This window comes from Dioscorea cayenensis, chromosome 18, assembly GCF_009730915.1.
Source record: "Dioscorea cayenensis subsp. rotundata cultivar TDr96_F1 chromosome 18, TDr96_F1_v2_PseudoChromosome.rev07_lg8_w22 25.fasta, whole genome shotgun sequence".
Taxonomy (NCBI): Eukaryota; Viridiplantae; Streptophyta; class Magnoliopsida; order Dioscoreales; family Dioscoreaceae; genus Dioscorea; species Dioscorea cayenensis.
Genome location: NC_052488.1, coordinates 9,989,577 through 10,061,665, shown reverse-complemented (window position 1 = coordinate 10,061,665; position 72,089 = coordinate 9,989,577). Strand labels below are relative to the sequence as shown.

Sequence of the window (72,089 nt, the reverse complement as noted above, 5' to 3'; positions counted from 1 at the left end):
CAGGGAATAGTGATTAGAAACACAAAGATTGTTATTTAACTAAAGTGAAGATGAATCGATAGTAGTGTTAACAAAATCAATATGCAAAGAAATAAAAAAAGTAAGAACGAGAGGCGCAATAAAATGAGAGGAAAGGCAATCGATAGAAAGTGGGGCACCCGGACATTGCTCCCCCTAGGACTATTGCTTCAAGTGCAAGACCAACTATTAAGCTCCTGACTGATACTTAATGAGTCGTGGAAATCCTAAAATACATGGTCCCAAACCTAAAGTCAACTGTGACTAACTTTACACTATACCCCGGCGGAGAAATCATTCAGTCTCAACACCTCACATCGTGTACAGTTGCAAGAAGCTCTAGGGATTCCAAGTGATAAACCCTATTCCCTAATATAGGTCTAACCCTTTGGTCCAGGCGAAAGACCCCTAGTCATAATTAAACCCCAACACTAAGGATCACTTCAACGCTTCACTCTGTTGCTCTCGTAACTAAGCCCCAGCGGAATTTCTCTCTTAGCACTTTACTCTATTGTTACCGCAAAGAACCCTTGGAACAAGGAGGTAGGATAAATCACACCGAAGGGGAAAAGAGACGTTCCGCTACCTCTCAACTCACCCTCTCGACCCTCTCCAATCTTGCTTTGACTAACCCTTATGGTGTGTCACTCACTCACAAGGATTACCAATATAGACTCTCAACCCTAGTGTCACTCTAAGGGAGAAATCATTCAACAAGCATTCAAGATTGGAACTCAATTAAAGACATCAATTAAGGAAACATAATAAAAGGTCAATGAAACAATAACATCCTAGGGTTTACAAGTCCAAGTACCCTCTAGGAATTTAGCTCTCCATAGAGCAAGATACAATCAATAATGAAATCAAAAGTAAAAACATGCAATGTATAAGTAAAACCCCCCCGGTATTCGTGTCGATGGTCTTGTGGAGTAGTCTCGTCCTCTTCAAAGGTTCCCTTGTCAAGCCTAGGACACACCTCGCCAGATTGGTACCGACGAAAGCTCCCCCAATAACTCTCTTCCAAAGGAACGTGCTGTCGAAGGCCATAGAACCACTCCAAAAACCTTGCCAAAGCCCCTCTAAACCCTAGCCACAGGCCTCTCCAAAGTTGGGAAAAAGATGGAGAAAAGATGGAAAAAGGGCTCTTCAAATAGGGCTGAATCGCGGCTTTATATAGGGATCGAATCGAGAATCCACACGAGCATGTGGAATTTCCACACGCCCGTGTGAATCTGCAGAACTTGGTTTTTTCAGCGGCCTATGAACAACAATTGCTACGGTGATTTGCTACATTAATCTGCTACAGTACTCTGCCAAAAACACTCTCGAATCCACACTTTTCATCGAGGCAACATAAACGAGCACACGTCTATGCCATAGATCATGTCGTTTCTTCAATAAGGGATAATATTGACGAAGATCTTGCTATCATTGCACAAGTCTGAATACGCAAATGTGACTACCTTTGTGCCCCTTCAAACCATGTAATTGATTGAGCGCATGGAGGTTGGCACACATTCATGTATCTTCGATCACAACTTGTGTCTTCACGTTTGTTCACTCCAAGATTCCATCACCAAAGTGCAATCACAATCTACTTTGGCTTTCTTCCTCTATATTTGGCTCCACAACCCTACATGCACACAAGTAACACAAATACACATATATTAGCGCTAAAATCTGATAAAAGTAATGCTCATCGTAAGAAAAGAATACTTTGTATTACTAATACACAAGCACTTATCAAGGGCATATCGATAAATCAATAAGCATCCACCCACAACCTCATAACCAAGTAGGCCAACTTGCCAAAAAGAACATCCGAGAGACCCCAAAGAAGTTTACCGAGGAAACTAAAACCAACACTAGGGAACATGTAAAGACAATCACTTTGAGGAGTGAAAGAGAGATAGTAATGGAAAAGGAAAGAGTTGACAAGTAGAAGAGGGATCAATTGAAGATAGAGAGAAGGAAAAAAAGGAGGCTGAGCAAATAATGATTTAAGAGTACCAGCCTTTAATTCCATATCTCACTAGATTGAAGAAAGATCAAGTAAATAAGTGCCTCTAGAAATTCAATGAGCTTTTCAAACAATTACATATCAAATTACCTTAAAATCGCCTTAATATTACTAAATAAAGGAGTTAGGATTTTGTTTTTCTTCCACTTATTTTACACATTTTTTAACAACAACTTTGTCTCTTTTCCATCTTTTTATTTTATTTTAAATATAGGTGTTATCTCCCCCGACCCCCCACCCCCACCCACTCCCCGGGTAGCCCTCTCTCTTACTAGGGCATACAAAATATCAAACTTTCTAAGAGAAGCTTCACCCGTCAGAGGGGGTAGCTATTTCCACCAAACACACATCTTTTGAGGTAGTACTCTCTCTTAGCAAGGCATACAAAGGTATCCAACTTTTTAAGAGTGACTTCACACTTAAGAAAAAAAAACTATATGCAAAAACTCTATTGTACAACAAACATACTCTTTTTCTTTCTTTTTTTTTTAATAATAAACAAGTCCCTAAAATATACTAAATTTTGAAGAATCAAAATGAGCTCAATAAAAGAGACTCAAAGTGCTCAAAGATATCTAAGGGACCACACAAGTAAGTTTCAAATGAAATTAGTCCAAGAATTAATAGAAAAAACACTTGCAGTGCAAGTATAAACCATGCTAAACTAAGGGACCACACAAGTAAGTCATGATGATCTACACTAGAGATAAAAGTTCCAAATATTTAAAGCTCAAAATTCCTTTCCCCGCACTTAAAGATGTACATTGTCCTCAATGTACTCAATAAAGCTCAAAAGGATCAAAAATATAATTGATTAAATATATATGCGAGCAAAGTGAAATGCAAAAATGAAACTAATACTCCATTGAAGATGAAATGTAAAAAATACAACTCTCTTAGCTTCACTATGACATGTACGCAAGCTCCTACCATGCTCTTTATGTTTTTTATTCAACTCTTAAACAGTGCATAGAAGAATTAGAATATCATCTCAATTTTTCAAAAGTGAAGATATAAAAGCTCAAAAACAACTCAAATATGTATAAAAGAGTTCAAGTACAACTAATTCAAAGCACAAAATACAAAATATGATGATGAAAAGATAAAATCAAGCAACTAGTGGTTGCGGATTCTAATATGATGTCACAGTAGCAGATGGATCTTGGTGGGAAGGTGATAATGAAGAGGATGGAGAGGAGTAATGTGATGATGATCTAGAGGACAAAGAAGTGGATGAAGACAATTCTGGAGGCTGAGAAGGCTGGTGTTGGAGGGGTAATGAAATGTTGTAGTAGAGTCTTGAGCTGGCTAAACTGAGCTGATACCTAGTATCTAAAATCTCTCAGCTTATCTCTTGAGTCTCTTGTTATCATGCTCTAAGTTCATCAATCCCTCTCTTGAGTGAAATAAATAAATCTCTCGAGCTCAGCGCTCAAGAAGGTTAGGGATTGATCACTGGTGGCTTAAGATGCTACGATCCTAACTGCCATGGAGTGGTCATGTCCTAAACCTAAATCAGGTTCCTCCTCAGCTCCTGACTCTAGCTCTAGCTCTAGCTCTAGAGCTCTAGCCAATCTAAAACCATCCCTCGAGCTATATGTCTTCTCTCAACCACCCTCATAGCTCAAAGGGCCTCCATAGAAAGTGGAAGTGATTATCCAACTCTCTGCATATCATCGGTGCTATCAAAAAATCATAAGTCTCTCAATAATCTTTTAACATATAGTCTGACAAAAATAACTATTACGCATGGATCATGCAACAGATGTTGAATGAAACTAGAAACAACATAACTAAGGTAGATCAGAATCTGCTTAATCATGCTAAAAAGAAGATATCTCGAGTAGAAACCACTCTTGTGCTATCACCTCTCCGCGTTAAGGATTTGCTCAAGAGTGCATAAATAACTGTAACTATTGGGTCTCACATTAGCAAGTTTTTGACCATGCAGAGTCATAAGATGTATCCTTACTAGTTTATCTCCAGTAATCTACTTAAGTAATGTGGAGTGGCTAGTACATGAACAAGTCACTATACTCCAAAATCAATTTATATTGCACATCATACGGACCCAGACTGATGGAAAACTCTAAAATACGGAACCAATAAGTATGTCTATATGCTTGAAATTGTATAGCTGATGGACAGCTTAAGCTTAGTTGAGTGCGGTTCAAATCAAATGCCAAAAGAACCTCTAACACTATCTCTTGGTACATTATCTTCTGTATACCAAAGAATCTCTCCCATGTTCCCATCAATATCAAACGTCAGACTCTCTCAACTAGTCTAATGCTCTCTAAAACTACCTAGTCAATCATCCTCATATCTCTGAAGCTACATGTACTCAATCGCCATAATGCCCTCTCTAAGATGTGTTTGAAAAATCCAAAACTATGGGAGCTTGAGAGCTCTCTTACTCCTCTCTTGGCCTCTTAGCCATCCTACATGCGACCGTTCTCACCCTAGGCATCATATCTGCACAAAAGGAATTTAAATCAATGAAGTTTAACTTATAAGGAAACAAATAATTCACATCAATCATTAGTCCAAACTAAAAGAATCTTACAAGAATGAACAAAGCCATCATAGGTAACAATAGCATGTAACAAATGGTCCTAATACATGAAATACACCCATCCCCACACTTAGTGTTGTACATTGCCCTCAATGTACACTAATCATGAAAAACATGGCAAATTGGTAATGAAAAATAAAAGAGGAGGGTGAAAATGAACTTCCCCGGTTACTCTTGTGCTTGTGGGGAGGTGTGACCCAACAAAAGGTATGGATAGCTATACATGTTGGGTCCGGCTTCAACCAAATGGAAGGAGGGAACACCAAGCTCCCTTAATGCTCTACAAAGCATAAAGGGGACATCATCATTCCACAAAAACTTACAAAGGAGAGATGGGGAGTAATCATGCAAAAACTAAAACAAAATCCAAAGGGAACATAAAAACTAGAAAATAAAATCTAAACAATAAAATAAATTGTCCATGCTCATCCTTGTCCTTAGAATTAGGTCTCTCATCACAACATGACATCTTGTTCCATGTGGTCACCCATGTGGTGTAAATATCACTCCATGGTTGCTTGTCAATTTCTTCATCCCCAAAATTCCTACAAACCATGAAAAACCCAATCAAGCATAGAGGAATCCAATATGATTCAAAATGTAGTGTAAGAGATGAAGAAACAATGAAAAATATGATGTATAGTGTCCATACGGTCGTATGGGGGCCGTATGGGTACTGTTCATTTTGACAGAACCTCCCCAAAAACATGAAAATCGAAAATTTTTTTTTACATAAATTCAAGGGAGACTTCATCCATAACAATCACACCATCCAAACCAAGCAAAATGCTAAAGAAATTCCACATAAAAGCTCCAAGAATGCCCAAGAAATGAAAAAGATAAAACTAGGGCATTGAAAAAGCATACCGACAAAATCTTGAGAAAACTAGCGTTAAACTCGAGGAAAACTACTAGATCGACGTCTCAAATGGATGAGGAGAAGATTTAGGAGAAAAAATGAGGAGATTTGGTCAAAAAAATGAGTGAGAAAGAAGAGAAAAAGTCGGTGGAAAAAGAGAGAAAAGAAGAGAATGGAAGAAAGAGAGAGAAGATGGTTTTGAAAAAAAACTAGCCCGCCCCATACTACCCCTATACTACCCCGTATGGGGGCCAGTATGGGCCGAGAGAGACTCTCTCGGCCGAGCCTCCGAAGCCATCTCAGACGGCCCCGTATGGGGGCCGTCTGGGGACCCGTCTGAGATTTCACAGAGCCTCTGAATTGCTCTGTGTTCATCTCAGAGGACCCCCAAACGCCCCAGTATGGCCGTAGGACCTTAAAGCTCATCCGAAACTTTGAAAACTTGCTTTAAATAAAGTAAAAATGGTATGGCAAGTTCGAAGACTTCTCCAAAAACTGAATGAAATGAATAAAATGACGATCTAGCACATGAAATGCCACCTAAACATGAGTTTCTCAAGAAGATGCACGATTAAACCACAATAAAATCGATGAGAGCAATGTGCAAAGTGTGTGAGCATGAACTTATTTAAAAAGCAAACAAGCCTATGAAATATGAAAGTAGAAATGAACTAAGATCTAAAAATACAAAAAATGTAAGAAAACACCCCCGAATGCTTGGGTTGCCTCCCAAGAAGCGCTTGTTTAACGTCACGAGCCTGATGTACCTCATTCCTTACCTAAGGAGGCTTGAAAATGGTGTGTTCATCCCGGCTACATGTAGCATAGCTACTTCCATGAAAGAAAATAATTACCTTCCGGGATGATGAGCTTGTGAAGACCTTGAACATGGTACCTTTAGGCCTCCAAGGGAAAAGTTTAGGCCGGGAGTTATGCAATCGTGGCTTAGGCGGGTCATTTGACGGCTTGAGCATCCTCTCCACTTCTATTCCACACCCGGTAAGATCTCCTTCAAGCAGTCTAGAAAATTGTTTGGGCATCCAAGGAAATAGCTTCGGTTGGGAGTTGCTCAAGCAAGGCATGGGTGGATTTTTGCATGGCGTTAATGACCTACCTAAATTTTGTTCCTCAACCAATGTTGGATGCTCTCGAATTGCCCATAGACATTGTTTGGGCTTCCATGGAAAAATTTTTGGTTGAGAATCATCCAACCCGGGCATAGGTGGGTTTCTAAATGGCTTTGACTTCCTATCCACATCTTCAACTATCCCGGATATTTCTCTTTTGTGCTTGGTGTGTTCATTCACTTCTATGCCAAGGACGTGCTCAAGGGGTATTGATGCCCCTTTTTCTACCCATCCAACCTCCAAAACACCAAAGATTTCTTCCACCTCATTTACATCTTTACTCTCTTCATTTTCATTCTTAGTTGCACTTGGACTTTGTATTTCTGGCTCATGAATTTGTTGTTTCTTGGTCATTACTTCAGCAAGTTCTTCAACCCGTCTCTCTAGCCTACGGAAGGATTCTTGGACATCTCTTAAGATAGTGCTCAATTCATTAAATTGTCCTTCAGGCTGGGTGTTTATATTAACCAAGCAAGTGTTTGTGACCTTAGGATGAGTCCCGAGCTTGATGTCCTTAAGTGAAAACTGGGACTCAGGGCTTTGCATGAATGCGGTAAAAACATCCTCAGGTTTAAATTTCTTAACTTGTAGTTGCTCACACCAAGAACTTGACCGATTATAAACCCCATGCATTTGGCAAGAAAATTATACCTTGCACAAAAGAGGATATATATAAAGAACAAAGTTAAATTAAATAAGAAAAATATGAACAAAGATTAATATGTACAAGTAAAATAAAAATAGCTAGAGTAATAATCTAAAAGTTTCCTAGAATTCCTTAAAGTCACCGGCAACGGCGCCAAAAACTTAATTGCTTCCCCGCAAGTGTACGGAATTGCCAAGTAATACCTCATGCGAAGACACGAGGATCGTATTCCACGGGACTAAGGATCTCCTATTACTCCTTCTTGAGCTATTATCTAGCCTAAGTTCTCAAGCGATGGATTTTACTCTACTAAATGTAATTAAAGCTAAAACGATATTTGCCAACAAATTAAAGAGAACACGCAATAAGCAAGCAAGACAATCAATGAAATGCAAAGGCCTATGGATGTGGATCCCCTTGAGGGGTTATCATGCAACATGGATGATGATCTAAAGATGCAAGGGTAAAATGGACCATGAGATTCCAAGATTTGAACAACCCCAATTGCTCGGTCATTGAACCCTAATCCCATACGAACATAGATAGGAATTTCTCCCAAATCTATATCCCTACGATTGCATTAAGTACGAGGAAATCTCACTTAGTAGTAAACCTACTCTTCTTCGGATTAAACCTACATGGAGGGCTACCAAACACCCGATTTCTCAGCGTGATGATACAAGTATCCCCTTCTAATCCATTCATGATCTAATACATGCGAGCAAGTAACATCTACATGCATCACTCATAAAAGAGCTACGGATTTGTCCTTAGTGTAGCACATAGCATTAAAACAATGGATTAAATCTCAAAATTACCCAAACATGGAATTAACAAGTTATCATCCAACATACATGATAAAACCCCCAAGGTTCACCAACACCCGGTGGCCTTGGGGGTCTAGTGTGTCATCATCCTACAACAAACAATACAAACAAGCAAAACATGAAACAAAAGCATAAATGACACTCCCTAGATGAAATGGTGGAGGAGGAGGTGAAGAATATGCCGAATGACGCTTTCCCCGCCAAAGGAGTGCCCAATGATGCTTCCTCTAGCCGCCGGTCTCCTTCCTTCAAATCGTGGTAGATCTTCCCTTGAATGAAGTTGCCTTCTTGCCTTGAGAGTCTAGGACCTTGGGCTTGGATGATCTTCTAGCTTCCTTGCCCTTCTTCTCCTCCCCAAGGTCGCCACAAACCTCTCCAATGTCTCCCCAAAATATGCCCAGAAAAAGGTCTAACAAAAGGTCCCTTTTTCTGCCCTAAAAGTTAGTATATATACCCCCCGAGTCATATGGGTTGTATGGGGGTCATATGGGGGTCGTATAACACTTAAAAACCCTAGATTCGTGTTCCATACGGGGTGCATACAGCCTCCATACGGCCCCGTATACTGGGTAGTATGGAAATCTAGGCAGACACTCTGAATCATTCCGCTGCTACAATGCATATATACGGCCTCCATACTGGGTAGTATGGGGGGCAGTATGAAATTCCTGTTTTCTTCTCTTTTCGCCCAAATGATATCTTCTTGTTCTCCATGGCTTCCTTATGCCCTACAAAGCAAATAGTATACGATTAAGTGCAAAACGGGCATCAAACCTCACAAAATACATGCAAAGTGAATACGATATATATATATGAAAACACCTGCATTTAGACACTTATCAAGTGACAGTACAAAAAAAGAACACGACGATGTTTCATGGATGTGTTCAACACAAATGAACTAAACACTGCTTCATGCAGTAGGGAAACCAGGGAGTGTTTCATCGAATGTGTTGAGCACTTTAATTAAACATGGACCCAAAAATAAGGAACACGGTAGTGTTTACTTTCAATAGGGTCATGCTTAGACTCAAAAACGCTAAATGCCTTATCAAGCATGAGTTTAATGTTTAGCTAGTGTTTGAAATTGATTCTACGACATGCATTTGTGTTCAAGAAAGGCTTCAAAAAAGTTTGCATCAAGTATTTTCAAGAAAAATTTATTCTAACAAGATTCAAGGCCCTAGATTAAAATTTGAAATGGTGAAAAAATTAGAAACATGCTCAAGCTCAAAAGTTTCAAATTATACCTCAATCAATGGAGAAATGAGTGAGAAATCAAATGGAATGAGTGCGCAAGTGAGTAAAGAGTCAAGGAATGCAAAAGATTGGAATGAAAAGCGAAAAGTCACGATACTCAATTTTGTAAATTGGGGAACACATACATGAAAATTAGATGATTAATTAATGTAGCTAAGCCAAAAATGTAGGTAACATGTTTGAGATGGAAATGCCTAAATAAGATGATATCAACTAAAAGTCCAAAATCTAAGAAAATGCATAAATTTAATTTTTGTGATATATATTTAAAGAAAATACATAAATTTATAGCATAAGAAAAAGTGTGTATATATATAATTAATTAATTAATTAAAAATGAATCATAAAGCTATTATTTCACCGAGACCTAAAAAGCAGCCTTCCTCTGACAATGAAAGAATAATAGAATAAATAAATAAATAAGTAAACCCTTATTTAACTTCATAAAATGTTTCTGTATTTTATCAAAAAATAAATAAATAAATTGAGTTCTCTACAAGTGCCTAAATTGTCATAAATTTATAAACTAATAGAGAATCTAAACGCGTAGGTAAGTTTTTCTAATTTAACCATATATTTAATAAAATTTCTTTTATAATATTTTTTTTTACATTTATAAAAAAATTTACATCAAAATCAAAAGGCATATCGAGGAAATCCCAATCCACTCACCAATGGCCGTTACTCCCACCTTTTGGAATTTTCTATAATGTGGCTTGTTTATTATTAAAAAATTCTTTAAAAATATGAGAAAAATAATTTAAAAATAACTAGAAAAATATTCAAATCTCAAACAAGGGATCCAAATCTAATCCTAATTCAATGAAAACCCCTAACACCCGTTTAATTTCCCTAGTTCGAACCTAGACCACGATTGACACTTAACGCCTATCATAATTAATAATCAAGATGATTATAGTACATACTCCCAACCCTGTCTAAGTATGCTTAACGTTGTCTCCAATTGTATTGTTTAATAGTGTTTTATAAGAAGAACTAAAGAAAGAGCGTAAACGATTAGGCTATTAATTAAGTTAAAAAAAATAATAGGAACCTCTCGTAGTTCTTGGGGAAATACGGGCCCTAGTATTCATCCATTAGGTATTACTTGATGACCCATACACTTGCGGTATAACAAACCAATTGTAGTATTAAGTGCATACTTGTATGCTTATATATTTGCATAATTTAGACACTCATAACGCGTCCGTCATCCCCCAATTCCGGTTCCAGCTCCTGCTTTTGTTACTACTCCTCCTCCTGCAATGATCGCCACACCAACTTTATCAGCTCCATCAGCTCTTGAAGACCGCTCGACTTGTCTCGAGGAGGGTTAAGTGAGGATTGAGGGCCTACTTCGACAGATCCTGGCACATCTGCTGCATCAAAACCCCTCGGTCACTCCGGCGCCTACATCACCCACTCTTACAGCTTTAGTGGTGTCGGAGTCTCCTCTAGCTTCACCAACATCACCATTACTTCATAGATCATATACCGCACTAGACTTCCCCTGCGGGCTTTCACCTTTTTGATTTGATGTACCATTTTTGTGCTTTTATATTTCAGTACATTGCACATTTTATTATAGCAAGGGACACTTGCCTGTTGCTTTTGTACTTTCTGATATTAGTGGATTTAATTTTATAATAGTATATAGTTTTGTTTACTGTATATTTAACTACCACATTTGTAACTCATTAGGATTTGAGGTGATAGGGTGCTATTATGGCTCACACAATTTGTTGATTGGACAAGAGTAACTTCATCACTTTGTCATCTAAACTAAGAAATCAGGGGAGTACTAGTGACCATACACTATTTTAATTTCTTTTCTTATTATATGTCACTACACTTGTGTATGCATGCATACATTGGAGACGATATACATCTTTAAGTGTGGGGAGGGAGTGTAAGTTTGCTTTTTCTTTGCACGCTATTAAGAATTTCATACTATACTATAATATCTATCTTGTAAAATTTTTTTAGGGGTGCTTGTATCTTATTCACATGCTAGTGCTAATCTTTGAAGGCATTGCACTTACTTGTTGGAGTTTCTTTGGTCTAGGGACATGATATGCTAGACTAGTAATTCTTTCATTCCTTCTCAAGAGTTTGACTGCTCTGCGAGTCTTTACCCTATCTTGTGTCCCTCTTGACTTCGCCTTGTACCTTATGTGCTGTCTAGTGAGTGATGTTTTATAATGGGGGTATGGTCAGTACTTTCTTTATTGCTCCAAGATAAGATATATGCACAACAGAAAGAACTACCTCCTTTATAGTGTGTAGTCGCTCCCAACAAGTCAGATACAAAGTGAATGCCCTAGTCAGAGAGAGGATTACCTCCTGGGAAGCGTGAAAGCTACTGATTGTGAAAAAAAGAAGAGAGAGAATAGGAAAAAAAAGAGAGAAAAAGGGTAATCATGTATAAAAATTTGAAAAGTGTTAGACTGAGACTAAAGAAAACCGCAAAAAGTTTCTTTACACAATTTAGACTTTAAGATAGTGGACCAGGAGACCGATACTTGGGAAAGTACTTTTCGTCGTAGAGTAGACTACTTTTTGTAGAGGAATAATCATGCTACTTGGCGTTTAATTGTTCCCTCGTACTACTGAACTCTATACTTAGTGGCCTAAGATCAAGCATTCATCATGTATTCTATTTTTATCAGTTTTATTTGCTTGAGGACAAGCAAACACTTAAATGTGGGGATAGTTGATAAGTGCTAAATTGATCATATTTTCCATATCATTTACACTGCATTTAGCATGAAATTATACTTGTTTAGCATCTCATTAGTATGAAATTTCATTTTTTTTATTCATAACAACCTTTATTTCTATTTTAGGAAGAAAGAATCGAATTCAAGGATGTTTTAAAGCAAAATGACACAAGTTGCTGAATCAAGGCTACACCACGACTCACAACAGGCGTTATGGCAACACAGAAGGCCCGTTGTCTATATTCACCACTACCGTGATCAAGCCATGGCAGCATGAGCTCATTGGTAGCAACATAGAAGCCATAACGGCCTCATAATGGCCGTTGTGAAGTCCATAACGATCTCATAACGGGCGTTGTGAAGTCTATAACGGTCATTGTCAAGACACATAACGCCCAAAGACCGTGCTAGGACGCGACTTGGAGCCCAAGCAACAATTTACTCATAACGGGCATCACAACGCTCGTGGTGAGGCCATGGCGGAGCCGATTACTATAAATACCCAAGTATTCTCTAAATTCGGGGAGACTCTTTTGCCGGAGAAGCTAGGGTGGCCGGATTTTTGGAAATATGAGCCACGGGAGATGGTGTTTATTCCATATTCCAACAGATTATGGTGGATTTCTCAAGAGTACATCAACAAGCATTATTGGAGAAGATCGCGCATGACAGGCATCTTCAAAGATCATCATCAGAGGGGTGTGAGTGACACACATCATCGGACAATCTTGGGATCCTCTAATCCCCATCTTTGGAGAACTATTGGAGGAAGTTAGTCTAGGAATACATTAAAACCTTATTTATTCATTATTAGGTCATGTGGTTCTCTTGTGCTTTGATGCTTTGCTTGTTATGATCCATAAAAACCTAATTTGAACGGAATTGTATGTCTAGGTCGCTCGATTATTATTTATGAATCTTGATTAATTAATATAAATTGTTCTAGTTTTCATAATCATTACATGTTCTTAATTGATTATTATTGTTGATGTGGATAAGGAGGATATGCCCCTATGTTGATGACGCTCATACCATGATAGATCTCTGCTTCTAAGAGGTTAGGCATACCTAAGTTTCTGGATTAGGGATTGATTGCCCCTTAGGCTTAGGGTTTGATTGATCTTTACTCATGGGATTCCTGCACTTAAGGCAAACATAGGAGGCTATGGTAGAAGAGATTCTATCTTAAGTTCCCAGTGATTTAGACCTAGTTTCTATAGCTTATTGGGACTAGTAGGCCTGTGAATTGCCCTGGTTTGATCCTAGAATATGATTGACACTTAATGCCTATCATAATTAATAATCAAGATAACTATAGTACATATTCCCAACTCCTTCTAAGTGTGTTTAACGTCATCTCCAATTGTATTGTTTAATAGTGTTGTACAAATAAACTAAAGAAAGAGTATAAATGATTAGGCTATTAATTAAGTGAAAAGAAAGTAATAGGTGCCTCTCGCCGTTCCTGAGAAAATATAAACCTCATGCTCACCCACGAGGTATTACTTTATGACCCTTACACTTCCACTATTACAGACCAATTGTAGTATTAAGTGCATACTTGCATGCTTATATATTCGCATAATTTACACACCCATAAGCCGTATGTCAGTAGACCTCTAAAGAAGAGGAAAAGAGAACATTGGAAGGGAAAAACATAAGCACTACAAAACTTTGCATGAAGCGCATGGTCTTCAAGTATGGAATTTGCCATGCTAAAGGTCACAATAAGCGATATGATAAGTGCTTGATTTGTCATTATTTTTATAGCATTTCACCTAGAAGTTTGCTTGATCTTAGAGTATTTTATTTAAGTTTGATGCTAATTATTGTTAAAATTCATATGTAAGGTCATTTTACAGGTTTTGGAATAAAAGATCATGATTTGAGCAAGTTTTAAGCAATAAAGATAGGCAAAACATAGAATCAGGGTAAACGCACCTGTATATTATCCTGCAAGGCCATGTTCCAAGGGAACATGACCGTGTTTCTATTCTGTGAGCACATGTTTGAGTTGTGTATTTGATCAACAATTGTTGTTTCAAGAATCTTAACGGTCTATCACACCCACTAAATAGATGTTCAATAATTTCTTGGAGGATTTGTTCCAGAACTTTGAAGGTACTTTCTTGGAGCTTGAAGGAGGTTTTCAAAGCAACTTTCAAGGGCAAACCAGAGGAAGAAATCAAAGATCAATCATGCATTGGAAGAAGAGTGTTAAGCTTGAAGAGTAGGAGTCATCTTGTATCTCAAACCATTAAATATGAGGGAGACATTCATGAAACTCTTTAGTTCCTATATTTTGATCATGTTTTACATGATATTTTCATCCATAAGTAGCTAAACATTCTCTTTAGTGCTTCGATTTGATGGAACTTGGTTGAAATATGTTTTCTTGACTTTCTTTTCTATTGATATATCTTGTTTTGATATTGAGATTCAATTGTGGCAATGCTCCATTTACTTAGTTAGACAGAGCCCTAGCTTGTGAGCATAGATTTAGTTAGTGAGAGACCAAATCTATGAATGATCGCATGCTTAGTTAGTGAGAGCCCGAGTGTGCGAATGATCTCCCATAACTAAAAAAGTTTGAACTCATTTCTTATAGATAGGATGATAAGACCTTTCCAGACTAGGGTGACCTAGTAGAGAGGATCACAGAACCAAAATGCATTTGTGGGGGATTGTGCAAAATACTTGCCCCATCATGTTTAGGAACAAGCCACTTAGAGATAATGACTAGTTTATATAAGGAACCTCTACAGTCTATTGATCATGACAAGTTAGGTACAAAAATCCTTAAATTAAAAATGGAAGTCTTTACATTTTACAACCAAGGGAAATCTTATTTGAGTACAATTGTTATTATCTTGATCTTTACTTGATTAAATTTGAGTTTTTAGAAGCAAAATCTTGATTTTAGTTAGTTTTCTTGTTATCACTTGAATAACACTTTGATTGGTTAGATGAAAGAGGAGGGCTAGGATTAGTATTCAATTCCTTGCACGATTGAATTTTTCATGTTTGCACACTTTTAATACTTGATATGACACATGCACTTGCATCACATTAGGCTCACTTCCGCGTCTCATCACGATGCTATCCAAAAAACATTAATGTTGTAAGTTCTAACTAAATTAAGTATGATTAATAGTTCTTCATTCCCATGTTAACTTGGTGATCACGATAAGAGCTATTCTACCTATGAAGAGCACATCTGCTAAAATTAGTTCTAGTAGCCAAGGAACATAAGAGGGGGAAAAAAAGATAGATGTTGCATCAAAAGGAAGAAGGACGAGAGCTACTGCTAGTTATGGTTGATATACTATTTCCAAAGTAAGTAATCTCATGATTTTGTACTATTCAGGCTTGTAACAAAATTAAGAAAAAAACTCATGATTTTATCCTATTGTTTAAAGATGAAAAATTCATTAGTTGTGAGACAATGTTGTTGTTAGAGGACTATTATTTTTTATAATATGTTTGGTTGCCACTATTTTCACTTAAGGCTACCAACAAAAAACAAAAACAAAAAAAGTAAAAAAACAAAAACAAAAACAAAAAAATGAAAAACAAAAAAAAATCCATATACTTCTGTCATGTTCATTGAGTTGAACAATTCATAGACATGATGAATTTGAGAGAGATAGACAGTGTAATGCTTACATGATTATTATTTCTTTTTAGTGAACTTAGTTGCAATTTGTTTCAATTAAATCTTGTAACAAAAAACATTTCTCATGATTCTATCATGATGTTTAAGAATGAACAATTCATAGTTGTGAGATAGTGTAATGGCTATAAGATTATTATTGTTTTTATCGAATTTGGTTGCAATTAGTTTCAATTGAAGCTTGTGACAAAAATAAATAAATAAATTATGTCCTATTGTTTATGGATGAACAATTCATTGTAGTGAACAAGGATGTTGTTAGAGAACTATTACTGTTTTTAGTAAACTTGGTTGCCACTAGTTTCACTTAAGGCTTGTATATAAAATAAAAAAAAAAAAAAATCTCATACTTCTGTCTAGTTGATTGAGTTGAACAATTCATAGATGTGATGAGTTTGAGAGGGATAGACAGTGTAATGCGTACATGATTATTATTGTTTTTTAGTGAACTTGGTTGCAATTTGTTTCATTTAAATCATGCAATGAAAAAAATTCCCATGATGTTGCTTGGGTTGGATGAATTGAAATGTTTAGACGGTTTGCACTATTTTCCATAAACCTGATTAGAATTTGTTATTTGTCATGATTCTATCATAATAGTGAATCAATTAAATGTGTGGTTTACAAAGAAATAAAATATGTTCTTTGAATGTTATAGGCTGCTCTTATTGGAGAAATAATTGTTAAAAGAAAAGCGCCACATAGTTCAATGTTCATTATTGTTGAAGAATTGGCTATAATATCTATAGTCATTTTAAATACAACTTAGCATGCATTTATTTTTTTGTGTTGTAATACATGGTAATATATGTTCTTTGACGCTAATGATGTTAGGCTAGAAGGAATAAAAGGTTTGCTACAAATAATAACCAAAATAGAGCAAGATGCCAGAGCGTTGCAACAAAAGAAGTTGTAGATTTTCTAACACAGCAGAGTAGGGCAAGTGATGTATATAGAAAATTGTTGTGTACCCACAAGCGTACAGTTTTGGCAAGTAATATGTAAGTTATTGTTCCCATGGAGACTATGGTATTGATTACCATTCAATTGCTACTAAAGGCTATCTAGGCAACTAAACAATGTGGATGTAAAGAAACTAAAGCAATGAAATTAAAGAAGTTAGAGTTAACAAGAGCTAAGTGTGGTAAAAAACAAGGTTGTGGGGTTGAAATTTAGATATAGATGATCCTAGGATTGAGTTTTACCAAAAGGAGTAGAGGATATGCTCTAAGTCTCTTTTAGTTTAGAAAAATTACTTTGAAGGTAAATTGTCTTTGTCTTTAGGTGCTTGTTACTCCTTTTCAAGATGTGGCAAGGTGTTTAGATTGGGTTGGCTCCTATTTTCATGGTAGTTAAGCCAAAAGTAAACCCTTTAAGTTTTATGACAATTTAATGAACCCTCAAGAAATCCAAGCAAGGATCTTAAGTTTAGTCCTTAAGGGGTCCAAGATCAAGGTTAAATCTTTTAGTTCACTTTAGATCTCTATGATTATACAAGCAAATGCTCTCACATTCACAACCTAAACAGAAGATTAGAACTAAATCAAAGTGCATTTCAATTAAAAGAAAGAGTATCTCAAAATATAATCATTCACCTTGGGCTAATCCTAATTCTAGACTAACAATTCTATACTTTCATGTCTGAATTACAAATTAACAACATTGATCCAAGTATTATCCAAGCTAATTAAAAGTTAAACAAGGGGAAACTCCTTAATCTTCGCAAAAAAAAACAACTTGATGTTCCTCCCCAGGTCTAAGCAATGCCAGTTCTTTTCCTTCCTCTTTTTCTCACTCCCAGACCCTTCTCTAAAGCTTTATATATGCTGTCCATTGAGTCTGGATCCAAGATGCCTTTTATAGTCCACAAATGTCCTACAACATTGGGGGGATGTGTATCTTAAAAGAGTTGGCCCACTTTCTAACTCATCCCATTTCTCTCTAACATCCTTATTTATCATGGAATTGGGCCCATCTCCATCTTCCTCCATACAAAAATTACTAAAAGAAGTGATTTGCACAAAAGAGAGCAAAAATAATACTACAAGAGCTTAGGAAAATGCATGATTAGTAACAATAACAAATAAATGCATACTAACATTTGTACAAATTTTAACTATAACACAAAATCCTCAACCTTGAAGAAAGGAAGCATTCCTTAGGCATGTTTTTCTTTTTGTGAGAATAATTTAATATTATGTAAAAATTCATAAATGCTATGTGAAACTTGATGATTTCCAATGTTGCAATGTTTTTGTTAATTTAATGTTAGATTAGATCATAGGATTCACTGACACTGAAAGTTTAATATGTGAAACCTGAGTTCAACAAAATTATATATCGATTGTTCAGAGGGATACTAGGTCGAAGAAGGTTGGGGTGAAGGCTGTGCAAGAGTGGTGGTAAAGCACAAGCTTCACAGGTGGGAGCTTTGCACACAAAATGGTTAAGGGTCGATAAGAGAGCTACACTGAAGTCGAGAGGGTAAAGGTTGTTAGGAGTTGTTCACGACCAGGAGAAAGTTACTGATCGTGAGGGATTTTCATAGAATTGGGATTGGATTCAGATTCTTGTTTGGGATCCCAATATGTTTTTTAGTTATTTTATAATAATAATAATTTTTTTTATTTGCCAAAGTTTTTTTCAATATTAAAAAAGCCATATCAACAAACTCTAATGAATGAGATAAGTGACCATTAATGAGTAGATTGAGATTTCTAAGAAGTTGTAATTTATATTAGAGGGACTAAAAAGCCGACTTCAAATAGTAGATGAACTATTTTAATATTTAAACTAAATTAAAATATTTAAATGACGATGCCAACTACATTTCTATTTAAAAAAAATTTGAAATGAGTTTTAATTTATCTAAATCTGAGATACTTTTATGCAAAATTTCCCATCAAATCTTCCTCTCTCCGCCTCGCTGAGTCATTGCCGCCGATTTTCTCCAAGAAAGTCGCCGCCGCTCACCAGCGAAAATGAGCCGAGTGCGAGTTTTGCCACCCCGGCTGGAAACAAGCTCGAGCTCGGTAGAGGAGCACTAGCATTTGTCTAGTGTTTACCGCGTTACTATTAGTTTCTGTTTGAAACATTAATCGGGCATGGTGCCCATGCTCTCGGGTCGGGAGAGTCTGATCAGGCTTATCGGTAAGCGAAGGAGGATCCTTCCTCCCAATCTATGGCTTCTCCTGGTAATCATCCCTCTTGCTTGGTTTCCATGACTCTTTCCTCGTCGAAGCACTGATTTCTGTTTCTTGATCTATTTTTCAGGAGTCTGTTGCTTCGGATTCGAGCAGTGGCAAGAATAAAGCGTCATTGGAGGCCTGCTCTGCAGCTGCACATTCTGAGAAACCTGGGGACCTTCCATATGATGTGGAATGGGTTTCCTGCCCTGTTTGCGGGTGTTCTATTCGAGGGACTGATTGTATCATCAATTCTCATTTAGGTACTTCTTGGTTTAAACAAACTTCTTGCATCAATTATGGAAAATTCAATTTCAATGATCCATGTGCAAATTGAGATCTATTAAATAGCCTACTATTGATTGGAAAAAAAGTATGATGCTGCACTAGTTTTTAAAAAGGACTTGAAAATACAGAAACTTTTTATGGCCCAGTCTAAGCTAATTCAAGTTGGTATTCTGCTTTTGGTGAGGACATATTGAAGTGTTTACTGAATGTTGCATGCTCTTTTGTTGCAACTCATGGAAATATAAATACATGCAACTTGCAAGGCTCAACAATCCTTCTGAAGCAAAGGAAACGACTAGTTGGTTCGCACAAGAATAGCCACGTTTATTCACAACCCAAACATGATTAATTGACTAATTCTTAAATAAACAAATCCCAACGTTGCAGCATGGCCATTGCTGACCAACTACATGCGTCTTGCTTAGCGTCTGTTGCCTCAGTCCAAGTATCTTGGAGTCTTTTTAAGCACACGACCTGATCTTCTTGGTACTAGCTGCTTGTCAGACTTCTCAAGTAAGATGGTTTCTAGGTTGATATACCATTTTAGTTACATAACCTTATTTGGTTCATTTCATCCATCAAATATATTGCTTGATAGATTTTGAGAAGGAAACTACTTCATGCTTCTATGTGCTTTACGGTTTGTTGAGTCATATGAATGTCCTTGCAGGATGACAATCTCAAAGAAAATTTGTTTTAGCTTTTCTGGTAGCAAGTTAAATATGGTGCTGGGTTTTGAACCTATTTTTTGTGCAAGTTTTGCTTGATACTCTTTCCAGTGTCTTTCTTTAATCCATACTTATAAATTTTAGGACACCTAAAGCTTGAGAACCTTAGGATCGTACATATTGATTTTTGCATGATGGACCTCTATGCAAGTGAAGTGAAGGGATGAAATATCTTGTGTCCATGTCAAAATGTAAATTCATCATAAAAGCAAGATTGAGGTTGATAGGTTGTTTAAAAAGATCTTGACAATATAAAGAGTGGAGGGCATCACTAAGGAATGCTTATAACTTTTATTGCCTGCAAACTTGTGCAGAAAATGCATGTTTCATACCTGTTCAGCACCAAGTTTGAAGATATTTGGACTATTAGTTAATACTTATCTTGATGGAAACATAATATAGAGACTGTGCTATCATGGTGATAGCTTAATAAATGGCACGTAACCTATGCCTTTGTCGTATTTGCGCTTAGGAAAGCAGTTGATTAGAGATTTAGAGATTTAGAGATTTAGTGTTAGAACTCAGGACCAATTAGCTTCACAGTGAAGACCTTGCACTAAAGTTGAGTTGTAGTGCAGCACATGTGAGATGATCCATCTTCAAAAGCTAAACATGATGTCAAGATTATCATAGTTAGCATTTTGCAGAAATAGCATATTTAGTGTCTAGAATAACTCTGGAATAGAGACTGCTAGAAAAAGAACATGTTGATTTTGTATGAATTTGGATAGATTAACTATAGTTGCACTTCTTCCACACTCTCAGAGCTGCTCCACATTTATTACAGAATTAAATTGACCAACTCTAATATCTTGGGCATTTGGATTAGAGCTTGCCATGCTTGAAAGAACAAATTCAAGCTTCATGACAAGGCTCTTCTAGTAAATGTGTCTAACTTATACAAGGCCATGCTTGTCATGTTTAGGAGCCGTTCATTCTGCCTAAAGTGGTGGGGAAGTCACTGAAGTGGACTGACTTCCTTCGAGAGTGACATTTCCCCTGGTTCAGCTTTATTATTATTATTATTATTAATATTAATATTAATATTAATAATAATATTATTATTATATTTATATTTTTATTTTTTATGATTCAGAAATGCACTCACTAATTGAGCTCTTATATAAGCTTACTTTCCCCCAATTCCTCCCACTTGAGGATTTCTTTCTTTTCTTGCAAGATGAACATCATAACTATTGGAAGTGATATTAACTTACAACCACTTTAGGGAAGTGTCACTTGCACATATTTCCCTACTTCCGACCACTTTAGAGCAAATAAACATCACCTTAGGATCGTGAGCAATTTGTTGAAGTGCTGTTAAGCTAGCTCATATTTTTTGGGGCACCACAAAGAACATTTCTATTATTTTAGCCCTTGGCTTGTGGATGAACTCAAGAATGACTTGCGCATAAACTTTTGAAAGTAGCATGTATCTTAACTCATGGGCTGGGTTGTTAATAATGAAAACTACTGGAGTTATATACAAAGGAAATTGAATAATTATTTCTTATGTCCAAATCTGGATTTTACGCATGTTGTTTTTTATTTTTATTTTTTGATTTTTGTGCTTTGGCCAGATTTTCTTTGGCTTTTGATTAGACTTTGTTTGGATGAAGCTTCTTATAAAAGATATATATTTATTATTTCCTTGAAAAAAAAAGTCCTGCCTATTTGGGACATTTTCTTCTGTGAATAATACCCTCAGGTAATTTTTCCACTCTATCAAATTCTAATAACAGTTCAGAGTTGACTTCTGGTACATACATTTAGTATAGTTATATATTTGTTATGTAGAAGCACCTATTTTACAACTTAATACAAAGAAGGGGCAAGGGGTCAGGGGTCAAAAGAAGAAGGAGGAGAAATCCTCTACATAATACTTGTAAATTCTGCTAACATAGCCTACCCTGTGCTGAAATAGTGAAATGTCCTTAAATCCAGTGAGTTCTTTTATTTCAAGACTTTTTAAATGCTTGTATAGTTGCATATTTTGATTTTTATTTTCAGCTATGCCATGAGGAGTTGAAACAACCTCTTAACAATTTTGTGTCATATCGTGTGCCTTGGAGTCAATGCTTAGGCATTCTTCATAAAAGAAAGATGTATAAGAGACTTTAAAGACATTTAGGATTGGCTATGATATGGCTTGCTATACATAGAATAATCATCCATTGCCACTTTGGTGGTAGCAATATATGCATAACAAAACATTAGTTAATATTTAAGAATAATATAGAAGCTGAACATTTAGAGCCATCTTCATTTCTTCTTCTTTTATTTTTTTTATTGAGATTAGACCAATGACTGTTTCTTTTCAATTTTAAATTCTTTATTGCTGTCAATACTTGTACTAGTAGATGTTTTCCCTGATGTTAAATATTTAACATTTTGAACACTAATGGCTTGCAGATTCATGCCTAGCCACAGGGAAAAAGCGAAAGTTGACTCAAAGCACACTTCTTCAATTCAACTTTTGCCCAAAATCAAGCATTACAACCCCTTTAACTAATTCAAGCTATCAGGCAAATTATGAGAAGGCCAATGAAAGTAATTGTGCTAATAAATCTAGTAACAATCATGTGTTGGTTGAATTTGCTTCTGTCCAAAATTGTGGAGGAAATCAATTTTCCTCAAACTCGCTTGGCCATGTTCATTGTGATATAGATACATCTGATGCTGCATCTATTGAAAATATAGTTAATGAACGAACTATCCCTCATCATGGAGTTGATCTACCAAGTCTTAACATGCATTGCCAAAGCTTGAAGATTCCCAGACTTGGTTCTAATGAAGCTGAAGATTCTGACTTTGTGGAGACACTTGAAACGTTTATTGTTGGCCGTAGATTTCACCAAAATATCGAGTTGCGGCACGGTGCCAGCCTTTCTGTGTTGAGGGATTCAGAGAATTCCAACGACATACATGCCATCAAGGTTTGCTTGCCTTTTGCTTGGCCTTTCAAATACATATTCATTCTATAACATAAATGGTCTGACTTCCCTCATGTAGGTGTATTATGCATATGCTGAATCTGAACAGACGCTTGGATATTTGCCTCGTGAATTGGCTAGATGTTTGTCTCCTCTAATTGACAAAAATAAAATAAAATGCCAGGTAGAGGCACATGACATAACCATCCAATTTATGCATTTGATGAAGCAGGTAGATTAATACATGTGCAATAATTCTCTTAAAATTGAATATGGTATGCATGATTGTTTTGGGTAAAAGGAAGCATTAGTTGTTTGTATTTATAAACTCTGTAAACTGCATATACCATTGTCTTTAACCATTTGACCATGTTTTCTTATCTCATTTGTTGCCTAATGAGTGAATTGGTTTTAAACCGACACTTCAACGGGGGCCATTTTGTATTTTCTGGTAAATTTGTTAAGCATGGAGCATATTGTAATTTTTTACTTAACCAAGTTTACTTTATTAGAGATCCTGCCACTTCAAATTGCTTAATTTAGTAAAGTATGAATATGAATGACTAAAGTGTGTATGGTTAGCATGTAGCCTGGTATGAGAGCTAATTTAACTAGTTCTCGCAACATCTGAATATAATAAAATAAAAAAAGAAAATAACACAGATCAATAGCTCTTATTAGAGATTCTCATAGTACCAGTTTGGTTAATCTGTAAAATGTGGGTATGAATGTATAAGCCCATGTTTCTCATCTTATCAACTTAAGCTTTCCATTTTGACCTAAGCTCAACTAACATTTCTTTGGCTGGTATCTAATTGATTTTTACTGGCAAAATTGGGAGTCATTATTTAAATATATGGTGGTATGTTCAACCAAATTAGCAGCAGAAATTATGGTATCTGCTCTCATGTATGCAGAAAGTAACAAGCAAGAATAGGCTACTCTATCTTGCTTGCCAAATGTTATTTTATCTACCTTGAAGAACTGACAAAAATGGTTGCAATACATTCTCTGTGATTTCTTAGTTGTTTGATCAACCTGATCTTTTAATCCAGATTTTAGGATGGTAATCATGCCTAGACATCTTTTGCTGTGATGCCTATCTGCCCGCTTTTTGATTGTCTTGTTGCCAGTTTGGCCGTAAGCTTTTGTTGCTACCCTATTTTAGCTCTGAGCAGATGATTCTACTATTAATCCTTCAACTTGAAAGTTGTACACCATTATCTATATTTTTTCATGCTTGTGCACCATTCAATGCTTGCATATGGAATCATCTGATTCTCATCATCAATCTCATATTGACTGCTGTAATACCCTTTCAATCCTTGGTTTTCTTACGTGTCTTGCTGTTCATTCGTTAGGAGTTCAGTGGGTCATGGACTTTACGATTCTAGTGTCGCTGAGCAAGTGGCTGAATATATCTTTGTATCATAGGCTGTGCATTTTGTGTGTTAGGTTAAAATTTCCATAGTCAAAAATTTTGGCTATGTCATATTCAAAACTGAACCAGATCAATTGATCTTATAAGCTGTATGCTAAAGAGACAATTGATTTTCAGTCAGATTTGATAATTTGGGTTTATTGACTAATGAAATCATTTTATCATCAACTTATTCTCAAAATATAATCATTTTACACCTCTAAGTATAAATTTGTAAATATTATTTAAAATAAAAAACATGCTAATTCTATATGTAATATAAGGAATAAGATGAAATATTCATGATATCAATTTATTTAGTTCTAAATGTCTATGTGATATGATATGAGGGAAAGTATCTTTGCACATTGCATGATCTAAACCATTGATATGTGCCTAGATCTACGCCTAGGATTGGAATCATAGTGAGAGGCCATCTAATGGGGGAGGGGGTGAGCCTCCAAAGGTGCCAAGACCCTCCTAGCTATCCCACAATGTGGTTGAATCTCCAAAAGCGGTAAGGTTCTCCCGTCCATCTAATGATGGAGATGGAATCTCCAAAAGCAGTAAGATCCGCCCTGCCATCTAAAAGAGGAAAAATGAGCCTCTGGAGGTCTCAAATCTTGCCTGTCATGCTGATGGGAGAGAATAAGACTTTAAGAGGCTGCAAAACTAAGTTAGTGAAGCTGAAAGCCTATATGAGGGGGATCATCACCACCAAGATAAAGAAGAAAAAGGACAACTTTGAGACCACAAACTCAATTCTCTTCTCAAAATGCTCAATTCGTTTTTTTGTAAAAGCCAATTCGACTTAGGTATTGGAGCATCACCTGAGCTAAAGGCTCGGACACGTCTTCTTGTTTCTATGAATTGATTGCAGGGATCCCTGTCTGATGAAGAATGGTGACCGGAGGAGAATCTATTTTAAAGAATTTCAGGATGAGTATGGCCCCTGATCTGGAAGAAGGAAGTGTTTTGGACAACATTGAGAAGACCCATCATCACCGTCACATTTGGTTACAATTCCTTATCATCTGCGTCATTGACCAAGCTCGGCGCCAAACCCAAGAGATGGATGGATTTTTATGTTAACATAGTAAAATCAGTTTATAACATTGGTTTTGTTTCATATGTTAAAAATTGCTAGTTAAAAAAAAAATTGCTTTCATCTATGAGTTTGTATAGAGTGGTGCATGGTGCAAATTTCTCTTTAAATGACTATTAACCTGTATTATTCTTTTTATATTTTTCTTTTCTTTATCGTTATACTTAATTTTTGTTGTAATCCTTTCCTATTTTCATTTAGGTCATAAACTATTTTTTTGTATACGTACTCAACATAAGCTAAGGTTTGATTTCTTTTCATGCTGAAAAGGTTAAAAATTTCTTGTGCGATGTTTTTCTGAGAAAGCAAAGAAAAAAATTTATGCCTATTAACAAAAAAAATGATTTCATTTTATTTAATTTTAGCTTTCTTAGTAGTATGGTCATAAGTTTGTTGGCTCGGTTTATTTAACATGTATCCTAGTTACATTTGGATATTACATTTTTAAGAATAGATATCTAATGTGATCCTAATGGAATTTTTAGAACCTGAAATTCGTTACTATTCTTGTCATATCAAAGTGCAAGTTAGCTATGGACTGCAATTTGCGTGAGGTGGGATCATCTGAGAAGATAGTTAATTAATTCCCTGATAATTTCTATCTTACAATTTTGCAGGGATCTATAACATCTCTTCCTAAACATCCTCATGGTGCTGTTCCTATTCGACTTGTTTGTCAAATGGTGATCAAAGATAATTCGATGGAATCTGTTGATAGAGAAACTTTTAAATTATTATGGCGTGATGTTGTTCGGGTGGTTGATCATGCAAAAACTCCTGGTTACCAACGAAATTTCCGCTTACTAGTTCAATATGTTTTGCATAATCATCTCCATCTCTTTGTTGATGAAGAAACATCATTTCTAGGTATCTCTGTTCTTGATATATCTTTATTGACAGTTAATTCCTGCAGTTAGTGTAACTTGTTAATGGTTGTTGTGTTGCTTCAGGATCATTTAACTTATTATCTGATGATGCCCAAAGGCTTTTTGTTCGTCTCTATACTCGTAAAGGTTGGTTCCATGCGCCTTTTCTTATGTACACTATGTGGTCTAGTGTCATAAATATATTGTCATCTTCTGGCCTAAATCAATTTTGAATTGTCTTCACTGTGTGCTTGGAAGGGATGCCCAAATATGTTAATTTGAAACTACCATCAAATTTTGTTTTAATATGGCTTAAAATGTTTCCCTATTAGTGAAGGTCAAATAACTTCTTTATTTCCTGTCAGCGTTAATAAATGAACCTGATTCTGCTCACTGAAATGGAGGACAGAAGCTGAGACAGCTATACATTATGGTAGCAGTAGAGAAGCTATGCATAAATGTTACTATTTGTAAATGATTAAGCTGAGCCCGGCATCTCCAAATGCTATGTTCATTCAAAAAGACCTAGTCAGCATGTTTGCTGATGTGGCTTGTTGTTGGTTCAGAACAAGGTCATATTGCTAAATTTACTGGGACTGTGGTCGTTTGCTCAATTATTTTTTACAGGGTTTATAAATTTCCTGTTTTTAAAATTTGTTATTCCCATGAAATCATTTATTTTGGATTTGTGGATTTTATTGCCAGCATCCTTATTTATGCTAATACATATTGGTCTTTTGAGCCAACATCTATTGGGGTAATCCCTTTTTATTATACCTAGCAGTGTGCAGTTTATTGGATTATGTTTTTGTTTGTGTAGGTCCATGGTTTCGGATGGCTAATATTTCTTACCCTGAAATATCAGATCCTAAGAAAGCAATTCTGGAATTGCAGTGTGGGTTTCTTTGCCCCTTTTTATCTTTGTAATCAATATCTTACCTATGCCATTGATTGGTTTCTTATATTTTATCGCATCTACAGTGGCTGGTTACTTTGATTCTTTCCCTCTCAGCGAGGCCCCCTCGATTAATGATATTAGAGATGTTCTTGATGTGCTGTCTGCTTCTGAAATACGAGAGATTTCAAAACTGGAACTTTGTAAGGTTTGCTTTACAATCTGGAACTCTTTTTCATGATGGGTTTTTTTTCAGTTTCAAGGTAGATCTCTAAGTAACATCAACATCAATAATAGATTGCACTACTGAGTATGTTCTTGGGACGGAATTTGATGAAAAATTATGCTTGTTGTGTAAAATATTAATGTGGAACTACAAAGAAATGCAAATAAGAAAATTGGCATCTATCATGTGTCTTTGTCTCCACATTCTTGCCTATACATTTGGTGAATAATTTTTACCTTTACGTGTCACTCGTATTTCTTCCCTTTATTTCAATAATTTGTTCAATTTTCTTGGTAGAAACCCCTTTTAATTCATCTTCAGCTTACTTTCTGTTTTTTTTACTTTACTTTCCCCTCCCCCTTTTCTTTTGTTTGTGTGTATTTGTCCTTAGTACCTGAGAAAGTTCATATATAGAAGTTTTATTGTGAGGATTACTGTTGTTTTATTTTATTTATTTGGGATCATTGTGGATGGTTCCTTTATAGTTTGGAGGCCACCATGGTTTATGATCCTATACTGCATATGACTTCTGATGACTACATATTATTAGCTAATATGTGGACAGATACGGGTCAGATATCCAATCAATCTTTTTTTTTTTTTTTTCTGGTTTGGATCCCTATATTAATTTTCTTTTGTCAACGCAGTCAGTTAAATTTCTCATTGTTCAGTATGAAATTTGCTACCATATTTTTTTATGTCTTGTCAGAGTTAGTCTATTTTATTTTATGTACTTAGTTTTAATCTTTATTTTTGTTAGTTTGTTAATTTCATGGCTATATATGTACTGTCAGTCTATAAGGAGAATTGAGGAATGGGAAATCTATTTATCTACTATCTTGTGTTTATTAGCACATTTCAACCTTGTGCAAAGTATTATCCTAGGCCTTCCAATGTTATGTTCTGTATTCTAAACTATGCATTTTGTATTTCTTCTACATTTTAGATTGATCACTTTCACATGCTGGCAGTTATTGTTAAACCCTGAATGTATATCTTTTGTGATCTTTAAATCCATGGTGGATAATGTTAGCTACAAACCAAATATACTAGATTCAACTCAAAAGCTTAAGCTAATAGGAAGAGAGAACCAGACTTATATGTTCATATTAGTTTTTACTAACTTAACCAATGTGGGACAGTCAGTTATTCTAATAGGGATGAATAGGATGGCTGCTTCCAAAGTACAATGAGTATATCTTCTCATTCAAGCATGATCGATGAGAAAGCTGATGATTTCTTCTAATGAGTAATAATAAGTAGTAAAAATGTTCTAATCACATGAGACGCAAGAGAAATGAGAGAAAGAAGAGAAAGAAGATAGAGAAGCACAAAAACGACTCTTTTAGTTATCCATGCCTCTTCTTCTATTAATCCATAGGGAGATATATGCCTCAAGAAACCAAAGAATCATTTAAATAAATACATCAGTAAGTTGTTGTACCTTCAGCCTAATACACATCATAAAAGACATGTAAGACCAAAGATGAACTACGGCACTGAAGTGTCAATGAATGCAATTAAAAGTTGTCCAATGGTGTTATCGAAAGTGAACTATGCACTTAGCTAAAGAGTCAAAAATTTTCAATTATAAGTAGGATCATCTATAGGAAGAGAAACAAGTGCATGTAATAGTAGTACCGCCTCCCAATTCTTTCACAGACAATAAAGGTTTAGATCAAACTGGAAATCGAACTACCTGATACATAGATCTACTAATTCTTTGATTCCAGTTAGGGGTGAGCAAAAAAATCCGAATCCCATGGTCTGATTTAATGTTTGATTTTTTGACCTGAATTTTACGGGTATTCGATATGTTTTTTACGGATCGGGTACCGATCCGAATTTTTAAGATGAAAACCGGATCAGATCTGGGTTGGGAGAAAACAAAAATTGAGTACCCGAATCCGATCCGGTTTTCAATATATTCTTATATATATATTAATAAATTTAAATTTTACATGGGTTAAAAGTAAAAAATCAAAATTCATAATCTAATCCCTTTAATGAGTTATGTTTATCTATATATAAAAATGTAAGTCGCTAATCTAATCAATTTAAGAGTTATGCATATATATATTAATAAATTTAAATTTTATAAGGGATAAAAAGTAAAAATCCAATTCCCTAATCCAAAAAGTTATATTCTTTTTTCTTTTAATTCCTTTCTTATAGTCCTCATCTCCCCATGTCTTCTCTCTAACCTTCATTATTGATGAGACGTCTGATGCATAAGAAGATATTTGTACTATTTAGGATGGATAAAACTTTTTATTATTTTTGTTATAATTTTTGTTATAGAGAATAATATAAGATTTTAATCCTTTTTGTAAGTTATAAGTTTGTCATATTTGTTTTTTATGTAGTGTTATTGTATAAAAAATATTTTGTAAGACAGGTAAAACTTCAATTTCGATTCGAATATCCGATATCCGATCCGGTTTAAACCGGTACCCGTTTTTGGTATCCGGTTTAAACTGGAATGGATATGGGTTGAGTTTTTGTTGATCTGAAAAACTGGGTATTTAATCCAATTTAGAAAATTGGATCGGGTACCCGGTTTTGCTCACCCCTAATTCCAGTTAATAAGAAAGAGAGATCTTGAACTAAGAAATAGACCTAGAAGCTAAGATAGGGCATCCTGAGCAACAATTGCAAGAAGAAAAAGGAAATGATTTGAATAAAAAAGGAAGTGACTTGGACAATATGGGATGGCAATGGCTTCCCCCTTCCCTTGGCATACCACATACCATGCTTTGCACCCCGCCCTACCTTGTTTTATTTTTAATCTTCTCAATACCATAACCGCCTCCCGTAATTCTGCTTCAGCTCCACCGGGTGCCATCTTACCCCGCTTGTAATTTTTTTTCCAATAAAAATAGATATTTTAACTTTTTTAGCTTATTTACATTGGTAAACTTTATAATACCAAATTAAATAAAAATATTTCTAGATATATAAATAACACAACAACTCCAACATTCATCTCAAATTCTAAGAAAATATTGAGAGAAATTAATAAATGATTTATTATTATTTTTTTATTAATAGACTATCAAAATACATAAGTATAATCAAAACAGACAACTATTATAATTGAGTGGTGGGAAAAAACTTATATATATAGAAACATATAAGTAATTTTTTTATTGCAGCAGGGCGGGGTAAGGATTTACTGAAATTGGTCCGCCATGCATTCCCCACAAAAAATCTTGCCCCACTCTCTAGGAAAAATACAAGCCCAATCGGGGTGGTTCAAGTTGGAATCCGCAGGTCGGCTTGAGTTTTGTCATCCCTGTGGACAATACTAAGATTTGGATAGTAGGATGCTAGTTTGATTACTTAATTATTACTAGTTAATACTAATTTATTTACAACCAAATCTTTAGAAATTAAATTTCTAGCTAGTAACTTCTATTGATTTTTTTTTTTTTATTTTTTCTTCTTCATCAAAGCTTTGACTAGTAAAAAAAAAATCGGATCCTGTATTTCTAGGATTGGATTTCATACCTGAATGAACCTCGTAATCATAAGAAAGTTGGTTTTCTAGATATTGGCCTAGCAAAAGAAAAATCAAGATAGGTTCCTATAAGATTGGGTCCCCCCTTAAAAATCGGACAGGAAGGTTTTTTCTCATCTGTCTCAAGTAGGAATTTGAAATGAGTAGTCTTAAGCCAAAGCTTTATTTGTTCTGCTTTTTTAATAAACCTTTTGGTTTATGAAAAAACAAAACAAACTAGTGCATGCTACAATGGGTGGGACAAAGGGCAGCGATCCCATGAGGGTGAGTTAACCCCAAAACCAATCCTCAGTTCGGATTTTAGGCTACAAGTCACCTACATGAAGTTGGAATCATTACTAATCGCCGGTTAGCTAATTCGTATGTAGCCATCTAGCTAGCCTAACCAGAAACTAGAGCTGGATCATTCAATACCATTGAATTGAATAAATTACATGAACATTAAAGGAGTACAAAGGAATACATAAGATAAGAATTTCGGGCCATGTATAATGAAGCTTTGTGCTGGTTCTGGAGAACCACTTCCATAGTTCTCCAAAACTTGAGATGTGTTTAACTACGCTTTTAATTCACTTTTATTTGTAGAAGTTCCTTGACTAAGTAATTTTTGGTAAAGCAAGAATTCCAATTGATTATTTCAAAGACCCCTAAATGTATCAACATTTCTTCCATTCTATTTTTGTACCATTGTGCACATTTAGTTTAACATTATACTCAAAATGAGTTGCAGTAGTTTTTTTATTAAGGGATTAGTCTGAGACTAGACTTGACCATGAGGAGGAAAAGCCTTCTTAATGTTGAGAATGTATTGTATAGGTCTAACTCTTTCTTCTCAAAAAACTTTACATGATGAGCAACTCATTTTTAAAGCAATCCAACCATAATGGAGGGTAATACAACAAAAAGAAGGTTAGAGTTTCTGACCTAATCTGGAAGATATTATCACCCTTCCTCAGTAAAATATCGGTAGGTACAATCAATTACAGATCTGTAGGAGCGTATTTCAAATTATTTGCTTTTATGCATTCTTGCCTTGACCACCAAATTCTCATGCTTCTCAAGACAAATGATTGGGTCAATTTTGGAAGCCAAATATGCCATACCGCATTTCCATGCATCAAATTTATGAGAATTGGCTTATTTTTGTCTTTTATTTGATGTTTATTTGTATTTTATATTTTAATATTTTTTTAAGGACCTTTAAGTTATATATATGTTGCTTTTGTTCTATGGTAAATCAGCAGAAAGGAGTCAATTCTGCACGAAGGAAGGACATTTGTAACCGTGTATATCATGCATACATAAATGGAAGATGGTAAATATTTTTTTTTTTAGTTTTTGTTTGATGCTATCTTCTTCTGCTTTAGGTTTTGTTTTTTCTTTTCGTTGCTAGATAAAGGGTTACTTTTAATTCCCCTGAACCTATATCCTTAGATTTTGATTATTTTCTTTGCAGTCCATATTTGCCAAAGAGAGTTTTAGAATGGGCAGGAACTTGTGTAAAGATCTCTTCCATGGCTGAGATGCTTTTGTGGCGTGTCCAGGTGATAAAATGGTGGTCCTTCATTTTTTAAAGTTATGGAATAAGCATTCAATGAATCATATTGATAGAATTATTTCCTTGTCAGTTTTCTTGCCTATTAAGTTTAATAGATATGTGTAGGCCATTACTTAGTATTATTACATCCATAATAAAAATAAGAGTTTCTACAAATAATGCAACTTTTAGATAGATTGGTCTACATATCTGTTTTATTTATTTTAAACTCTTGAATTCGTTACATACACTAAAATATATATTAATTGTTATCCTTTATAATTGGTCTATGATCCAGTAGATTAGCCTTAATTCATCATTAAAGCCTGATACTTGTTAGATGTGGCAATGATTATTATTAGCAGGTTGTCAACATTTCTTACGTGCAAACTTTTACTTTGGCAATTTTATTACCTGTTCAAGGGTTGATTGTTCTTAATGTGTGGTGTTTTTTATAGTGAAGAGTTAAGTGGAGTAACATTTGTACCTATTATTGATTGTTAATAATTATGAGGACAAGGTAAGTTGGGTACATAAATTTCATCTCCTCGGCTAATTGGACGTATATTTCTGTGTCTAGCTCTGATGGAGAACCTCCAAAACGGGGTTGGGCTTGTGTCCTGGCCATCAGGTTTGAACTTATTTGTTCAATAGAGAAAATGATTTACTTGTGATATGTAGGTTTATGAAATATAATTCACATTAGCATTACAGAAATTATGTCTTTTCTATAGGCCTAAAATAAATCTATGTCAGATCTTATGCCTTAAATATGGCCCATAGACCGTAGTTAAATCCCGACTCTATGCGAAGTTTTCTCGAGATAGACAATTTGATTGTTATTGATAATGTTGCGGTAGAACTGGACATGCTATCCTGTTGTGCTTTATCCTGCCATCTTGTATAGGATTATGAGCAATATTGATGGTAGACTCGTTATCAGAGTATAGCCTTATAGTCTTTTTCCACCTTATCTCGATGTCTTCAAGGATACTTTTTAAGCACAATAACTCACACACATCTTGAGTCATAACCGTTAAGTCAGCTTCTGCCCTTGACTGAGCTCCTCCCACTTTATCTTAAGGTCTTTAAGGATAGTTTTCAATCACAATAGTTAAGACACACCTTAAGCCATAGCCCTGAACTCTGCTTTTGCACTTGACTGAGTTACCACATTTTGTTTCTTACTTTCCACCTGACCACATTGTCACCTAGGAATGTGCAGTAATATGTTGTGGAATGCATCTACTGGAGATCCTGTGTAGTCTGCATCGGTGTAGGCTCTACTTCCGGATTAGCTTTCAAGTAGTGGAGTATCCGGTTTGCAGCTTGTCGGTGAACTTCCTTAGGGCTGCACATGAACTAACTTTACACACTGATAGCACAAGTAATATCCTGCCGAGTGTGAGCCAAATATATAGGCTTCTCAACCTATTTCTGGAACCCTTCCTAATCTACTTTGTTAGAAATATAGTACCACATTGGTTGTGTGATAGAAGTATAATGGGTTTATATATAGGTACAATGGTTGAGCTACTAAGTCTTGAGACTTTTTGGTGTAAGAACCCTAAGCCTATATAGAGCTCATATAGGGCCCACTAGTACCAAAATATGAAATCTAACATGGTATTAGAGCAATATAGTGGAGCCCAATATATATATTAAAAAAAAAAGACCTCTGAGACACAAGTGGTGTACAAGTCCATGTGAGTAGGACCTCTGAGACACAAGTAGTGTACAAGCCCATGTGTGTAGGACTTCTGAGACACAAAGTACTGTACAAATCATGGTAAACAGACCTCTGGTGTACAAGTCTGAGCAAATTCGACCGAGTTGAACTTGAGGGAGGGTGTTAGAAATATAGTACTACATCGGTTGTGTGATAGAAGTATAATGGGTTTATATATAGGTACAGGAGTTGAGCCACTAAGTCTTGAGACTTTTTGGTGTAAGACCCCTAAGCCTATATAGGGCCCACTAGTACCAAAATATAAAATCTAACAATTATATCTACTTCTCCAAGTTTGTGATTGCGATCAATTGGTGTTAAAACAAGTTTACATACTAATTTACTTGTTTCCTTTAAGAGATCAACTACATACTTTTGTTGGGAAATTAAGATAAAAGCAGGACAATCAAAGACTCAAGGAATGAGATTATTTGTGGTTCGAACCTTAGGATAAAATTGAGAAAGAATTTGCATAGGGTTCAAATGCCTCAAACTTTGAAAGGTAGTTGATTTATAATGTGGGCTATAGTGAGGATGGATTCTTCCCAGTATGATTTTGAAACTTGGTTTTGAAGAAACAAAGCATGGGTTTAGTAAGTGATCATTTTTCCTCTTAGCAACTCCATTTTGTTGAGAAATATCTATGTAGGATGGCTCATGAATTCTCGCTTCTTGTATAAAATATGGTGAAAGAAGGTGGTTAAAATAATTCCTTGCATTTTCATATCAGAATCTTTTTATTTTGACACCAAATTGGTTTTGCATAATGGCAATGAAGTTTGGAACGATAGTGCTTACATCATATTTATGTTTGAGGAGGAAAATCTAGGAGATTCTAGTTCAATCATTTATGAGAGAAACAAACCATTGAGTTCATGTGATATTGGGAATCTAGAATGGCCTATATTTGATTGTGAATCAAATAAAAAGGAAAAAGACTTTTATTATGGCTTATTGCAAAGAAAACCCTTGTATTTTAACAAATTCACATATATCACAATGAAAGTCGTTACCATTAACATGCTTGAACAAAGAAGGAAATATACCTTTAAAACAATAAATGAAGTATGTGCAAAACAAAAATGGTTATGCCAGAGGATATAATTATTGAAAAATGATAAACAAGATTTTGAGAAAACATGCCTGACAATAGGAGAATGCACAGTGATGCATCTAGTTAGTGGAGGCTCTCTTGTCCTTAGAAAGTCTAAGCCTTTTCCAGAAACTTGGCCCTGAAATATATTGTGATAAGAATAGAACAAGGCATTGCAGTTCATATCACAAGTTTGTGGATAGATAAAAGGCTAGGACAAATTAACATGAAAAAAAATCTTTTAATAGCAAGGTTTGACTCAGCTGAATGTGATCTACACCAACCACTGTGGTAACTAAACTATTAGCAACAACTACTTTCCTATTTCTAGAAGAAGATGAATATATTGTAAGATGGATTGAGGAAGATGTCATGCCATCTATGGCTCCTGAGTTAATGACCCAAGTAATTTGGATGAATCTATCTGAGGCATATAGTCTATGAGAGGACTTACTAGCGAATGCTAATGAATAGAAGCCACTAGGCTACTCCAATGATCCTAATAGACTTTGAAGCTTGTCAATCTCAGTCTAATTAAAGTGGCTGGGACTAGTCTCTTCAGAAGGTTGTGGGGTATGGGTGACCGAGCTTTGAGGAGTGGGTTTTGTTGTAGAGAGTTGATGAACCTGCCATTGGATTTTTTTTGGTTACCCTTCTAGCTCCGTTCATCGGATTAAGGGGGTTGCTTGTTTCTGCAATGTCTAAGATTATAGGATAATAAAAAGAGGAGTGATTTGAACGAAAAAAAACCCTGGCTATGAAAACCAGCACTAGGGCAAAAAAAAAACAGTGACAAGGAGAAAGAGAAAGCATTAAAAAACCAGTAATGAAGGCCAGAAAAAAAAAATCCCAAGGTCGTTTAGCCCTAAAGCTTTGAGACCATGTGATAAACAAAGGATGAATTCTTTACCACTTTTCATTATGCTCAATAATGAGTATATATACATTGTACGATGACTTTGTATGGAAAACCAAAAAGTAGGACATGAAAAACAGAATAATATTTGGGAAAAAAAATTCGTAAAATGGTTCCCCATTTCAAGGGATTTTTGTTACTAAATTACAAATAAAAAACTATTCTAAAATATCTTCCAGTATTCCAACATATCTAAAATTTTAATTTTAGCTTTCCATTTGGTTGGGTGTAATATCATATTACCTCGAAATGCGGATCAAGTAATCTTACATTATCTCTTTTAGTTGTATAGAATGGGAATATCATTTTTCCGGAGTGTGATAACTTGGCCAATAATAATAGAAATATGAGTATTGCTTGAAGAGGTGGAAATCTTATATTTAGGTGGGAATGTGATTTTTTTCCTTATAATACCCCTCAAGTTCTATATAATTCCCAAAAGCCTTACTCTTAAAAATTTTAAAAATAAAAAAATTGTTGAAGATAAAAAATATTTTAGATTAAACATTTTTCAAATATTAAATAATTAAATTGGAGGAAAATTAAGTTTGATTTAATTAATTACTTTTTTTGAAAAAATGAATTAATTAAAATTTATTATAGTAAAAATTAAATATTTTAATATTAAAATTTACTTTTTTTAATAATAACAAATATTTATTATTAAACAACTTTCATACTTGCATGAGTAAATGTTATAAACTTTAATCTATTTGACACCTATTAAGTAAGGATATTTTAGTAAAATGATAATTGGTAATGTATGATTCACACCTAATTAAACATGGTAATGTTACATTCCAGCCACATTTTCCAACCAAACAAAAATTAGACATATTTCCATCAATATAACTTACTAATTAGATTCTCAGTAATTTTATTTTGAATGGTAATGTAAGATTCCGTCAACCAAACAGCCCCTTAATGTACACCTGTACCTTTTGAAAGGCCCCTTAAGTCATTTGTGATTTCTTTAATTGTGGGCACATCTCCACATATTGGTTCATTAACAATTTTATGATTTGAGATTCAATGATAGAGGATAACCGCTTCATGTACATTACATAATTGAAAAGATTGTAATTTTCAAGTAATTCCTATAACTGTACAATAGTTGATATAAAAAGATGGATTGGATAATGAAAAATAATTGTGAAGTTCAAGCTGTGTCTTGGTAGAAAACTCAAATTCGAAGGTGAATGGTTATCTCTATGGTAAAGACAAGTGATGGTAGATTATCACTATTAAAGCTAATAAGACATTCTAAAGGCATTTATATCAGTTGCGTTAGGTAGAATTGTGAGCTAGAAGTAGTTTTGGCAATCAAAAACCTCTAGTTTCTACATGGTTCAACTGGCTCTTGTGTCGTTTGTCTCTTCATTTAGGATGTAGAGATTGTTTCTTTTCACTTTAATGATTTATAAGTCCTTGATCAAGACTTAGCGTTGATTGTGCTGTATAGAGAAAAGTTTTAATCCGAGTAAGTTTAATTTGTAGGATTTGATTTGATTTTATTATTATTTTTTTCCTGTGACACTGTTGGGAGTAATTTTCTGGTAACCATTCCTCAGTTGAAGAATGCTTTAAATTTCACTTTAATTGCCAGTATTTTCTCTTTCCTTAAAGACAACTGAAGCGACCTAATAAATATTAAAGATATTGTTAGGAGTTTAGGAGCATAATTTTGTGGATTAAATATGATGGCAATCAAGAGTGCCAACCATCGTATTTGTTAACTGAATTTAGCAAGGTTTCATGAGGGAAATGCCAAAAATGTAATAATTTTTGGGTGTCTTCTATGGCATGAAAAGCATGTGAGAATAAATATTGTTGGTCTGTTGATTAAGCCAGCTTCTAGAGAACATATCATGATAGCTGTGTAAAAGATATTGGAGAAAACATGGTCTCTTGAAATAAATTTAGTTAACATGCCTGAAACTTACGATACTCTTCATTGCTTGATTTTACATTTCAGTGACACCTGCTTCTGATTGCTTAATTTTGTCAGCATTTCTGTCATGGTTGATCTTTATGCTATCTTACTAATTGCCATATATGTGCACGCAGAGACTCTTTTTCCTCAATGGAGACCAGGATCTTTCAGCCTTTCTGTTGGTTAATCTGGGACTAGTCAGGTTTCCAGATTACACATGCAGTGTTTCACTACCAATTTTTCCAGATCGAAATGACTTACTTGCATATGATGAGGTGCCATTACATGAACCTCCGGTGACTTCTCCCTAGCTTCTAACTTTACTGATTGTCTGATAATGTGACCAGGCCCTTGGGATTGCACAAATAATGGACCAGTCACTGGATGAGTACAATTTGGAAATGATAGTAAGATGCATAAATCTATGCAATAGTCGCATTCCCAAATCTTTTGAAAAGGAAATCCAGCTTTCTGTTCCTGATTCTCCACCAAAATTTTTCTCACATTTCTCTGCTGCATGGGTCTACTCAAAAGTGCTATTTTTGGGTGTTTCAGTGTTTGAACATGAGCGAAGGTAAGAAAATATCAATTAATTTATCTAGTTTGGAAGATCAAAGTACTGGCAAGCATCACTTAGCTGTGTTGTTCTTGAAACATTAAGATCTATTAATGCATGCCTAGCTAAGATCATGTTTAGATGGCCTTTTGGGTGTGGCCGAGAAGATGTTTAGATGTCTTGTGGCAAGTGTGTTTGTGTAAAAGAATTTAAGTTTATTGTTCCACGTAGTGCTTCTCTTTTGGTGGTAGCATATTTTCTGGCTGCATATTAATAGTATCACTCTTGGTTGATGTTGTTTCTGGAAGAATTTCATACTATACTTCAGCATTTTGTTCTTTATTATTCGTGTTATATGCATATTAATATTCAGTTGATTCTTTTTTATTTTAAATCCTGTAAGTGGATTTACTAGTGAAAGTAAGTGGAGTGGATAATTAATTCTTTGATGCATTTTAGTTTGCCTTATGTTACCTTTGTCTCTTATCAACAGGTGGAGAAAAGACTCACCTTCACCTTTAACTTCACACAAGATGATTTAGTTTTACTATAATGACTGTTTATGTTTCATTATGTTATTACCTCTTCATTTATTGAAGCAGAGTTATTGCCTTCCTTATTTTGCTTCAAGAGGTCTTTACCATGTACAATTTTCTTGATAATGGAAGACGCATGTACTTTTGTTAACCGAGTCTTCCAAACCTATTTATTTAAACATTTCCGAAACAAATAGGTTATACAGCTATGGTTCTTGTCAGGTTTAGCAAACTAGCGAGGGAATATGGTTTACATAATTTCATCAAACCTGTTGTGGTTTTCTCTTCGGCCATAATCTCCTTCATTTTAAACTTTCTGATTAACTCAGTCCCTCTTAGTTGATGAATTTACCTTCTCAATATGCTGCTCTTGTCAGTTAGAAAAAGTCCTTATATTTGAAGTGGCTATTTGTGTTTTTAGCCTACAAGTAGTGCCAGTGTGACTTTTGATGAAAATGATAAGATTTATGAAACTGGTAAGATTAGTGAAAACTCAAGACACATTTTTGACTTGGATATCTTTTGATGGTGGAGAAACATATAAACTAGCAGTGCATGGTAATATTTTCTTTGGTTTGATTTTACATCCATTTTGGAGGGGGTTTATGTTGACAATGTTGCTAAGCTTTGAGTTTTTTCTATGGAGAGGGCCATGAACTAATTGACAAACATTTCTCAAATTTTCTAATTTATTCTCCTGCAACCTAAAAGACCAATAAACATCTCTTTTCATTGATTTGCTTTTGTTCATAAATTTAATTCTATGTTAACGTCTTCTTCCAATATCTTGGCATATTTCTATTTCAGTTACATTTTCCTCCCTTGATCATTTGCAATTTATCAGATTCCCTCTTGCTTATCTGCTTCCACATACAATCTCTGTTCCTTACAACACCTGATACTCCTGTGAAAGATTTCTATTAGTCTTTTTAGAGTGGCCAACAATGGTTTTGACCGTCTCATCTCATCTCTCTAGACTATTGCCTCTTATGTCCAGCAATTTTCTTAGGTTTGGAGAAGGAAAACCTAGTGTGTTGTCGAGGACAACATCAGCACATAGCCTCTTGCCTGGCATTGGCACGAAATCAATTCTAGTATGAACAGATAACCTGATAAATGAAATCTAAATAAAGCAAGCACACAAGACTTGACTTTTTGTTAATTGAGTGATTTTAGGAGTGTAAGAATAAAATTATGGCAAATGAATAATTCCTGAGAAGGTTTTGGAGAGGTGGGTTTAAATAGGTATAATGAGTGGAACAATGATTTCACATGTTATATATAAATTGCACCTTTTTTTTTTAATTAAGTAGTGAGGTAAACCATATGATTTTTTATTACGATCTGAACCAGAATTTTTTTGTTGGCTTTAAATATATATAACAATAAAACAATCATCAACCAAACTGAATGGCAACCAAACTTGGGTTGGAGAGAAAACTATAGCATTACATGGAAGATCAATTGTTAAATCTGACTTACACTTTACATGGGAAATAGCAGTGTGTTACATATTATTTGCAAAGCTTGCATTTATACAGACTGGCTGTGTTCAGGCTAGGTGAAAAATGCCCCCACTATGTACTTAGTCCTTGCTGTTTTCACAGTTCAGAAGGTATTTCTCTGGTCTTCAAATAGAATTCCAGCAAGCTGTTAAAATTTGCTATGCTTTGCAAGAAGTCAGACAATATAGATCGAAGTACATCAGTCGTTTACATACTCGAGGCATTGATTAACAACACAACTTTGGATACATGCAATCATTTCTTAGGTTTTTCTTCATTTTTTTTGTGCAAGCATATTCTTCTTCATCTATTATTTTATTTTATTTGTATTTTTTAGTATGAATGAAAAGCAGATGCACTTGATTAAAGTTATTGTTATATTTAGCCTGGAGGTTATTAAAGTCAGTTCTACATAACATGGAAGAGATTCTTGACCAAGAATTTAGGCTTGGAACATCTAATGTTTTTTCTGGAGGGTTATTGTTATAACGGTTTACTCTGACCATGTCAAAGACCATTGTCCACGTCAGAGGCATTACATTCTCTTGTTCAGTTTATATCTTTCATCTTAATATATTTATTATTTTTATGATGAGTTTTTCTATGGCTTGAAGTGATTATGATGCATATTTTATACCGATCAAAGCACTGTGGACTGTTTCTAATTACAATTTTCATGATTTTTATGTACCTTATATTTCTCACTACAATATGCCAATTTCTACTCTTCCCTATGGGTTTGGCCCTCCCTTGTGACCAGAACAATATGCTATGATTTCCATTTGCTTGATGAATTGGTAAAATAGGCTCATGGGGCCTATTTGTCGGAAAGACTACAGGTAATTCTGAGGCTGATATATGATTCTGTTTGTTCTTTTTCAGGTATGAAGATGCAGTCGGGCTTCTGAGGGTGCTGCTGAGCAGATTTACTTGTGACAGCAGGCGGGGTCATTGGTTGCTGAGGCTTTCTGTTGATTTAGAGCATTTGGGTCATCTTGATGAGAGTCTTTCAGTTGCTGAAGAAGGGGCATTGGATCCCTGGGTTCGTGCTGGTTCAAAAATGGCATTGCAGAGACGGATAGTACGATTAGCAAAGCCTCCAAGGCGGTGGAGGGTGCCAAATTGTGCACACTTTCTGAAGAGAAAGATCAAAGAAGTGAGTGTTTGCTGTACCATCTGGAGTTTATCGTTAAGTGCAGTTGTTTATTCTCATAAGTTCTTTTTAAAAGAAAATAAAGTGCAAAATCATACATAATCTTTTCTAGTTTTGCTAACAGCAGTCATTTAAATGTACTTTGGTAGGTTAATATAAATGGAAGGCCTTTGAACTGTGGAACAGGTGCAAAGAACATATTCTATGGTTATGATGGTGATCTCTGTGGAGTAGAGCAACTAGCTTTGCAATATTATGCAGGAGATGGAGGTAATTGGCAGGGGATCCATTCTGAAAGTGGCATTTGGATGACAATTTTTGGACTTCTCATGTGGGATATTATATTTAGTGACGTGCCAAATGTTTTTCGTTCGAAGTTTCAGGTGAAGAACCACTTACTATATAGGGCTCAAGAATTTAATGTGGCTTAAGTTTGTAAATGATTTTCTTCTTGCTTCTCTACTGAAGCAATGAAAGCAATGAATTTTGCCATTCAAGATTATGCCTTGTTTATTTCTCATTTTGTCTGGCCCCTAGAAACTGAGTGTTGTCTGGTTCTCAATCATACGACCCTCGCTAAACATTTCTTTTTGTACACCTTTTCAATTGTGTCTTTGCCTTTCGTCTGATAGCATCAAGGCTCCTCCCTATCTATCATGTTTTATTTCATGCTGATTCTGGTTATTTTATGCTCTCCAGATTTTATCATTACTCCATGAAAATGTTTTATCAACTAAAATTGAGCTCATTTCTTCCATAATTAGTTTCTATATTATCTTTACTCAAATGCTGTTCAATTTTGCAGATGGCACCACTAGACCTTGACACGGATGACTTTTATATTGCAAGAAAGTTTCACATTGAAGCTCTCCTAAAACTGATACAAGATGGCAAGGCTGAGGAAATCCTAACAAGTTCATGGAAATCACACTTGGGGACCTCTTGCAGAGGAGTCAATTGGGAGCGGCATTCCTTATCTGAATTACAAACTGTTGTAGCATGCATTGGTGGGCATTGTTTGGCCTCTTTTTGCAGGCATTTGGCGCAAGATTACAGGAGTTGGTCCAGTGGAATGCCGGACTTGTTGTTATGGCGCTTTCATGGAGATAGGGATGTAGGTGAATCTAAGCTTGTTGAAGTCAAAGGTCCTAGGGATCGACTCTCAGAACAGCAACGAGCTTGGATGTTGCTCCTCATGGATTGTGGCTTTGATACTGAGGTTTGCAAAGTGAGCCCAGTTCCTTTGTCCTAACTCGTCACCTATTTGAGTTGCAAGTTTTGGTTTGTTAGTAATCTGGTTTCATTTCTTATGGAGCAATGGGTTTTGATTTTTATATTCATTGAGACAAATGGAATCACTGGACTGAAGTCGTTACCCACTTTGTTGCTCAATTCCTTCAACGATTGGTTTCACTGTCTAGTGTTGGCGTACCTGATTTCGCCTTATTATTCATTGAGCATGTACTGAAATGCTATTGTAAGGCTTGATCACTGTTCTTGTGGTCACTTATATTTACTAAATTTATTATTGAAGTTACAATAATGTTAGGCAGCTGTTGCTGGATCTTGAATGAACTGTTTTTTTTTTTTCTGGTCATGTCCTACAAAATCCTGCTTTGGTTTGCATTTTTTTTATGTCTCACTGAGATTTTCAATGTATTTGAAACATTCTTTCTAGGTCAAAAGTGTTGTGGAAATTCAGAAATGGTCTTGTGCAAGTTGATCGCCCTCTCAAGCCATTGTGTTGTGTTCAAGCTAGCGAATGAAATCTTTTTTTTTAATGTATAAAATAATGTTAGTTTGATCTCGGAAGTGGTGGCGAAAAATCAATAATTATTATATTAGACTGTTTTTTAATTTTATATTGTATGAATGCATAAGATGTGAATGAAATTCTTATTCAGCCAAATTTAAAGGACATTAAAAGGTAAATTATTAAGATTTTTTCAAAACCTGCAGCAGTCATCACTCAGCCACAAACAATCATATTTGTCATGTCAACGTGTGAACATTGTCGATGAGCTTTTATGAAGCAGTTGTTCGAATACTGCTTGGATTCTGTTGCAGTGGTTACCGTCGCTGCTTGTCTTTTTTTATATGTTCTGTGTAGTTAACACTTCCAATTCTTTATTTTATAATTTAAAAGTGAGTTTACTTTTAATAAATAATGTTTTAGATGGAGAACAGGGCAATTAACTAGAGAATCATAGTTTTATTGTAACTAAAGCATTTCTGTCTTTGTACTTTGTTAAAAACTTTAAAGAGAAACATGCGCAAATGAACGTGTAGGTTTTCCACCAAATTCTAGTTTGGAGAATGGAGATTTAAAAATTTTCTAGTCCATCACCATAAAAAAAAATGTGCTTTTACTATGACCATTATTATAGCAAAAATCTAAAAACAATTACAAAATATTATATATATAGCCGTCACATTTTTTTAGTACTAAATGTTTTTTAAAAATCAGCTAGCCTATATTCCGTTTATTAAATACTTATGTTATAATATAATTTAAATTATATATCTAGAAGCTTGCACAAATAAATTTTGTCAAAGTTCAAATTCTTATGTATTATTATATATGTAACAAAATAGAGGATTGTAAACTTCCACAAAATATTTCGAATCATTTATTATTATTGATTATTTCTTTTATCAACACCCTTGTTAATAATACCTTGTTAGCAATTTTTTTTTCTCTTTTTAACAACACCGTTATCTCAACAATGCAAACAGTCCCGGCTGAACTCCCTTGTTTCTCTCGTAGACTCGACTCCCCCCTTGCCATGGCAAGCGGGGGCCAACCTCCCTCTCCACCGCAAAAGTCTTGGTCCCAAATAGCTTCTTCCCTTACTCCGTTTGTGGACAACTCTTGTCTCCATAATGCTCAGCTCCTAAACAAGCTTAAAGCAACAACTTCCAACTTTGTCTGGTTGGACAAGGACGCCATTAGGCGCGGTTGTATGAAGTTCTAATACGCTCTCTATGGTAAGCTGTTCGGTAAATCTCCCCTTTTCGAGAAGGTCAAGACTTCTTTTCTAGCTAAATGGAACAATTTTTGTGAGATATTCATATCCGACCTTCCAAATGGGTTTTTACTGATCAGATGTTCTATTGAACAAGAGATGCAACGGCTTCTTCTTGAGGGACCTTGGTCCGTGAATGGGATTATACTACAACTGTCTTCATGGAAACCCTTTTTTGAACCAAGCTTTGCTAAGCTTAACACTGCAGCGATTTGGGTTTAGTTCCACAACTTACCAGTTGAATGCTGGGACGGTGAAACTCTCTAAACTATTGCTAGCAACTTAGGCAATCTCATCAAAGTTGATAAATTCACCTCCACTTTGGCCAGATCTAAATATGTTCGTCTTTGTATTGAGATATATTTATCCAAACCTCTCTGCAAAGGGTTTTGGATCAGTGATGATTTTCATAAAGTTTTCGTAGTTGTGATGTACGAACGGTTACCGACCTTCTGTTACAAATATGGTCTTATCAGTCATGGAAGTAACTTGTGCATCTGATCGTCGTTGTCCTGGACCGATGGAGCATCTTTGCCCTCTCGTGAAGAATGATTGCCAGTGGAGGGAATCATCCAGGTCTCTCATGACACCGATCAATGCATGGATATTTCTGACCCTATATTTGTTCTTGGTTTTGATGATACTCCAGAAACAGACTTCGGCCTTGGCTCTTAGTGTTCAACCAGCGCGGCTGTGCTCGTGGTCATGGTGGTGGTGCTCGTGACATTCACGTGACCCCGAGAACAGCAGCCGGATCAGATACCGAAATCACTAGGTCCCGAGGCACCGCCTCTCACAGCTTACGTGGCGGATCCCAATTCGTTGGAAGAGGCAGTCCTCCACTATCCATGTCTCTCACATTCCCCTAAACTCTGACAACTTAACAGTTCCTTCCACTCATTCTACCGTTGCAAATCTAGCCATTGGTCAACTCATTGAGATCACTCCCACCCACATTGAAAATAACCCTATGGATCTTGTCAAACCTTTATTTGATTATGCTATTCCCCATGCTGCTGTACCGAATGCCTCTTCTACTCAAATCATCACTTTGGGTGGTTCCCGAGATAATCCACTGCCTAACCTACCCACTCATATCACCCTTTTTGCAACACCCGAGGAGTTGGACAGCTGACCACTACTTCCCCACCCACATCTCCTCCTCCTATCCTTTGCTCATCCATTCCAGACGTTTCTCTTAACACTTCTTCTTCTGGACACTTGCATTGCTCTCTTGTAGCAAAAGTCTCCTTTGCCCTTGATTCTAGTGAAATGGAGGAAGATAGTGGTAAAGACAATGACTTATCAGAAGAGAAAGACGAAGAGATGCCAGATGAGGATGATGGCCCTGATGACTCCATGTCGCTGGTTCAATATCAAGCGGAAGTTAGACAGGATGCCCTCATCAGATTAGGGTCACATGCTTATGAGATTTCGCCAAAAAAAGGCAGAGTGGAGACCGGGGGCTCTTGTTCCTGAGTGTTCCGCTTTTGTCTTTTTGGTCTTTTGGTTCACAAGGAAGTATTTTTCTCTTTATTTATTTTCGTATTTCATGAATTCGGCTAAAATTCTTTGTTGGAATTGCAGGGGTATCTCCGGTCTTGATACTTCTTCTCGGATCTTCAGACTCATCAAAACATTTAAGCCTCTCTTAGTTTGTCTTGTGGAAACTCGCGCTAACTCCTACTGGGTTGATCGCTTTTGTAAAAAATTCCTAGGCACTGGAAAGGGGCTGCTATCCTCACCAAGGGTTTCTTAGGAGGTATTATTATTCTGTGGAACTCGGTCATAGGTCAGGTCACTCCTATTGCTGTTTCTCATCGTGCTTTGCATGTCGTGGTCTCTACTACGTTTTTAAAAACTTTTATCATTTCAGTCGTTTATAATTCCTCTTGTTGTCATAGCCAATGTTTTCTCTGGCAAGAACTTCTTAAACACACTCATCTCAGACTCCTTTGGCTCATCTTGGGAGACTTTAATTCCATTCTTTCTAGGATGGAGGACAAAGGTGGTACTTTCTCCCATTATAGTCGTAAATCGCATTTTTTCAATGATTTTGTTGATAGTAATAATCTTCTGGACTTAAAGTACATCGGTTCCCCTTACACTTGGTGAAATAATCAACTTAGCTCAGCTAGCCGCTGGACCAGGTTTGATCGTTGCCTGGTAAACTTTGAGTGGAATGATATCTTTAAGTCCTATACTCTTTCTCATCTCAATCGCTCCTTTTCGGATCATTCTCCTCTTTTTCTTACTGCTAATTTCCTTTTAACTCATAAAAAGAGAATTTTCCAGTTAGAAAACTTTTGGATTGAAAATCTAGGCTGTCACGATGTTGTTCGTGAGGCTTGGAATTTCTCTCTTCATGGTAATCCCATGCATACGTTCACTCATTTCCTTTCTCGCACTCGTTCTAAACTTAATTTTTGGTGTCTTTCTAGTGTCAATAATATGGAAGCTACCATTTCTAAAATTGAAACAGAGATTAGTAATTGCGAGCTTTCTGATTCGGACCCCACTACTGATTGTGTTCTGGCAGAGCTCTAAGCCAAACTTTTTGCTTTACAGCATCAGTGCAATATTAAGTAGGCCCAATATGCTCGCTTACAGTGGATTAAGGATGACGATAGAAAACTAGCTTTTTCACGCTATCTCCAGCACTCACTCGCATTCTAATTTTATCTTTCAGATTGAAGATCTTAATGGCAATGTTTGTTGCACAACCGCAAGCATACGGCTTTGCCAAGTAGTAATAAAATATCGATCCCACGAGGACAAAGTATGATCACCAATATATTGCAACGACGGGTTATCTGGACAATAAAAAAATGGTGGGGAATAGAAACAATAGAGTAGCTGAAAATACACAAACAAGAATACAGAGATGCAGGGATGTGGATCTTGATTCAAATTTCGAAGAAGTTAGGCTTGGGAACTCACCACAAAGAGCAAATGAGTGATGTGTTTTGGATCTAAACTTGGTTTGGGTAGATCATTTGAAGGGTATTAATCCTTAGCTACTTGTCACTCTCTTTCAAGAGATAACAAGTTGATATTGATTAGGCCATCTCCTACTTTTGTGGTAGATGAACCCTTCAAACCCAAATAAGATCAGTAATTAAGTGATGAACTCTCATAAATTACCTCTTAGTAAATTCATGGTGGCTTAAGAGGTTCAAAGACTTTGATTAATCTTTCAATTAACCTAGGTCCTTAAGATAAAGCAAGTAATGTTTTCATGTTCATAGGCTGCGTTACTTAAATCAAAAGCCAACTCAAAGAAATCTACCTTTAAGCACAAAATATTCATACAAAACTAACAACACATCAAACAATTGCTACTTTGGGCTAATCCCAAACCTAAAGAAAAGTTTTACACTTCGATGTCTCAGTTACAAAGGAAAGTAGGGAAAATAAATGTTATGCAGAGACACAACACAACAGTGCTTGAAAGACTCCCTATGATGCCTATAAGGATATGATCTTTAATTCTCTAGCTCTCTTCTCCTTCTTCAGCCTCTTTCAAAGCCTTTAGAACTACCTTTTTCTTCTTCTCGAGCTGCCACTTCCTTGCCCCTTTCTTCTTCTTTCCGCCTTAAAATCCCTTTCATGTTGCCTTTTTATAGCCAGTGACAGGAGCTGGGCTCCAGTTAGCTTTACAGACCACAGGTACTTTTCCCTGACCACAGGCAAGTTGTGTATCTTCAGAATTGCTAATCCTTAGTCTCCATAGTTTCTCAGTCAACTCTAGCTTTCTACAATCAAAACAACTAAAAAGAGTAATTTGTACAAAAAGAAGAGGAAATCATTACAAGGACTAGGAAAAATTCATGATTAATGATGGATCTTTAGCTAAATGCATGGTGATAATAATGAAACTTTATGTACAACAAACTTCCCTAAGCCTAAATTCTTGCTTGCCCTCAAGCAATGCAACAATTAAACACCATGACAAGGGAAGTACGCAAAAATCAGATGATGACATTGTTTGTCACAATACACAAGCATAACTATAAAGAGAGTTCATAAAGGACATGAAGCAATTGATCTTCTTTCACAGGATGGATTACACACAAGCATTACAAAAAAAATTGATCCATCCCACATGCAAATGGTCTTGAGTTTTAAAATAGGATATATAGATGCAATAAACCTTAGAGACCTTTTGAGACCGCTATACAATTCACTAGCCAGGTTGTTTATTGGGGGATCAATAGGATTTCTTAAACAACTTGATTCTCTTCTCTTTTTTTTTCAATTCTTTGTCCAACTAACGTAGAATGTGGTGATCCTTTTTTTTTTTCAAAAGGTGCACATGCTGGTTAGGCACAAGAGCCACCCTTCTACTTATTACAATCCTACATAAACACACTCATGCTTCTATAGCAAGTAGCCCTTGAAAACAGAGGAGTGCTGTTATGGACCTCTTTTTGTTCAATTCAGATTTTAGAACACCACCTATGTCATTTCCCTCTTATTTGAGATTTTAACTTGGGCAAAGAGAATGTAATGGGGTCATGAAATCTCAAGAAGATTTCATTACAACTATATATACTGAATTAAAACGCAAGATCATAAGCAATGGAATTAGCTAAGTTAAACTCATGTGAATGCCAAGTGTGCAATCTAATCACCATTAGGCAAGAACAACTATCCCATGCCTTTTATGTGCCATGCTAAACAATTCACCGTAAGATTTCTGGTAGCAAGAATCTTTTTGATTTTTTAGTTTTGTGTTGTGTGTGTGTGTGTTTTTTTTCTTTATAGATGTAGGATGAATATGCAAATGCAAGATAAATGCAAGAATGCATGAAAGGATGCAAACTACTCTACTGCTAAAATCCCCTAAGCCTATTGTTTGCATTTCCTCAATGTCAAGAATTTAAGAAAAGGTAAGCAATTGGCGCGGGGAAGAAGTGGCCTTGTGAGATAAGCCACTCATAGATCAAATTGATTTGTTGCTGAAGTTGATTTTGAATGGGCCTCTGTGCTTGCTGCTTAACAAAGATAGTGTTGAGGGTAGCTAGAATGTGCGCAAGATTGTCTGCGAGCTGTGGATCTTGCTGAGGGTGTTGTGGATTGTGATTTGCAGGAGAATGTTCAGCATGTCGTGGTGGAGGTGGTTTTATTCCTAGAAATCCCAAATTTTCAGGATGGTGGACTGTGGTTCGCATAGGGTCGGGGAGAGGATAAGGTGGTGTGTCCCCCTTGAGAATAAGGTAGTAAACGTCAGCTTCTTTGACAATCATTTTCATGGCAATGCAAGCCTCCATATCTAGCTATATGTTACTTAGAATTCTCTAAAATGGAGAAAAATCACAGTGAAAAGCAAATGCAATTGGAGTTATGAGGCCGCCAAGGACAATGTCATCGAATGAAACCTTGCCAACTTTGTCAAATTGGTGAGCTAAGTGTGCACCTGTGTCTAATGGAATGTTATACAACATTGCCCAAAGAAACATAAGTTCAGGTTACCTAACTATAGCTTCACAGTCGCCACGATCAAACAAGGTAAGAGCCATTATACGATGAATGTACTTGAAACAGGGGTTCCTAAGACTAGTGGATCTAGCAGTGGAGGGTTCATACTTGGGTTCATGGGTGAGTGTGTGCTAAAAGTCCGTGGCGTCAAAGTCCTTAGGTGTTCGGCGGTCACCATCAGTTGGAAGGCTAAAAATTTGATTAAATTGGGCTAGATTGAGTTTATAATCTTGTTTAAGAAGTCGGAATGTCACTGCCTGGGCAATAGAGAACATGGACATCAATGGAACTAAGAAATTATAGGGTTAGACGCTCGTAGGTAGGAAATCTCATGTTGACAAATGCATTCAATCCTAAGTTGCCTACCAACTAGTAAAAATCATCTATAATACCTAAAGTGCGCATGAGACCATCATCCATATACCTAGTTGGAATGATCCTTCGTTTGGAGAGAACCCGATACCTGTTTCATTGCAAAGCATTCCTAAAGATGATGCTATGTGAAGGTGCTTCAAGTAGCTATTAAATTGAGGGGTGGCTAACCAGAGGAGATCATGGAGGCTGGTTCTGGGAGCTAGGTGCAGCAGTTGTGCGTCTTGTTCTTCTAGTCTGCATGTTGAAGATGCTGCCAGTGGAACTCAGGGAAGGATGGTGAGAAGAATGATGAGAATGAGTGGAGATGATGGAGGTGCTTAGGTTGATAGGTTGGGCTATTAGAGAGTGATGAGAGTTATGTTGAAATGACTGAGTAATAGAAAAGAAGAGAGGAAACGGGAAGATGAATGGGGGAAGTGATGGGAAGTCATAAAGGTGTCTCGGTTATAAGTAAGAGTAATGAGGAATAAAAGAAAGGATAAGGAGATCATGGGGAAATGTGTAGTAGTCGTCTGGGTCAGTCTTGGGGGGAAGGAAAAAGTGATGGAAGTGGATAGAAAGAGAAAGGTAGACTTTGAGACCAGGAACAGAAAGTGGGGAAAATTGGAGGAAAAACTGTTTCTGGATTCTCCTTGTTAATGCACGATAGTCTGACCTGTACATTTGAACATTAAATAAGCCAAAGGAAACCCTGGGTAAATTTTAAACCTACAGGAAACATCTATATCTGAATCGACTAACATAATTGAAAATTTTTATGTACAAATAGAGAAATAGAACAAAAGACTGAAAATCAAAAAGAAAAACAAGAGCTCGTTTAAGGTCATGAGCGTGCCCCCCTTTTTATTCATTTATTCAGTGATTTGGGTTGGTTGTGTGTGTGTGTGTGTGGTGGGGGGTTTGGGAGGGCATAAGTTCTCCCTTCCTCAATGAGCTCTCCAACAATCTAATGTTTCAGTCTCTATCCATTGACTTTAAAGGTGCCGGTTGCTTCACTCTGAGCTTCAACAGTGCCATATGGGAAAACCTTGGACACTCAAAATTTCATGACCATCTTGACCTTAATTTCCACAGAAAAAGCTTGAATCTCGAAATAAAAAACAGGACCAAATCCTCTTCTCGAAATTCTCTATGAAAAATCTGCTTGTCATGCCACAAATTTGGTTTTTTCCTTGTACATTTTTGAGTTTTCATAGGCATCCAATCTTAGTTCATCCAGTTCTTGTAGTTGAAGCTTCCTCTTTTCTCTAGCTGTTTTCATATCAAAATTGAGAGCTTTGACTGCCCAAAACACCTTGTATTCCAATTCAACTCGCAAATGGCAAGTCTTGCCATAAATTAAGCGAGACGGGGTCATGCCAAAGGGGGTCTTGTAGGTTGTTCTATACACCCATAAAGCATCATCAAGTTTTAATGACCAGTCTTTTCTTGTTGTCAAGACTATTTTCTCAAGTATGCTTTTGATCTCCTGATTTGAAATTTTAGTCTGCCCACTTGTTTGAGGGTGGTACCATGTGGCGATCTTGTGTGTCACACCATACTTCTTAAGTAGGGTCTCAAATTGCCGTTCAATGTAGTGTGATCCCCTGTTGCTTATAACAACCCTAGGAACTCTGAACCTTGGAAAAATAACCCATTTGAAGAGTTTAATTATTGTCCAGGCATCATTTGTTGGGGATGGAAGAGCTTTAAACCATTTGGAGACGTAATCCACAGCCACAAGGATATATCTATTGTTACATGAAGATGGAAATGGCCCATGTAATCTATTTCCCAAACATCAAAGATTTCCACTTCAAGGATGTAATTAAGAGGCATTTCATGTCTCCATGAGATGTTCCTGGTTCTTTGACAGCGGTCACAAGCAAGCACATATCTCCTCACATCTTTGAAAAGTGTTGGCCAATAAAACCCAGCTTGAAGCATTTTGACTGCAGTTTTTGAAGAACTAGAGTGACCACCATAAGCTGAAGAATAACAATGAAATAGGACATTTTCTGCTTCATCTTCAGGGATACATCTTCGAAGTATTCCATCAACACATCACTTGTAGAGGAATGGTTCATCCCAAAAATAATGTTTCAAATTTGCAAAAAACTTTTTCTTTTGCTGAAATTTCAGATCTGGTAGCAAAATTCCAACAAGCCAGGTAGTTCACAAAATCTACATACCATGGAGCTTCAATTATCAGCTCCTTTTTCCCATTCTTATTCATATCTTGATGCAATCTTGAGAGATGGTTGGCTACTACATTTTCTGTACATTTTTTTATCTCGAATCTCAAAGTTGAAGGAGGAGAATCCATCTAATTAATCTCGGTTTTGCATCCTTCTTCCTTAAAAGATATGTAATCGTAGCATGGTCGGTGTACACTATTACTTTGGAGTTAATAAGGTAGGTACTGAATTTATCAAAGTCAAAAACAATTGCGAGGAGTTCGTTTTTTTCCAGTGGCATAATTAACTTGGGGTTTCATCAAACGCCTTTCTTGCATAATAGATTGCACTTAATCTCTTTTCCTTCCACTGCCCAAGCATAGCACCTACCACATAGTCACTTGCATTGCACATGACTTCGAATGGCAACTCCCAATCAGGCGGCTAAATTATTGGTGCAGTGATCAATGCCTTTTTCAGCCTGCAGAATGCATCCAAACAATCATGATTGAAATCAAGAGGAATATCATTAGCCAACAAATTAGTTAAAGGTTTTGCAATTTTTGAGAAATCCTTTATAAAGCGTCGATAGAATCCCGCATGTCCTCGGAAACTATGGACTAATTTAACTGAAGTAGGTTGCTGCATTTTCTCTATGAATTCCACATTTTCTTTGTCAACTTCAATTCCACGCTTAGACACCACATGTCCTAGCACAATGCCATCATGTACTATAAAATGGTACTTCTCCCAATTAAGAATAGATTCATTTCTTGACACCTGTATAGCACCATAGACAAGTTAGCTAAGAATTCATCAAAGGTTGTGCCATACACCAAAAAATCATCCATAAAAATCTCTATGATGTTTTCTATAAAATCTAAGAAAATGGTTGTCATGCAACTTTGAAAGGTGGTGGGAGCATTACAAAGACCAAATGACATCCTCCTATAGGCAAAACTGCCATAGGGACAAGTGAATGTGGTCTTGTGTTGGTCACTAGGATAAATAGGGATTTGGTAAAAACCAAAAAATCCATCTAAGTAGCAAAAATGGGAGTGTTTAGCCAATGTTCTAGCATTTGATCTATAAAAGGGAGTTGGTAGTGGTCTTTCCTTGTTGCCTTGTTTAATTTCCTATAATCAATGCACATCCTCCAACCCATGACCATTCTAGTTGGGATTAATTCATCATTTTCATTCTTCACAATGGTCATGCCTCCTTTTTTTGGAACTACTTGTACCAGATTAACCCATTCACTATTGAAGATTAGGTAAATCACACCGGTATCAAGCAATTTGAGCACTTTCTTCCTAAGGACTTCTTTCATATTGGGGTTTAATCTTCTTCGGTGCTCAATAGAAGGTTTGTAATTAGATTCAAATAAAATCTATGCATACAAACTGAAGGTTGTATTCCTTTCAAATTGCAAGCACACGACTTTGCCAAGTAGTTATTAAATATCGATCCCACGAGGACCAAATATGATTAGCAATCTATTGCAACAATGGGTTATCTAGACAATAAAAAAAAGATGGAGAATAGAAACAACAGGGTAGCTGAAAATACACAAACAAGAATACTGAGATGTAGGGATGTGGATCTTGATTCAAATTTGGAAGAACTTAGGCTTGGGAACTCACCACAAAGAGCAAATGAGTGATGTGTTTTAGATCTAAACTTAGTTTGGGTAGATCAATTGAAGGGTATTAATCCTTAGCTATTTGTCACTCTCTTTCAAGAGATAACAAGTTGATCTTGATTAGGCCCTCTCCTACTTTCGTGGTAGATGAATCCTTTCAAAACCCAAATAATATCAGTGATTAAGTGATGAACCAACCCTCAAGAATAACCTCTCAGTAAATTTAGGGTGGCTTAAGAGGTTCCAAGACTTTGATTGGTCTTTCAATTAACCTTGGCCCTTAAGATAAAGCAAGTAATGTTTTCACATTCACATGCTATATTACTTAAATCAAAAGCCAACTCAAAGAAATCTACCTATAAGCACAAAAGATCCATACAAAATTAACAACACATCAAACAATTATTACTTTGGGCTAATCCCAAACCTAAAGAAAAGTTTTACACTTCCATGTCTTAGTTACAAGGGAAAGTAGGAAAAAAAATGTTATGCAGAGAGGCAACACAACAGGGATTGAAAGACTCCCTCTGATGTCCACAAGGATGTGATCTTTAATTCTCCAGCTCTCTTCTCCTTCTTCGGCCTCTTTCAAAGCCTACAGAACTTCTTTTTTTTTTTTTTCTCTAGCCGCCATTTCCCTGTCCCCTTCTTCTTCTTTCCATCCTAAAAGCCCTTTCATGTTGCCTTCTTATAGCCAGTAACAGGAGCTAGGCCCTAGTTAGCTTTACAGACCACATGTACTTTTCGTTGACCACAGGCAAGTTTTGTATCTTCAGGAAGGCTGATCCTCAGTCTCCATAATTTCTCGGTCAGCTCCTGCTTTCTACAATCAAAACAACTAAAAGGAGTAGTTTGAACAAAAAAGAAGGGGAAATCATTACAAGGACTAAAAAAAATGCATGATTAATGATGGATCATTAGCTAAATGCATGGTGATAATAATGTAATTTTTATGTACAACAATGGTTTTCATGACCCTTCCGGCATTGATCAAGCATTCATGAATTTCTACCAAAATCTTTGGAATGGTCTTTCCAACACTTTCACAAACATTGCTAAAACTCTTCCTCCTGATCTCCCAAGGTTTTCAGACTCAGATAATGCTCAACTTATTGGTGATGTTACCATGGAGGAAGTATATCTAACTCTCCTTGACCTCTCCCTAGTTAAGTCCCCTGGTCCTGGTGGTTTTAATGTTGAATTTTATAGAACCTTTTAGCCTATTATCGATAATCATCTTTTTACAGCTATCCAACATTTTTTTTTAAACCTACTTTATGCCTTCCTCCTGGGGTAAAACTTTTATCACCCTCATCCCTAAAAAAGATAATCCTAAACTTGTTTCTGATTTTTGTTCGATCTCTTTGTGCAATGTTTGTTTTAAAATAATTTCGAAACTTCTTGCCAACAGGTTAAAAAAAGTTATTCCAATCCTTATTGGTCGGGAACAAGTGGGTTTTGTGGCTAATCATTGTTCTTTAGATAACATAATTACTGTGCAAGAGGTTGCCCATTCTATTAAAAATGATACCCATAGCTCACCTAGGATGATTATCAAACTAGATATTGAAAAGGCATACGATACCCTTAATTGGAGTGCAATTCTTGCCATTCTCGCCAAAATGAATTTTCCATGTCTTTGGATTTCTTAGATCTCTTCTTGTCTCCAATCTTGTTCTTTTGCTTTGCTAGTTAATGGTAGCCCTACTCCATGGTTCTCTTCCTCCTGTGGAGTTCGTTAGGGTGACCCCATTTCTTCTTACTTATTTGTTCTTGTTTCCCAAACCCTCACTACTATGCTTAATTTTAGTCTTCAAAAATAATCTTATCCATGGTTTAAACAAAAATTTGTATCACAATTTTAACCATCTTATGTATGCAGATGATTTGATTTTAATCACTCAGGCCTCTCATAAGGTGGCTAGAAATATTCATCTCTATTTATCCTTTTATTCTAATATTACTAGTCAATGTCCCAACTATTCCAAATCTCAAGTTTTTTTTCCCGTCCTGGTTCAACAAACATGTTTTAAAAAGAATTTGTTCTATTCTGAATCTTAGCCAAGCTTTTTTTCCTTTTAAGTATTTAGGAGTGTTAATTTCTCCCAAGAGGATTGCCTCTCAAACCTTCCAGTCCATGGTGGAAAAAGGCAGAAGAATTTCTAATAGATGGGCCAAATTTTATCTTACCCCTGCCGTTAAAGAAATCTTGATTAATTCAGTCATTCTCTCTATTCTAGTCTATACTCTTTCACTCTATCCCATTCCTGATTTAATCTTGTCTGAGATCTCCAAAGCTGTTAGAAATTTTTTTTTGGAGTAGGAATCGCAATGGAACGGGCATCCACAATGTGAGTTGGAACATTTTAACTGAAGGTAAGTCTAAGGGGGGCTTAGGTATTAGAAATCTTGCTCTTGCCAAACATTCTGAAATGTCCAAAGATATTTTTAATTATTTAAACAATCATGATACTTTGTGGGTGAAAATTCTGAATGATAAATACGGGGAAATTAACTTTTGGCATGATCTTGTGCCTGCTAAATGCTCCTAGTTTTTCCATGGTTTATGTAACACTGTAGCCTTTATTAAGCATTATTGTAAAATTAAGTCAGTTAATCCTGCTGGTACATCCTTCCTTTGGGACCATTGGTATTTTGACATACCTGTTGCCCTCAAATGCACGTACATTAATATGAATGTCAATCTTGATCTAATTCATCTCTCTGAGCTTGTGCAAGATGATCAGTGGGATCATCAGGGCCTTAACCTTCTTTGTGGTAATTCTACTGATCATTTAGACAAGAATCTAGCTTCAATTGATCATAATTCGGATAATCATTGGATTTGGATACCTAAATCTTCTTGTCCTAAAATATGTTCAGTAGTTTACCACTTCTTAAACAGTTAGAACTCTCCTTATGAAAGATGGGTTGGGTGGCAAATTCTCTGGCATATCCCAGTCACCCCTAGATTAAATCATTTCATTTGGATATGTCTTAGAGGCCGTCTATCCACTTCTGCCTTTCCTCATTGCATTCACCTCAGTCCGGATAATCCTTGCATTTTTTGTGGGCTTCATCGATTAACCATTGACCATTTATTGGGTCAATGCGTTAGGATTCATGAGGTCTGGGAACAGTTCAATTCCAAGATAAACATGTATATATCATTCACTAATGGCTTTTCTTCCGAGGCCTAGATTATTGAGTTCGGTCATTCCATGCACACTTTAGCAACAATTGCTGTAGGTGCTTGGTTCATATGGATTTTCCAGTGCAATGCAATATATAAAAACCTTCGTCCCAATTATTCTACAATCGTGAGCAAAGCCGCTGCTCATGTTCATGATTTTTCTATCAGTACTAAGGACCCTCTTGGCAGAAAATTAATTTTAAACAATTTCTCTAGTGCTGATGGCTACTTCCTCTTCATTTATGCATCTTCAAACCACAGCACACAGGTAAGATCGGTTGGATTCTTCTTTTCCAATGCCAACTATATGATCTCTCTTGCAGGTTGTGCTTCTCAGCACATGTATGACATCTCCTCGGATGAAATTCTGGCCCTTGAAGTAGCTTTTCAAACTGCGATTGATTTGCATATTCTAGTCAAACACATTTTCTGCGCTCATCACGTAATTTTAGAGTTCATCCGGAGCTCTAATCACATCACCTTTTGGTGTTTTCGGCCTCAAATCAATAATTTAAAATTCTTAATGGACATGTGCTATCACCCCCGCATATATCTCATTCCATTCTCTTAGGAAATTCCTGCAGTCAATCTAGCCTCCATTGGCTTTAAGCACCGGCACCTTAACCCGTTTCTCTTTGGAAAAATCTTCCATATTGGATAATGCGATCTTTCGCTGATAATGGTTTTACTTTCTAGTAGTTTTATTTACTTTGTTCTCTTAGGGTCCATTTGATATGCAAAATTTTGAGGTACAGGACAACATAACTTCTCTTGCCCCTCGTTTGATTTGTAAAAAGGTTGGGAGTATAGCACAAGACATAGTCAGATTACAGCACAAGTAGGCCAAATTTTTGTACCTTATCATAGTATAGCACAACTAAAAGACTAGACTACCCTTAATAAACATTAAAAATTACAGTCATGTATTCCACATCCACGACGCTTGTCCCCGATCTTGCACCTCCTTCTCTTCCTTCGCCAACACCTTTTCTCATTTTCATAGTCTGATCTCCCACTTCCTCGACCTCCCTTTCCTCTTCTTTTTCTCCTATTTTCCCTTCTTCTTATTTTTTTTTTGCTTCCTCGTCTCTCTAAAATTTTAGGATCTCTTTAAAATTTTAGGGTTTCCAGGGACTCTCCCAAAAAAGAGATTGATTAAGAATTCACGCTAAAAAGATACGCGTTGTTGAGATTATAGGTTTAATTATATGTATGATTGATTTATAATTATTTTGCCATATATTATAGTTTCTTGATGTATTTGTGTTTTCATTTTAATTTGAATAATATATAATTTTTTAATACAATAGGGATGTATTTTTATCTAAATTCATATTTGATTTCTATATAATTTAAATAAAAGTGAGAATTATCTTGATTGGTATCTTAAAATTAAAATTTTAAATCATGAAACTTAACATAATTTGTTTTTATATTTCTATCAAAAAATTGAAAATTTAAATTGTATAATATATATTTTTCATGTTGATGCACATAATATAAAACAATTCTATTTTTAATAAAAATATTTATGAAAATTTATGATATCTTACAAATTAATTTTTATATTTAAAGTCTATTGGTTGGCAGCTCAAAATTTTTTACAAATTAGTACATATGATATTAAAAATTTATAATTTTAGAAAATCATATTTACAAATTTTACTGTTTAATCTCTTGACATTTTGTAAATTTGTTTATATAGTAAAAACAATGTTAAAATTAATATTTTGAAACCTTATTTTCTTTAAATTAGTGTATATAATATAAAAATATAATTATGATTTAATAAGATTATTAATTATAAATTAGTTTATATGGATTATAGATTGTAGTATATTTAATAAGATTATAGAGTAACAAATTTTATTGTTTAGTGGATTGACATATTAATCGAATTTATCATGTATTTTTTAGTAATAAAATATTTTTTCCTATACTTCGAAAATTACAAAAAATACAATTTTGATTTAATAAGTTGATTAATTATACAAAATTTACTTAGGTTAGTATTGAAATTTACTTGTGAAATTGTAAAACAAACATAAGACAGTATGAAGTGTATCAGAAGTAATTTTACAATAATTTGTCCAGTACTTGTAAAAATCAAACAAATAACAATACAAAAATTTTTGTGTTGTCCATAAAATATCAAACAAGGTACAAGACAAGTAGTTGTGCTGTACCACAACTACTTGTTTTCTTCTGTACCGCTTGTGCTATACTTAATTACTCATCAAACACACCCTTAGTGTTTTTGTAATTTCCTTGGTCCCTTTTCATTTTAATAAATTTGGCTTCTCTGGTTGAGAAGTTCTTAAAAAAAACATAACAACACCATTATCTCATTTCCATCTTGCTAGGTCACAAAAGAAGATGTTGAATTGCATCTGGATGCTTTTTGTAGCAAATAATAATTGAGTCAAAATTAGTGGTTATGGTTAGTGAAATAATGGGTGGGAAAAGTTTCAAACATTGTGACTATGGTTGATGAATTCTTTTATAGGTGAAGTCTCCCTCATGCCTATAGATAGAGCCATTTAACCATACAAGTGAAAGATGAATTCAGTGAGAGTGAGAAAAGTGGGCGAGGAATAAATATAAAGACTTGGTGTATCTCCTAATATAAGAGAGATATTGTGTTCCTATTTTCCTTATTATCAAAGGGATTGTAATTCTTAAATTATTCCACTTTAATGAAATTCTTCTATTGGGTTTTTTTTAGAAAAGAGCTACCAAGTAGTTATTTATTAAAAGAAAAACCAACAAGGGGAATAAAATAGAGAAACAACAACAAAGAAAACAAAAGCTAAACAAGAACTAAGCAACCAAATAAAAACTAGAACACTACTCAACTGAAACTAGAAATAATATATAAAAGGTGGATCCAACAATTCTCATCAACCATCTAGGTAATTCCATGCCTTGATGAAATAAAGACAGTTGGGATACATGTAATCCTTGCATGGCCAGGCTAGAAGCGATTTTGTTCCATCTCCCAAGAATGAGGTCCACAACTGGCTCATGAAACATAGCCAGATAATTATGAAGGTCTTTGAACACCTGAGAGGATCGCCACATAGTAACATCCTCCAGTCCTTGAATTATCCTCCAAACTTCAGCCTTATTGATGTAAATATGTTTTCAATTTTGGTTCATATCCATGACTTGCTTTAAAGCAGTAAGCATTGCTCCTCCATCAGCTTCAATCTTGGAGTTCACCAAAATTGAAGATAGGCCTACAAATAAAATTTTAGCACAAGAATCGATGATGCAAAGCCTATACCCCCATTACCTGTGGTGTTGTTTCAATAAAAATCTGTGAAGACTCCAACTGTGCCAATAGCTTGTTTATTCCAAATGAAAAAGGAATGCTCTTTGTAAACATTAGAGGCCACGTAAAAATATTTTACATGGTCAACAACCACCTTTGCAATCAAATTGAAATTTGGATTTTTGCCTCTAAAAATGATATCACATTTTGCCTTCTAAGTAAACCAAGTGACATTACCAATAATAGAGGCTACATAAATATTGTTATCTGGGTAGTTGAAATCAAGCCAAAGACCTTCCACAAGATAAGAATCCAGAGGGATAATCTTGTTAATCAATCTTTCCACTGTTGTCCAAATAACTTGAATTTTATGGGATAAGTGAAATAAGTGATCATTAGTCTCCCTTTCAAAACTACAAAAAACACAATTATTTGGAGGGCCCAAGTTTAGAGCATATAAGAAATCATAAGTTTTTTGACCATGAAGGAGGACAATGGTGAGGGATTGGAGTGAGGATTTGAGTTACCGCAGATGGATTGCCATAGGATAGAGATTATGATCGTCCTTTCATGGATCTTAGCATGGAAACCAATCACCAGGATATCGCCATCAGTGGTGTTTCTCTTCTCGTCCTCTATAGCTCACCGATCGTACCTCACAAAGATCGGATATAAAGATCTCTACCATATAATTGATTACTAGTAGATAGAGACTGGGATGAAACAAATGGAAGGAGTACTTGAAAAGAGAGATTTGGTTAAGCATAGATTTCATGATGTTTGTCTCCATAATGTGCTTGCTATTCTGGTAAAAGTGGCTGATAGATGGTAGGGTTAAGTTTGTATATACCTGATAAGTGCTTGTGCGATATGAATGCGAAGCGTTCATTCCTTATGTTGAGCATTACTTTTCTCAGGTTTTTACACTAATATGTGTGTTTTTATGTTACTTTCGTGCAGGTAGGGTTGTGAGGCCGAGTATGAAGGAAAGAAGCCAATGTGGATCACAATGCACCGATTTTGGAGGAAATCTTGCTGATGTTCAAACGCGAAGACATAGGTCGGATGTGAGATGCTAGAGTGTGTGCCAACCTCCTCATATTCGAGTTTGGCACATCCATTTGGAGGGGCATAAAGGCAGTCACACTCGAACATTCCGACTTATGCACATAGAACAAGAGCTCCACCAACTTGCCTATCATTGAAGAAGCAAGTGATCCACGACGTGAACGTGTGCCCGTTTGCGTTACTCCGATGAAAGTATGGATTCGGGAAGCTATTCAGGCCGGATACTGTAGTAGAGCACTGTAGCAACAAGGTAGCAAGTACTGTAGCAGCATTGTTCACAGCCGGCCGAGAAAACAGGAGTTCAGAGAATCCACACAGGCGTGTGGAAATTATCCACGCCCGTGTAGAAATTCCGCATGGGCGCGTGAAGCATCCACGCCCGTGTAGTCACCCGATTCCAGCCCTATTTAAAGCCGAATCAACCCCGATTTTACTATTCTTTTCTCCATCTTTTCCCCAACTTGAGAGAGGGCTTCGGCTAGGGTTTTGAGGGGTATTGGCCAAGGTTTTGGAGAGGTTCTACGGCTCCGACATCATCATTCCTTAGGAAGAAGGTTGGTAGGGGAGCTTCCTTCAAGGCGTATCCTATACCGGATGAGGGAATCCTTGGACGACGAGTAGAGGACTTTCCACAAGACCATCGACACGACTATCGAGGGGGTTTCTTTATGGATTCATTGCTTTTACATTCTATTTCTTTGATTGTACTTAGCTCCATGGAGAGCTAAACCCCTAGTGGGTACTTGGGTATTTGTGAACCCTAGGATGTATTCGTTTCATTGAATCTCTTTATTATGCTTTCAATTAATTGATGTTTATTGTGAGTTCCAACCTTGAATGCTTGATTGTATGAATATTTCCCCTAGAGTGACACTAGGGTTGAGAGTTCTCGTTGGTAACCTTGTGAGTGAGTGACACACCACGAGCGTTAGACAAAGCTAGGTTGGAGAGGGTTGAGAGGGTGAGTCGAGAAGTACAAGAGCGTCCCCTTTCCCCTCCGACATGATAGATTCTATCTCCGTTCCTCGAGTTCTTTGCGGCCACAATAGAGTGAATGGTCTAAGGGATGAACTTCCGCTGGGGCTTAGTTGCGTGTGCAACGGAGTGAAGCGTTGAGGTGATCTTAGTATCTAGGGCTTAATCGTGGTTAGGGACCTTCCACCTGGACCAAAGGGTTAGGTCTATAATTAGGAAGAGATTTATCACTTGGAATCCCTAGAGCTCATTGCAACTCTATGCGAGTGCGAGGTTGAGAGGTTATCTAATCTCTCCTCCGGGACATGTATAGAGTTAGGCATAGTTGATCTTAGATTTGGGACTATGTAATTAAGGATTTCCATGACTCACCATTGCATTGATTAGGAAGCATAATACAGGGTTCTTGCACTTGAAACAATTATCCTAGGTGGAGCATTATCCGGGTACCTCATCTTTATCGATTGCCTTACCCCCTTCTTTACTTTTGCTCTCTTACTTGTTGTTTTTATTGTTGAGAATTGAATCATTGTCACACTTATCATCATTGATCTTTCACATAGCTAAGAATCGAATTAATTATTTTTATTCCCTATTCCCTGTGGATTCGATACCCGCTCATCCGGGATTATTACTTCGACAAACCCGTGCACTTGCGGGATATACCCAAGGGGACCTTGTCAATACCGCAAGTATACGGATTGTCAAGTACTACCTCGTGGTTGAGCACAAGGGTCTTATTCCTCAGGGAACAGTGAGAGACTTCTATTACTTTCTTTTTACTTAATCAATAGCCTAAACGTTTACAGTGTTTCATAATTCTACTTCTACAAATTAATTAATATAATACAATTGAGGATCATTAGGTGTTCAAGGGCCTACTGGTCCCAATCTCTTAGCAACCAGGTCTAAACAGTAGGAACTTAAAATGGAATCTCTTCCACCCCAGGCTGCTATGTCCGTCTTAAGTTCAAGAACTTTACTAGAAGGGCTAATCAAATCTTAATCCAGAAATCTAATCAAACCCTAATCCAGAATTCTAGAATGCTTAATCTCTTAGCGCATGCATATATCTAATAGAGCATTGGTGTTGTAATGTGTGGGCATATCTTCCTCTCCACATCAACTAAATTTCATTAAGCAAACATGCAATGAATCACAAAATACTAGAAAGAATATTGAATTGTCAGTAAAGAATCACAAGTGACAATCAAGGTAAATTTACATGAAATTCCACTCGAATTGTGGTCATCTAATGGAAATAAAAGTATTGATCAATTAATAACAATAATCCAAAGGAAATAAATCAAAAGAATTCCTAGACTATCTCCCTTCAATATAGTCTCTGATGGTTGAGGTTGAGTAGATCCCAAGATCGTTAAGAAGATGTTGAATCTCTTCCTGTGCACTCCAATAGTGATGCACATTGAATCTTCCTTAGAATACTCACCAGAATTTACTGAAATCTTGATGGAACTCATCTCGAGCTACAAGGGTCTCCAGAAATATGGTCGCCTCTCAGAAATTTGGCAAAAGAATCCTCCCTTCATTGTAAAACCTATGGCTATTTATAGCCCTAGCCCGCCATGGCCTCACCACGGCCGTTGTGAAGGCTGTGGAGAGTAAGTTTGTTGCCTGGGCTACAAGTCACATATGGACAAGGTCTATCCTGGTGTTGTGTGGATTGGTCACGATCGTTATGACTTTCTGTGTTGTTCTCTGTGATTCGATACTGACACGAATTGTTAATGGTCATGATAGAAGTGGACAACGGTTGTGGTGAGATGTCACTATAGCAGTTTTGAGCCATGGTGATGCTCTAGTTCAGCAAGTTGATTTGTTTTGCTTCTAAAAGTCTACATATTTACTTCTTTGGCCCTAAGACGGAACAAAAACTAGTGGTGAACAAAAAAAAATAAAATTATGTATTAGTTTGGTGCTATACATGTAAAATCTCATGCTAAATGTAGTATAAATGATATATAAAAAATGCACTTTCAAGAACTTATCAGTAATCATACTTCCAATTAATGGCGATAATATGGGCTTGCTATAAGTGTAATCTTTGTTAGATTTTTGCGGGGTTCAGTACAACGTCAATGTCATCATATCGCATATGGGGCTGGTAAGGCTTATGGCGCCAAAACAGTGTGACCTAAATATGATGTCATGCATTATTAAGATATTTTCCAAAAATAGGTGGGATAGTTTGGAATTCAAGATTGATGAAGCTACCTTGTAGATTGCCATACTTGATATCTGGTAAAGAGTATCGACTGCTTGCCAATATTTGTTTGGAAGCTTGATTTGGCCTACTTCAGTGATAGTTATTCTTGCTACATGGGCATTCGCTAATAGGTAGATTAGATAAAATTATACTCCATAAATTGATTAAGTCTTATGGTATTTTGCTCCGATAACTGTTGTTTTTTTTATGCATGACTAATTCAAACTCTTTCTTTTGCCTTGCTAATTTTGTTAGGGAATATTTTTGAATTTTTCTTCCTTTTCTCTCTCTTCTTTTGAATAAACTTTTTCAATTTTTTTCATTTTTTATATTAATTCTTTGTCTTATTTTACTTCTTTTTCTTTCAAGATACTTATCTCTATTTCTAGAAACTTGAATTTTCTGGCTTATTCAATAAAATATTCCATACTATGTGGGTTCAAGACTTGAGAGATAACATGTGAAGGAGTAAGATTTTGGCTAGTAGACTTATTTTTATTGTGGAAATAATTACTTAGCTTATGAAGAATGGGTATAAGATTTTTTTATTATTCATGAAGGCCCAAAGATTATCTAAAAGGATATGTTGATGATTAGTGATTGGTAAAGGAGTATTAAATCAAAAAGCTAACCATATAGGGAAAATAAGGATTTTTAGGCTAAGTACAATTGGGAAGGTTTTCGTTTCCATCTGCAAAGATAAAAAGTAGATAGTTAGTAAATAAAATATTACTATCATATGCTACAAGTAATTGGTATCAACTTAGCTCATCCTATGCTTAGAAATGGAAATGATCTTGATGGTCTTGCAGTTATTTTTTGAAACATTCAGAGATACAAGCTAAGGGTTTATCAAGGAGAGGGTTCTTAATTCCCATGATAACAAAAACTCAAAGTGTCACGCCACTTCCCGCAGGGCCTAGCACACGACAACCACCATAACAATCCCGTGGAAGGATACACACCATTCAACTCTCGAATTGCAGCAAGGCTTACAAATTCTTTGATTTAAACAACATTATACATGAATCAATAGTAAAGAATCCACCAGGAATGGAATTAAATAATTTCACAGAGAAGCAAGAAATTTTCTCACAAGGCATTTCAAAGAAATTTCAAAGAGGTACACAAGTCACAAATGTAATCAAGGTCTCCATAAGAATAAATATGAAAGTTTTACAAGTTCTCAAAACCAAGGACACTAGTGGATACATATTACTTATGTAATGGAACATGTTATAAAATGAACATACATCTAGACTCGAGATGATAAATGAAAAGACAAGAAGCAAGTAGCTTTTAGGCACTTCGTCTTGTTATGATGCAGTTAAACACTAAAAACTTGGAAAGGTGTGTGATGGGTTAGTAACTAAAGTTACTCAGTGAGTGGATTAGCACAAATTTAAAAGGATACAAAACCTCAACATTTAAATCGCAATAAACAATCTTTTACAATTATACATATAACTTCAAAACATTTTAGCATATAAATATACCAACATATATGCATATATACAGGTTCCATACTGTGTATAAAAGTCAATTTATACAAATAAAACTTCCAACATTCTTCAATAACAATTTTGACTCATGTAAACTTTAAAAGGAACCATTATGAAACTCGTCATAAACCTACTGATAAAATGGGATTTGGTATTTGGAAACTAAATAAAAACTTTGAGGTTCACAACTAAACTGATGAGCGTCTAAATGCACATGTTTTTATTGTATCATTTTATACACTTCACATGTATTATTTATGGATCGATGCCCTTTTGGCATTAATTTATTGTATTTTCATTTACAAGGCATGAAAGAGGCTATAAGGGGTCAATAATGTGTTATGGAGTATTTTCAAGGCAAAATTGGTGAGTTTTGGGAGATAATCACTGTACAGGTACTATAGGTATGATACTATAGCATATTAAATATAGCAGTACTGCAGCATCGTAGGAAATTTTGTGCTGCCCATAAGGTAGCTCACATGAGATAGGGTGAAAGGTGTGTGGGCACTTGTGCTCCAGCACAGGAGGCCACATGCGTCATAAGGTCTTCCATATTTGCATTTGACACTCTGTGCGGGCTCCCATGTGGCCCCATAAGACTTCGCACATGTCGAACTATAAATAAGCCCTTTTGTGGGTAGCCTTCATAGTCATAATATCCATCACCTCTTGGGATGAGTTTTTCATTGTTTAGATGAGAGTTGGGCATGGTTTCAACAAGGGAAGGTTGAATCTTGAAGATCTAACGTCGAGGAGCAAGCGTCTTCGAAGAAACCCTGTTTTGGGTGGATTAGGGTCAAGGTCCTTGGATGCCTTTAGTGTTTTTCTCTCCTCACCATCCTCTTCATCAAAGGCAGAGTTTAGACATATTTTCCTTGTTCTTAAGATTTCTTTATCTTGTTGATTTGAAGTATATGTTGAACTAAACCCCAAGGTCAGCTGATGTCGGTGAACCTTGCGGTGAACATGTCATTTGTGAATGTTTGGTTTAGTTTAATACATTGGTGATGTTTCTAATTCATTCTATGACTTTGTATGCCTTGAAATTACATTATGGAGAACTCTATAATTCATGTTTGAATTGTGTATTTGAGGAATGTGTTTTCATTGCACTAGGTCATGCATAGATTGATAGGGCTTTGAGTTGTCGGCATGACAAAGAACATGGGTGGCATCAACCCCTCCACTTTAGGGAAATCCCTATGACAAAGAATCCTAAAACACACTGCAATTGTAGGAGTCTATTATGAATTGATCTAAGTAACTCTCGCATGGGATTAGGAGCTAATCAAGAAGGTGTTTGGGTTAGCTCATCTTAGAGATCTCGCAGTCCAAACTCAACCTTATAGTATGAAAAAAAATTCTATATCATACTAGTAGCCCTAAGGGGATCCACATCCGCGGACCATCATCTCCCATTGATTGCTCCCTTAGAGATCGTGTCTTGCTTGAAGCTTTTAACTTTTTGTTTTCTTAGTTAGTATAGAATCAAAATAAAGTCATTAAGGCTAGATAATAGGTGAAGAGTGAGTAATAGCACTTTCTTGGCCCCAAGGAATACGATTCTTGTGCTTTGAAATGAGGTATTACTTGATGACCTATCTGCTTGTGTCAGACAACCAACAAAAACTTTCTGTATGATTGATAAGTGCTTGTATAATAGTAATATGAAGTATTCTTTTCTTACATTTAGCATTGCTTTTCTCAGGTTTTATCGCTTATGCATGTGTATTTGTGTTCTTTTGTGCATGTAGGGTTGTCGAGACAAGAATGAAAGAAAGAAACTAAAAGTAGATCGTAGATGCAATTTATTGATGAAATCTTAGAGTGAACAAATATGAAGATAAAAGTTATGCTCAAAGACATGTGAGTGTGTGCCAACCTCCGTTGTACTCGAGTGAACATGCAAATTGGAGGGGTACAAAGGTAGTCACGCTAATGTGTTCTGGCTTGTGCAACACTAGCAAGATCTTCATCAAATGTGATTTTATTGAAGATGCAACGCGATCTACCACATGGATGTGTGCCCATTCATGTGGCCTTGGTGAAAAGTTTAGATTCGTGAGCATTTTAGCGAAGTACTATAGCAGTTTACTGTAGTAAATCACTGTAGAAGCTAATGTTCACAGCACCTTGAAAATTTGATTCTTGGAGATTCACACGAGCGTGTGGAAATTCCACACGCCCATGTGGGAATTCCACACGCCCGTGTGGATGCCCGATTCCAGCCCTATTTAAGCCGCGACTTGTAATCTTTTTCCAATCTTTTTTTCCCATCTTTTGCCCAACTTTGGAGGCACTCTTAGCTAGGGTTTGGAGAGGCTTTGGCAAGGTTTTTGGAGTGGTTCTACGGCTTTCAACACCGTGTTCCTTTGAAAGATAGTTATTGGGGGAGCTTTTGTCGGCATCGATTTGGCGGTGTGTGCCCTAGGCTTGACGAGGGAACCTTTGGAGAAGACAAGGCTACTCCACATGACCATCGATATGGACTACAAGGGGGTTTACTTATGGATTGCATGTTTTTATTTTCAATTTCATTATTGATTGTATCTTGCTCCATGGAGAGCTAAAACCCTAGTGGCTGCTTGGACTTGTAAACACTAGAATGCTTGTTGAAGTCATTTTCCCTTAGAGTGACAATAGGGTGAAGAATCCATTTTGGTAATCCTTGTGGAAGAGTGACACACCATGAGGGTTAGACAAAGCTAGATTGGAGAGGGTTGACAGGGTGAGTCGAGAGTTAGCGGAACATCCCCTTTCCCTTCCGGTGTGATTTATCCTACCTCCGTGTTCCAAGAGTTCTTTGGGGTCACAATAGAGTGAAGTTCTAAGAGAGGAACTCCGTTGGGGCTTAGTTACGCAAGCAACAGAGTGAAGCGTTAAAGTAATCCTTAGTGCTGGGGCTTAATTATGACTAGGGATCGTTCGCTTGGACAAAAGGGTTAGATCCTTCTGTTGCCAGCGATGTCCCTGCTTGCCTCGTCAGGTGCTGCGCTGTCACATAACAACCTTGCTGATGTGGCTAACAACCTTCTAAGCACGTGATCAGTATTTGAAACCTCTTCCATGCTATAACTTGGTGCCACTTCTTTCTCTCTTGCCAGACTCGTCATAACACAAAGCTATACTTTGAGGTTGAGCCTACCAAAGGGTAAATTGAGCCTGATGACTTTGGTAACATATTAGACGTTACAAAAACATTGTGATCATAATACCTTAGGTTTAAGGTCCACTCATATGATCATAATCAACGATCCCAATCATTGACGGTCAAAGTGTAAAATCTATGTGATTGGATTGTTGTAAGTCATGTTCAAATAAACTAATCTCATTGACGTATTTATGACATATGCTCCCAGTATTCTATAGTGTTCAACTAGTACTCTTTGTCACAGTATATGTCATACAAATCCTTACAAATATTTAATGCCCAATAAAAGATACTCTAGTTGCGAACTATTTAAATGTATAAGTACTAAATCCTTCTAGTGTCGTCCTTCTTATCCCATAAAGGGTAAAGGCTTAAATTTATTGTTTTTGTTTAACTATTTGAAAAAAAATATAAGTATTATAATAAAGGCTTGATTTAATTATTTGTATTATTTCATAAAAAAATATAAAATTTAATTGATTTTTAGGATAGGTTAGATTGAGCTTGAGCCTAATAAAGTTATGATAGAGCCTAGGCTTTGGCTAACACCATCTAGCCCAAATATGGCCCAACCTAACCCATGTCCTGTCATAATGAGCACGAAATCAGCGAGTTACAACTTTTGGGGAACATTTAGCCCTCATACTCAATTAATCATTTATAACATACTTAAACTCAAACTTTTTCTAGGTTGATAATTCAATATGTTCATTCTTAAACAATTTTAGACTTAAAAACCTAAGATCTAGGAAGAAACTCTCTAAAGGGTGTGAAGTATATAGACATTAAACACAAGTGTACGTGTTATATTAAGTAATCAAGTGTGTTATGAAGCAAGATGTCAATCCCATGAGAATTGAAAGTACTAGTACCATCTGTTATTATATTTCTTCGCTTGACAATCAATCAAGATTTCTAAAGCTTAAAACAAATGAAACTAACCAAGAAACCAAATACTTGGAAATTAAGAGAAAATCAATCAAGAAATAAAGGAGATACCTGGCCATGGACCCCCTAGGATTTTAGTTGAAATCAAAATTGGCATAGGTTTAATTCTTAATAATTTTTGACTATGAAGACTCCTATCAATGCTATTAGCACCTGATCCCATATACAGATGAACTGAAGTCTCTTTCTAATCAACTCTTTCTATAATTGTAATAGCGCTATGTGAATCCTTCTATTAGGACTAATGGACCTAATAGCTAGTCTTAATCCAAAAGGGTAGCGACACTGAATATCTACAATTCCCTTCACTTGTGCTATATCTATACTCAAAGGTTTCCTAGATCTCGACATGCAAATCAAACTTGAATTAAAGCTCTCACTTTATGTATAATTCATACATCAAGACATACATAGATGAACACAAAAAACATATACATTAACTTATATAAAATCAACATCCAACTACAAATCTTTTTTTGAATTTATCGATATGTGAAATACAATCCAAGAAAGAGATAAACAAATAAAACATCATGAAACTCTCTTAAAATCTATTATTGGATAATGGAATCCCCTCCTAGAAGACTTATCGTTCCTCCCCAATCGCACTCGAAGATTGCTAATGATGCCACTTGGACCTCTCCCGATAGTTCCCTAAAGCCCTAACAAATCTTCTCTACAGTTCCTCCAAATGTTGATACAAAAGATAGATAAATAGTCCCTCAAGAAATTGCAAGAAATCCCAACTCGACCTTTTATCCCAAGAAATTGAGGCCGACACATACTGAATATAGACATGTATGTTCAAGTTGTGTACTTAATCCCCAAGCATCCAGGAGTGAAATTCTCGACAACTTTTCGTAGACACCAATTTCCTATGATTTGCACACCCTCAATATGGCATGTTCTCACCCATGTAACTAATTTTACTACACAGTATGTGAAACCAATGCTTTGTTATAGTGACTTGCTACAATAATGATACTTACATCTAGTTCTTGTGACAATGTCCTTCATAATAATACTCAATAGTGGCACAACCTGGGTAGCCATGCTATGCTGTATAGTAAACAAATGCTTATCAATTTTTTAATTATGATCTTTAGCCATAACTATGCATAATAATTACTTACTTAGAAAGAATTTTATAAGACTTAAATAATTGAGTATAAGAGATTCAATATAAGATAACTATAACTTTGAGCTTGTTATAATCTTT

The 72,089-nt window shown here is 36.0% G+C and overlaps 1 protein-coding gene across 4 annotated transcripts; it reads left to right on the top strand.

The window, feature by feature from the left end:
* The first annotated feature begins 18,614 nt into the window (after positions 1-18,614).
* LOC120282019 (fanconi-associated nuclease 1 homolog) lies at positions 18,615-43,567 on the top strand. Of its 4 annotated transcripts, none has more exons than XM_039288732.1 (15): positions 18,615-18,919; positions 18,999-19,173; positions 22,339-22,862; positions 22,939-23,043; positions 26,002-26,251; positions 26,335-26,397; positions 27,071-27,145; positions 27,232-27,353; positions 32,133-32,206; positions 32,348-32,435; positions 38,234-38,374; positions 38,447-38,673; positions 41,579-41,852; positions 41,999-42,119; positions 42,655-42,802. In XM_039288732.1, exons 1-15 carry the CDS (start codon positions 18,830-18,832, stop codon positions 42,672-42,674), a joined length of 2,349 nt encoding a protein of 782 aa, XP_039144666.1. In that variant the 5' UTR covers positions 18,615-18,829; the 3' UTR covers positions 42,675-42,802. The 4 variants fall into 4 exon arrangements, with proteins under 4 accessions (XP_039144666.1, XP_039144664.1, XP_039144663.1 ...); XM_039288730.1 differs by having other exon boundaries at positions 18,616-18,919; positions 32,136-32,206; positions 41,999-42,232; positions 42,655-43,567; XM_039288729.1 differs by having other exon boundaries at positions 18,616-18,919; positions 41,999-42,232; positions 42,655-43,567.
* The last annotated feature ends 28,522 nt before the right edge of the window (positions 43,568-72,089 follow it).

Excerpts from the sequence above, each read along its gene's own strand:
- LOC120282019 (XM_039288729.1), top strand. The coding sequence starts at position 18,830 with ATGGTGCCCATGCTCTCGGGTCGGGAGAGTCTGATCAGGCTTATCGGT. Across the intron at positions 22,863-22,938 it reads ACGACATACATGCCATCAAG|GTGTATTATGCATATGCTGA; the intron begins GTTTGCTTGCCT and ends TCCCTCATGTAG. Across the intron at positions 27,354-32,132 it reads CAAAACTGGAACTTTGTAAG|CAGAAAGGAGTCAATTCTGC; the intron begins GTTTGCTTTACA and ends ATGGTAAATCAG.